At 52.9% G+C, this 60,948-nt stretch overlaps 1 protein-coding gene across 1 annotated transcript; it reads left to right on the top strand.

Moving 5' to 3' along the window:
* The first annotated feature begins 6,604 nt into the window (after positions 1 to 6,604).
* WDR72 (WD repeat domain 72) lies at positions 6,605 to 59,563 on the top strand. Its single transcript, XM_060260002.1, is given in 22 exon segments — positions 6,605 to 6,739; positions 17,509 to 17,672; positions 18,305 to 18,411; positions 19,504 to 19,582; positions 20,365 to 20,539; positions 22,347 to 22,423; positions 23,173 to 23,295; positions 24,813 to 24,958; positions 25,282 to 25,378; positions 26,239 to 26,380; positions 26,886 to 27,131; positions 27,791 to 27,979; positions 27,982 to 28,009; positions 29,492 to 29,688; positions 33,250 to 33,383; positions 33,385 to 33,462; positions 40,278 to 41,086; positions 42,652 to 42,737; positions 46,467 to 46,549; positions 51,511 to 51,618; positions 55,419 to 55,531; positions 59,425 to 59,563. Coding segments are annotated over 21 exon segments (3,309 nt in total). The 5' UTR covers positions 6,605 to 6,739; positions 17,509 to 17,519.
* The last annotated feature ends 1,385 nt before the right edge of the window (positions 59,564 to 60,948 follow it).

Raw genomic sequence — 60,948 nt, forward strand, 5'->3', positions numbered from 1 at the left:
TTCATTACTGAGATACTGTGGAATAAAAACAGAATGTAGTAAAGCCCATTTGAGTCTGGGGAGGAGGCTCAAATCAAGTCTCAGAAAAGCAATGTCAGGGAGACCTCTAGAGGATTTGGGCAGAATTGTGTGTTTTGAAGGTGCAGAGGAAAAGATTGAGCTGCGAACCAGCCCCCCAAAAGCAAGAAGCTCATATACAGTTTGCCATCATCATCAACAAACACAGCATGTAATCTATACATTACGTGCAGCCCAAGGAAACACTGACTGGGCAGGAAAGTATCACTCATATTTGAGCTTTTCAATATTCAGAAGCCCTGAGAGCTGCCACAACAGGAAAGACTGGCGCTGAGAAGTGCACTCAAGTCACAGCTGACTGTAGTGACTCCGGAGAGTTTTCAAGGCAAGAGACGTTCAGGGGTGCTTTGCCACTGCCTGCCTCTATTACCATCATGACCCTGGTATTCCTTGGAGGTCTCCCATCCAAATACTAGCCAGGACCAACCCTGCTTAGCTTTTGAAATCTGATGTGATGGAGCTAACCAGGTCAGGTAACACAAAGTAAAGTAGTAATGGTCCCAATTCCAATCCTTGTGGGACTTCACTGCTTATCTTCCTTCAATTAGAGAATGATCCATTTACTCCTGCTCATTGCCTTCCGTTGCTTAACCAACTTTTAATCTATAAAAGGACCCATGAAGAGAGACCGTGAGATTTCCCACATCAAACCCACTATGTCTCAGGTACAGTTCGATGCACATCTAATACACAATAGCAAGCATCTAACCAAAATCACAACCCACTCTCCAGGCACTGTTTACTACTAATGTGACCCTGTCAGGTTTTCAAGACAAGAGACCATCAGAAGTGGTGAGCCACTACCTGCATTTGCATAATGACCCTGGACTTCCTTGGTGGTCTCCCATCCAAGTACTAAGCAGAGCTGACCCTGCTAAGCGATTTGATGGGATTGGGCTAGCCTGGGTTACTCTTCTAATACTTTTCAAATAGTCCTAAAGGCAGGATGATTCAAGGGTTGGAACACTTTCCCTATGAAGAAAGGTTAAAGTGCTTGGGGCTCCTTAGCTTGGAGAAACGACGACTGACGGGTGACATGAGAGAGGTTTACATAGGATAGATTATGCATCGGATAGAGAAGGCAGGGAAAGAAGTACTTTTCTCACAATACAAGAACTTGTAAGCACTCAATGAAATTGCTGAGCAGTTGGGTCAGAATGAATAAAAAGTACTTCTTCACCCAAAGGGTGATTAACATGTGGAACTCACTGCCACAGGTGGTGGCGGCAGCTACATGCATAGACAGCTTCAAGAGGGTATTGGATAAACATCTGGAGTAGAGGTCCATGAGTGGCTATTAGCCACAGCATATTGTTAGAACTCTCTGTCTGGGGCAGTGATGCTCTGTATTCTTGGTGCTGGGGGGAGGGCAACAGTGGGAGGGCTTCTAGTGTCCTCGCCCCATTGATGGATCGTCTAATGGCACCTCATTTTTTGGCAATTGTGTAACAGTGTTGGATTGGATGGGCCATTGATCTGATCCAAGATGGCTTCTCATGTTCCTACAGCTTTTGTACACATATATTTGGCCAATATTGAGTCAATGCCTACAATAATTCTAGAGGGATACTAGTATGCTGTCAAAACACAACAGCCTTGTGGCACCTAAAAAACCAACACAAATGATGAGACTAAGCTCACAAAAGTTTATGCCACACTGGCTGTTAGTTTTTAAGGAGTCACAGGATACAATGTACAGATTCCCTTATAGTTATAGATTTAGAAGAGAGGACTAATAGTTCATATTTTATTACTGTGACTTACTTTTGGCAATGCAGAACTTACCAGCAATCCTGCAACGTACCAGTCAAAAATGCAACATGAGCTTCCAGTAAGAGCTGGTGTCCAGGTGGAGTCTTTGTGCAGAAGTTGTCTTTGTCTCTTTGTCTTCTCACCACACTCCAAGGCCTTCTCAGAAATGAAACAAAGGTATCAGAGCAGCAACTTTCAAGCTTCACACCTTTCAGCAAGCAGCTGAACAGCATAAAGTTGCTTTGAAACAGCTTGTTTGTACACAAGGTGTTGTATTGAAAATTAGTACAAACACAATCTCTGCACTGGCACAGGTGCAGGCTGGAAGAACCTGGAAGGAAGTTCGCAACACAAAAAGCAAAGGAGAGGAAAACCGCATTGCGGCATCACTTCTGAGGATGCCCTAGGAGCAGACGGTGAAGCTGTGCCCTAACCCCAGTCCCCAGCCAGTCTCCTGAACCAGCATGGCTGGGACTAGCTCACAGGAACTGTGTTGCCACCACACCGCCCCAGTTTGTTCCCATTTCCCCACCACTGTTAGTTGGATAGCATTAAGATGGGTAGCTGTGTTAGGCTGTCTGCAGCAGTAAAAAGAGCAAGAGTCCATGAGCACTTTACAGACTAGCTGACATTTGCGGCAGAGGATGAGCTTTTGGGAGCTCTCCTCTTCTTTGGCTAGGATGTTCAATGCACAGGTAGAACACAGGCAGGATTCACGGGGAAAATAAGCTGAGAGGAAGCTTGTGACCCTTTCATCTTGAGGCACTCGTTCGGTAAAGTCTGTTTGCACAGGCACAGGCACGCCAAGTCCCCTGAGCCATAAAGACCCGGAGAGAACAGAGCCCCCCCCCCCCATGCAGGGGCCAGTCAGCAGGGAGGGTGGCGGGCAGGGAGGGCCCCGAGGCCTCTTGATTGGCCTGGTGGGAGAGCAGAGCCCCCCTTCAGCAGGACCCGGGCGCAGGATACTCGAGCCCCCCCCCCTTCCGAGGGGAAGAGGAGTGCCCAGCATCCCCGTCCGCCTGAGGGAGGGAAGGAGGCGTCTGTTGGGGCACGGCCTTCCCTTCAGCTGCCCCGGGAGGAGTTTTCTCCCCCCCTCCTCCTTACCTCAGCGCGGGGCCGCCGGCTCCCCTGCAGGGCTGAAGAGGAGGAGGAGGGATCCCGCTCGCCTGAGACGGAGAGGGGCCGCGCCCAGGACACCCCTCGCCTCGCGTCCCCGCGCCAACGCCCACAGCAGCCTCGGTCGAGGCCCCACAGCTCTGGCGCGGGGAGAGAGCCCTTTTTGGTGAGGGGAGCCCTCTCGCGCTCCCTCAGGCGCCCCGCTTTCCCGCTCTTTTTGGTGAGGGGCGCCCCGCTTTCCCGCTCTTTTTGGTGAGGGGAGGGGGGTCTCTCTCTGTGGGAGAGCTGCTTTCCCGCTCTTTTTGGTGAGGGGAGCCCTCTCGCGCTCCCTCAGGCGCCCCGCTTTCCCGCCCTTTTTGGTGAGGGGAGGGGGGTCTCTCTCTGTGGGAGAGCTGCTTTCCCGCTCTTTTTGGTGAGGGGAGCCATCTCGCGCTCCCTCAGGGCGCCCCGCTTTCCCGCTCTTTTTGGTGAGGGGCGCCCCGCTTTCCCACTCTTTTTGGTGAGGGGAGCCCTCTCGCGCTCCCTCAGGCGCCCCGCTTTCCCGCCCTTTTTGGTGAGGGGAGGGGGGTCTCTCTCTGTGGGAGAGCTGCTTTCCCGCTCTTTTTGGTGAGGGGAGCCATCTCGCGCTCCCTCAGGCGCCCCGCTTTCCCGCTCTTTTTGGTGAGGGGAGGGGGGTCTCTCTCTGTGGGAGAGCTGCTTTCCCGCTCTTTTTGGTGAGGGGAGCCATCTCGCGCTCCCTCAGGGCGCCCCGCTTTCCCGCTCTTTTTGGTGAGGGGCGCCCCGCTTTCCCACTCTTTTTGGTGAGGGGAGCCCTCTCGTGCTCCCTCAGGGCGCCCCGCTTTCCCGCTCTTTTTGGTGAGGGGAGGGGGGTCTCTCTCTGTGGGAGAGCTGCTTTCCCGCCTTTTTTGGTGAGGGGAACCAGCAGAGCAGCAGGAGGCGGAGGAGAAAGGGGGGCTGGGCCGGTGGAAGGGGCTGTGTGGCTAATTCCGGGAGTCCCCCAGTCCTGCCTGGAGGCTGCTGGCATCCCTACCAGTAGTCATCCCCCTTCAGCGGGACCACCTTCTGCAGAGCAACTTGAAAGACAGGCGTTGGGGGGGGGAGTCTGTGGAGAGGCCAGGGCCCCCAACCTCCTTGAAACCGTGTGGTGGGTGAGCAGGTGGGCACCACCACCACTGCAAAATGGCTGCCAGCCACTCAAGGCTGGCGGCTGCTTCCCTTCAGGCTGCAGATCCACAGAGCAGCAGCGTTTTCAAACACCTGCACACCAATCTGATCAAAAGCCTTCACAGGCAAAATGCCCTGGGCCGGGCACCTCACCTTGCCCACTTTTTAAAAACACTTGACCTCTCGGGCGCCCATGGGCAGGCACCAAACTGGGAGCTCCTCAGGGTTACGGTGTGGGACGAAGATCGGGAAGACCCACATTGGAATCCCCCTACTCTGCCCTGGAAGCTTGCTGGGCCAGTCACACAATCTCAGCCTGCCTCACAGGGTTGTGTGAGGATTAAGTGGAAAGGGAGAAGAATGGTCTCCACTGGGAGAAAGGCAGGGTAGACATGAAGAAAGGCAACACACACAGAACCCATCAAGCTGCCTTCTACTGAATCAGCCCCCCATCCCGCCCTGGTCCATCAAAGTCGGCCTTGTCTACCCAGCCTGGCAGAGGCTGTCCAGGGTCTTTCTTTCACACCACCTCCTACCTGAGCCTTTCAGCTGGAAATGCTGCCCTGCGGGGATTGAACATGGGACCTGCATGCCAAGCAGAGCCCCTACCACTGAGCCATGGCTTCTCCCCAGGGACTGCCTTTCCTCACATGTTCCCCAGCAGGTACTACAGTCGGTCGGGGTCACAAAATCTCTCAATCCTCAGCCTCAAGGAGGCCAGGCTAGCCACAACAAGAGCGAGGACTTTCTCAGTCTCAGCTCTGCACTGGTGGAATGAGCTCCCCGAGGATGCTAGGGCCCTGCGGGACCCTCTTCAATTCTGCAGGGTCTGCAAGATGGTGCTCTCCCACCAAGCTTTCAACAGCTCATGTATTAACATCAGAGACTGCTGTCTGGAATAAACTGACTTGGCCACCTAAAGTGTAAGCCACCCCGAGCCTGCTTTATACACCATTATTAGTGTATAAATATCACCATATTGTTTTACTGTTATCTGTTTTAGTGTTTTTAATGTTACTTTTCTGCCAGTTGGCCTTGTAAGCCACCCCAAGCCTGCTTTAGCAGGGAGGATGGGGCGTAAACTAAACAAACACAAAACAAAATAAAATTTGTGAACGGGCACATTTCCTTAGTTCTGCTGGCTTTGGCCTGAGGGGGGTGGCAACAGTGGCTGCCAAACTATCCCAGTAATACTCTGTCCAGTAGAGCTCTGTTCTCAACAGGGAATGTGCCAACTTTGAGGAGCGACTAGGGACATTCTGGTGGGAGGGGGAGCAGAAGAATTCAACAATAAATATTATGGGTCTGGTTTTATCCATCCTCACTTGTAACTTGACGCTCCTCATAGAGCATCTGGATGTTGTGTAAATACAAAGGAACTGGACCCGTGCAAGCCACACACACAAAATGTTAGACATTCCACAACTGATTCATGGATAACAGAAAAATTAACACGGAGGAGTCACTATGGGCAGTACATGAGAATGACTTGTGTTTGCTTCCTGCACCTACTCAGAGTTTGCACCACTGCCAAACTTCCAAGCAGGAAGACTTCTCTGCTGGTTTTCAGAGGTGCTGATCTCTGTACACAACCACCAAACTAAGTGCCACACAACTCTCCAGCAAACGCCAGAAAGGACAATGGTGTTCCCAAAATCTGTTCATGGCTGGACTCTGAAGCACTTCTGTGAGAAGGGCTGGGATTCCCGTTCTATATAGAGGAAGCTCAATGGGCAACTCTGGACCAGTCAGTCTCTCTCTTAGCCTAACCAAGGGCTAGATGGCCAACACAGCAATGCTGATCCCGTGAATTTAGGGGGAGGTATTTGTGAATTTCCTGCATTGTGCGGGGGTTGAACTAGATGACCATGGGGGTACCTTCCAACTCTATGATTCTAACCTAACGGAGTTGTAGGCAGGGGTGGAATTCTAGCAGGAGCTCCTTTGCATATTAGGCCACAAACGCCTGATGTAGCCAATCCTCCAACAGCTTACAAAAAAAGAGCCTTGTAAGCTCTTGGAGGATTGGCTACATCAGGGGTGTGTGACCTAATATGCAAAGGAGTTCCTGATAGAATTCCACCCCTGATTGTAAGGATAAAATGGAGGAGGTGAGAATGACAGTGGAAGTTGCTTTGGGTCCCCATTTGGATGAAAAGTGAGGTATACCATATGTGGGATATGAATGCACAGGGAGCAGAGATGCTGAGTTATTCGGGGGGGGGGGGGCTTTTGACTATGTATATTACTCTCTGAAAGAGTCAATTTGTGGCCAGGAGGATGTTGCCAGATCTAGGGACGTCTGGGTCTTTGGCTAATTTGGAGAAGGCAAGCCGCACCTTGGTTTCCTTCAGCAAAGAACCACAGGCAAATTTGTGTTTGGAAAGTGCTGCCTGCCAGTTTTTAAACACTGATCTGTCTATCCTTTCTTTTGCAATGAAGCCTGATGGTGCTGAGGAGGAGCCAGGGCTTCACTCCATCCTCCCAACAGATTTACTTCAATGCCTGGCCAGTTTGCTCTTAAGAGAGAGAAAACTTGTTTGCCCAAGTCAAGGAAAAGACAAGGAAACCCACCTGGAGGACCTCGCAGCCTTCCTCTTCTCACTGACAGAGACAGAAGGCGAGGAGGGTAAGTGAGTGTGAATTCTGGAGAACATTCATTCATTGCATTCAGTTTCTAGCCAGGTTGCCCCCATCCCACCCTGCAGACATGAGATGTGGTGCCCAGGGTAGTCCCACCCTTGCCTCTACAGGAACATTTGTGTTTCTCCTGTTCAGAGCAGCCAGCAGCAAAAGTGACTGTGGTGCCCCAAACAGAACCATGCCTGCAAACATAACTGGTGCCCCTAGTGTCTCACGAGTGGGATTCACATGCAAATGCAGTGGCTGCATTTGTGGAGACAACAGAGTATTGTTTATTTATTTATTTTATGCTATTTCTATCCTGCCCTCCCCTGCAAGCAGACTCAGGGTGAGTCACAACCATAAATAAAACAATAGATATGAGACATTATACGCTCCATTTAAATACTAACTTTTAAATATGATGGCGACCCGGATAATTTCACACTCCCAGGGGGCAATAATGGGAACAGGTGGGCCGAATGGCCATCAGGGACATAGAGCCGCTGCCAGTCTGAGAAGACAATACTGACTTTGATGGACCAAGGGTCTGATTCAGTATAAGGCAGCTTCATATGTTCATAATGCCCAGCACAGGCAAGTTTGAGCAGGGGAGGCCGATATAATTAGACGTCTGCCACCTCAACCAGAGGCCTGGTGGAACAGCTCCATTGTGCAGGCTTTTCAGAATTGTAATAGATCTCACAGGGCCCTGATCTCAAGTGAGAGCATGTTCCACCATGCTGGCCAGCTCTGGCCCTGGCTGAGGTTAGGCGGATGTCCTTCAGGATGGAAACTACGAGGAGATGGTGTTCAGAATAATCTAAAGCTTTTGGGGGGACTTATGGGGAGAGATGGTCCCACAGATAGGTTGGTCACTGATCGCAGAGGGCCTCAAAGGTTAATACCATCACCAATACTCCCTCTAAGCAGTGGAGTCTTGTGAGCAAAAATTCTGCTTTTTGAGCTACTGGCATTAAAGTTGTGAACTTTAGTTTAGATTAGTTTGCTCTGGAGCCATTTTTCCTGATCTAAGACAAAAATGTGTGAGCCGGAGGCTAAAAACTGTGAGCCAGCTCACACTCAGCTTAAAGGGAACACTGATCGTAACTGTGAACCTAATCCAGTACTTATCCAGTACTGATCCAGGTAGCCAGTGAAGCACTGGCTGGATGTGTGCCCACAAAGGTGTCACAGTGAGCAGGCGCAGTGCTGCATTTTGCACCCGCTGAAGCTTCCAGATCAGATTCAAGGGCAGCCCTGTATACTGTGAGTTACAGTAGTCTAGCCTGGAAGTGACCATTGCATGGATTGTTGCTATGAAGATGATTTTCAATTATAGTCCACTTTTCTCACTGGAACCTAAGGCACATTACAACTATGAGTTTTAAAACCCAGGCAGTAACCAGATTATGAAATATTATAACATCATGCAATCATTGAGTGGATTACAAGACAGGATAACATTTGACTCTAAAGACAAAGATTCCTAGTAAGACAGAATAATGCAGTTGGGCTGGGAGTATAGACCACGTAAGGAACAACAGAACAATGCATGCAAACCTAACTGTTTATGGCAACAAGAAAACCCATTCTAGCATACAGACCAAGGACTCCACTCCTTTGGAGGAGTAGAGCCACTCAGGCTCTCTCCACCCCCCACTCCTTAGTCTCCTGCGACTCTGCAATATGGAGCACATAAGACCAAAGAAAGAAACTGCTCTCACAGTTTTCCTACACCACTGCTTGGTGATGGATGCTTAGATTATTTCAAACTCTGCCATCAAACATCTCCACTCCTTCACTTGCACCTGCTGGAATGGCCTTGGGGCAGCCATAGTTATCACAGAGGTTGTCCTTGAAAGGGCAGCTGCTGTGAGAGCCCTCTCAGCCCCACCCACCTCACAGGGTGTCTGTTGTGGGGGAGGAAGAGAAAGGAGATTGTGAGCCACTCTGAGACTTTTGAGTGGAGGGCAGAATATAAATCCAATCCAAAGTCTTCTTTTCATTGCTTTGGCTTGGTGCCAGGTTTATCAGAAGAAGCAGGAGAAGGAAAACACCAGCGTCGTCCTCCCTCCCGCTTCAGCCTGTGGGTCAATATTTGATTCTTGGGGAGACCAGAGGGGGGAGGGGCTTATGCCCAGCAGCACCAGCCACTCAGGAGGGGAGGAGAGAGTGCTGGAGGTTTCCATGTGGCCCTGCCCTCTGCTTCCCTCCTCTTTGTTCCGTTCTGGTTGTTTGTCTGTCCTGCTGGCATAACAAGTGCCATCCTACCAAAGGACCACAATGGGCTGTCTGGAGGGAAGAAGAAGCAACAACACAAGGACTGCTGCTGGGGAAAGGGTGTGTGTATGTTGCAACTGTCAGATGAAGTAGGGCTGTGTGGGGCCAGAGGGCAAGACCACTCCAGCCTTGGTGAGATTCTCCAGCAGAGTGCCCATGGTGGGGGGTGGGGAACCACCTGCCCCCAGAAGGAAGAGAGCAGAGGATCAAGGAAGCCAGGCAAAAGCCATCAAGGCAAGGCTCACTCTCATGGGCTGGATGGATCTATCAGCCTTGCTCTGGCCAAAGGAGGGGAAAGCTGGGGGGGGGGGGGGGGTGTCTTTCCTCCGTTCTCTCCCATCAACCTGCTTGCTCTCTTCAAGGCCTCTTCCTAATGTTTCCACTCTCAAATATGTTGTTGCTGTTGTCTGGAGAAGAAGTGCATGGTGTACTTTGCTCTCCTTGTTCCAGGGTGCTGGGCACAGTACAGTGCCATACTGGGGGCACCTGTGAGCATCCATTGGCCCCTGCTGCTCCCAGGTAGCAACGATAGCCGGTTGTCTCTTTTCCCCTAGCATGAGCTGCTACAGGTGGTGGAGGAAGGAAGAATAGAGCTTCCTTTAAGACAAAGGATTTCATGTAGCAGGCTGGGTACGTTCCTGCATGCTGCATAGGAGTGCTCTGATTTAGAAGCAGAATTTCTCCCTGCAGCCCAAGGGCCCCCCCTGCCTGATCTTCCATCCCTTGATGTGTGATTCAAATTGTTCCTCCTATACGGAAACTTGCAGGACCAGACTCACCCCCCCCCCAACCTCGCCCCCAAGATCAATACCTCAGCCACTGTTCACCCAATTCCCAGGCCTATTTCTAGGGATTGTAGAAAAAGTACCATGGCTTAGCAGTCAAGAGAGTACGCTAGGCATCTGCTTGTTGTGCCTGGTGGCCCAAGTTGTGCCTCTGCTGTAAGCCATCAGCATCCCCCCTCCCCCGCATTCCTCCTCTTGTTTGCAGGAAGGGAGTAATAACAGTAACATGCCCTGCAGAGCTGTTGTCAGGATTCCCACCAGAGAAGGTACATTCAGTGCTGTGGGCAGCCCAGTGGGCTCGAGCAGTGCCCAGTGTTATGTTATCAAAAACCAGTGCTGGCCTCAGGTAGTCATTGGCATCCTGTGCAAGCACCAGGCGTTTCCAACTCTGGGGTGACGTTGCTTTCACAACATTTTCACGGCAGACTTTTTACGGGGTGGCTTGCCATTGCCTTCCCCAGTCATCTGCACTTCCCCCCCCCCCCAGCAAGCTGAGTACTCATTTGACCGACCTCAGAAGGATGGAAGGCTGAGTCAACTTCGAGCCGGCTACCTGTAAACCCAGCTTCCACCAGGGATCGAGCTTGTCAAAAGCCAGCTTTGGCTTATGCATGATGCAAAGGCTACAGAGGATCTTTCCTACATACAGTCTCTTTCTGCTTTATATGTTGACATCATTCCTCACCTTTTTATTTTTCTCAGCTCTTGGTTTCCATTTTTTCAACATGTGTATCAGTCCACTTCACCCTCTGGCTCTCCAACATGCAGAGAGTGAAAGCCACTGGTGGATTTCAGCAGGAAGACATGGTGAGAACATTATTCACCTTGGAAACTTGTAGCAATTGAAATCCTACCTTTAATGCCCAGAAGTTCCATTCTTGCAGAAGATAATTTGGAAGAGCAGACAAAATCAATAGCCAGTGTGCTTTGAGTCACATTTGTCCTTTCAGAAAGAGGGAGGGAGGGTGTTCTGCACAACAACCCCCCCCCCCCCCAGCCCGCCTTCTGGCGTCATGTGGAGGCTGGAGAAACTTTCTGCCTGCTTCAGATAATCCTGTTTGCATCAAGCAAAGTCCTTGTCTGGGTACCAGATGAGCACTGGCTCTCCCTCTGCAGAGCACAAGCCACACACCCAGGTGTCACCATAACTGTTGAGGCAGAGCTTTTAAGTCTGTATTTGTTTTATACTTTAATCTTGTTTTTAATTGTTTGAATTTTGATGGAACCCACCCTGAGTGCTTCACAGGAAGGGTGGGATACAAGCCGAACAAAATAAATAAATAAAAAGTAAAACATCTTCCTTCCAATTGCAAAGACTTTAGCCAGTCTGTCCCACATACCCCTGGGTCTCTTGTGGGAATGCTGGGTAACTGTACAGAATTGTCAAAGAATTGTAGTAGGTGATGGGCTGAGATGTTTCAGAAACACGAAGAAGGTAAGTGGCGGGCAGCAGACAGTGAGAGGGAGATACTGCCTGGCATCTGGCCAGCAGCCTTTGTTGGAGGGTGAACTTCAGGTGAGCAGTCAACCACTTCATAGCTGGGGAAGGAAGCCCCTGCAGTAAGTAAAGTAAGTAAGTAAAGTAAAATTTTATTTGTATCCCGCCCTCCCCCGCCAAAGCAGGCTCAGGGCGGCTAACAACAAGAGAAATAACAATACATTAATAAAACCTTACATTAATAAGCGTTAAATTAACCTTAAAACCACTTAATACATTAATTAAACAATTACTAATCTGATAACATTAAGTTAAATCTAACAGTTGATATTGGCGGCGGATGTTTCTTTGTTATGCACTTGTAGTTCAGCTGTTCATGAACGCCAGTTTAAAGAGGGCGGTCTTGCAGGCCCTGCGGAACTGATCAAGGTTCCGCAGGGCCCGCACCTCTGGGAGCTGGTTCCAAAGATATGGGGCCACAGAAGAAAAGGCCCGTGTGGGGTGTTCTGGAGTTTAATTTCTTTTGGCCCAGGGGTAGTCAATCTGTTTTTTCCCATCGACCTCAGTGCTCTCTGGGGCTCGTACGGGGAGACACGGTCCCTCAGGTAGGTCGGTCCTCGGCCGTATAGGGCTTTAAAGGTAATAACCAGCACTTTGTACTGGACCCGGTATACAATCGGTAGCCAGTGCAGTTCGCGTAGTCCCGGCCGTATATGTTCCCATCTCGGGAGACCAAGCAACAGCCTGGCCGCCGCGTTCTGCACTAGCTGTAGCTTCCGGGTCCGGCACAAAGGCAGCCCCATGTAGAGGGCGTTACAGTAGTCCAATCCTGAGGTGACCGTCGCATGGATCACTGTTGCTAGGTCCCGGCGCTCTAGGAAAGGGGCCAGCTGCCTCGCCCGCCTCAGATGGAAAAATGCTGACTTGGCAGTGGCTGTTATCTGGGCTCCATTGATAGTGAAGGCTCCAGTAGAAACACCCAAACTCTTTATATTTCCCTCCCCAGGGCGCCACGGCCCACACAGAGAACCTCTGTCTTCGCTGGGTTCAACTTCAGCCCACTCAGTCTAAGCCACGTTGCAACAGCCTGTAAAGCCCGGTCCAGGTTCTCCGGGGCGGAGGCGGCCGGCCGTTCATTAGCAGATAGAGCTGGGTGTCATCTGCATATTGATGACAACCCAACCCAAAACCTCTGGGCGATCTGGGCAAGGGGGCGCATATAGATGTTAAAATAACATCGGGGAGAGAACTGCTCCCTGAGGCACCCCACAATCTAGTGTGCGCCTCTGGGATCGTTCACCCCAATCGCCACCCTTTGTCCCCGACCCATGAGGAAGGAGGAGAGCCATTGTAGGGCCAGCCCCCTAACCCCTATGTCAGCAGCAGGGTGTCCTCAGGCCACAGTCCTTGGGTGGGACACAGGATCTCTTGGGTGATGGGGCTGCCAGTTTAGTCGCTTGCAGAAGGCCCCACCAGCATCTCAAGGTAAAATACCTCAGCAAGGATTGGGAAAGACCCTTCTTGGGTGACCTGGAGACCTGCTGCTGCAGGTTAAAGCGCACAGCCCTGAGCTAGAGGGGCCAGTGGTGTGTTCCTAAAGAGCACAAGTGGTAAGTCTTCTGGCGGCTGGTTGCAGTCTGATAAAGACCAGCTGTGAGTTGATCACATTCTGCAATCCTGTTGCAAAGGAAATCAAGTTCCAGGTTTACTTGGGGGGGGGGGGGGGAGGGCATATTTCTGCGGATTATTTTTCAATTTAAAAAATGTTGATATGAAATAGGGTCTCCCCCCCCCCCCCCAAGAATATTTCATTGCATCACACCAAAGGAAGGTCTCGCCGCCGCTCTTTCCTCCCACTTCCCTCCCTCTCTCCGCCTTCCTCCTTGCGCTATTAGTCCCCGCCGCTCCGGGGCCGGTTTGCTCCTGCTGGGGCTGTGGCCCGCCCGCCCGCCCGCTCACCTGCCGCACCCTGCCCTGCCCTGGGGAGGCTCTTGAGGGCGCCCTCCCTGGCACCGGCCAAGCGCTCGGGCGAGCAGCAGGCAAGCGGCAGCGGCTCCGCGGGTGGGTGAGTGAGTGACGCGGCCTTCTCTGCTGTGGCTCCCGCTTGTCCTGCCGCTTCCGCACGGCCGCTCCGCGGGAAGAGGCTTTTGGCGCGTCTGCTGCAGCGCTGCCCTGCTCGGAGGACCTGCGCGGGCAGGCAGGAGGGTCTGAGTTCGAGAGCCGGCCTCTGGGACGACGGTGGCTTCTCCGAGGCGGCTCGGGGCGCCGATGCAGTTGGGCGAGCTCAGCGTCTCAGGCAGGCTGGCGCGCAGACAAGTAGGCTTCGGTATTGGAGCCCCGCTTGCGCTCCGCCGAGGGTTTGGGTTTGGGGCAGGAGCGGGCGGCCTCTTTCCCGAGGCCTTCCCCTCCCAGCCCGGGAGAAGGAGAGGGGCGCGCCCTGCCTCTCCTCCCCTCCCCTCTAGAGAAGCTCCTGGGCAGGGGAGGCGCCTGCGGGCTTCTTGGTGCTCTCCTCCTCCTCGCCGGGCATCTTTGCAGCCGCGCTGCTTCTCTGCAGAGCAAAACTCCAGAAAGGGGCAGGGGGCCGAGCAGCAGGGAGATGGATGTGAAGCGGGCTGCTTGGTTTTCTCTCCCGACGGCCGGTGAGGGCCGGCGGGCCTTGTGTCAAGTGTCAACACGAGCGGCTGCTTCTCTGGACCAGGAACCAAAACACCACGCAGGCCAGCTGCGCAGCCGGATTGGTGCTGGGCGGGGTCAAGGGCAGGGGAAGGGGAAGGGAGGCTGCCCTCAAAGCCCGAGCCTGGAGGGCTCTTTCTGCTCTGCCCAGAGCTGTCCGGGCAGACCTGGCCCTCCATGGTCGGGGAGAGGGTATGGACGCACGCAAGGCTGCGGGAGAATTCAGCAGCCAGTCCCCTCCCCCCCCTTTATCTCAAAGGCAGGAGGCAACAAACACTTCGGTTCGGAGTGTGGGTGGGGGGTCCCTTGCACTGACCCACCTCTGAGAAGTGTTCCCAAGCTTATCCAAACTCTTGTGGCTTCTCTCAAGGTTCCTCTGGTGTTTTCTGAACATGAGTCAGCGGTGTGATGCAGCAGCAAAAAAGGCAAATACAGTTTGAGGCTGCATCAACAGAAGTCGTGTCCAGATCATGCCAAGTGATAGTATTGCTTTACTTTGCTCTGGTTAGTAAAGTATTGCTTTACTTTGCTCTGGTTACTTTGCTCTGCTCCCCTAGAGGACACCCACAATTTAAAAGAAGGATCTAGACAAGGAGGGCAACAAAGATGGTGAGGGGTCTGGAGACCAAGTCCTATGAGGAAAGGCTGAAGGAGTTGGGGATGTTTAGCCTGCAGGGGAGGCAGCTGAGAGGTGATCTGATCACCCTCCAGATACTCGAAGGGCTGTCATGTAGTAGAGGATGGTGCAGAGTTGTTTTCTGTTGCTCCAGGACAGACCAGAACCAACGGGTTGAAATGGAATCCAAAGAGCTTCCGGCTCAACATTAGGAAGAACTTCCTGACAGTGAGAGCGGTTCCTCAGTGGAACAGGCTTCCTCCTTGGGAGGTGGTGGGCTCTCCTTCCTTGGAGGCTTTAAAGCAGAGGCTAGATGTCCCTCGGACAGCCATGCTGATTCTGTGAATGAGGCAGATCATGAGAAGGAGGGCAGGAAGGGCTGCATCAGGGCTTAGTTTCATGGGCCTTTCTTACACATCCAGGGTCAGGCAGCAATTTTTCTCCAGGCCAGTTGGGCTAGGGATCCTGGAGGGGTTTTGCCATCTCCTGGGCATGGAGCAGGTGTCACTGGGAGTATGTGTGGGGAGGCATTTGTGAATTTCCTGCATTGTACAGGGGGCTGGACTAGATGACCCTGGAGGTCCCTTCCAGCTTTATGATTCCATAACTCCCCTCACCTGGTTCCATTTGTGTTGCTGAAGAGACCCCTCACATTTGGGCACAGTTTTGGCTGAGGTGAAATGCCCTGTTGTGCATCTGCCTGCTTTGGCAGCAAATGTCCTGATGGGAGGATGTCTCACGCCTGTCAAAATTTGCTTGCCCCCTCTCACTCCGCCCCCCTCTCCCCGCCTTGGGTCTGTTTGAAATTGTCCCTCAAAAGTGCTGTGATGCTCCCTGAGCAGAACCATCAAACCCAAATCAAAACCCAGTTGGTTCTCCTCAACAAAGTGTTGTTGAACTTCTTGCTTTTAAAGTCATCTTAGCCGCTTAAGTGCAGTGTGCACAAAGAATCCTTGGAAAGTCACAGATCTCAGAAGTTGCAGAACAAGCACACCTTGCCTGGCTCATCCAGTTGGCACAGAGATTGTCTTGTTACCTGTTGAGCCACGTGGTTTCATGCAGTTTACGGCACTGCTGAAATCCGGCAGCTTCATTGTCCACCGCTGTTTTGGGGAGGGGCAGTGGGTCAGTGGCAGAGCCTCTGCTTGGCATTCAGTTGACCTGAGCAGAAATGTTGTACTACTTTGCCGCGGGAGGAGGTGTCCTTTTCTCTTTTTGGTGCCTGTTCAGAGCTGGGGGAAGGCCCCAGCTGCTGTGCATGTTCAGAGAAGCTGTGTGGCCGGAAGACTCTGTTTTCTAGGTTAGGAGAAACAGAGATTATTCCAGTTAATGCTGTGCCTCCAACAGGTTTTGAAATGGGCAGCTGAATTGTACTGAGAGTATTTTGATGAAAACGGATCTTTATTGATTGCCAAAGAAGAAAATCATTCTTGAAATGAATTCCAGAGTAAAATCATATCCCTCCGAGAAAAATGTCTGAGTGGCAGGCTGAGATTAACATAATAAATTGAATTTGTTCTTCAGCCCTTTGATGCAATCAGCAGCTGGAGGATGCCGCTGCCCTTCGGTGCTCTTTGAGATGGGGGGGGGATGAAGTGAGTGCTTTCGGGCCACGCAACAAGAGATGGCTGGTGGTGGACTCTTGCCACTTGAAATCATCAGTATTGATTCCTGCTGGGGAGCAGTAAAGGCTGTTACTCAGCAGGGGCTCCTATGGCCTGTTAAAGAGTGGGGGGGGGGGGCACAAGGACACAAGGGACCGGGTGGAAATGCATGCCACTGTGAGGTGCTTGTGTGGTGTGCCACACAAGAAGAAAGCTCTCTGCCCTCCCTCCCTCCCCCCAGCCTTGGGCCCTTGGTGGGAAAGCTCTGCCCCGGGCAGGCCTAGCTTCTTGCCATTCCAGATGTCAGCATCTTTCTCAGGACTCCCCTCCCCTTGCCCAGGCCACCCCTGTCCCTTATCTCCCTTGCCTTCCTGGCTTCCCTTTCATGCCTAGGAGACTCCTTTCCTTTCTCAGAAGCGCCTCCTTGACTAGCCTCAAGGCAACAAAGCTAACCTGCTCGCTCAGGACTCTGGCCTTCATTGGGCCTCTGTGTGTTGTGAGTGAGTTGTGTCAGGGTAGGGCAGGGGGAATGAGCAGAAAGAGGATAGGTGGAGCTTTGGGGAATGTGTCAAGATCCCCAGGCCAGTGGCCTGCTCTGTCTTTCCTCTCTGCTGTCTGGGAGGGCAGTGCTGGCTTGGCTGTCCAGGGGGGCAGAAAAGGGGGCTTGGCCATCCCATTTTCAAGCAATGTCCACTGTCAGGAGACAGCAGCAGGAGTCAAACTGGCCACTAAAGGAGAAGCCTGGAGCCAGATCTGACTTTGGAGAGAAAGCTGTTTCCTTTCTCAAGAAAGGCTCTAATAAAAACCTGTCAATAGAACTTTTGCTCTGGGTACATGAAAATAACAGAAGGGAATGCAACGTAGGCCATTCCGCCTGGAGTGGATGCCGCCCCAAATGATGTCCCCACAGCAGGGTTGGATCTAGGGGGGGAGAGGGGGCGCTTGCCCAAATTGGGTATAGAGTCCGTTCTGTTCTATGAGCCCATAAGATAGAATGGGCCCATACGGGGGGCGTCATTTCTTAATCCCCCCCCTCAAAAAACATGCAGATCTGGTCCTGCCCACAGCATAATTTTGGTTGCTTGCATCTCCTGGCCAGATTGATCTTACATTGGGAGCGGAGGCTGCTGACTGGCAATGCTGACCCAGGTCCTCTTAGTTGGGGGTGACTGCAGCTTGCGGCAAGAGCTTCATTGTCCTAGGTGAGGTGCAGTTTAGTCACTTTACCTGTATATTCCAACCACATCGAAAGGAATTCCCCGGAAGGTGGCCTTTTGTGATGAGCTTAATTGAATACAGTGGGCTGGAGCCAACCTGCAGTCCATCTGCAGCGGCTGAAAGGCGGCATGTAAATCCGATGATCTGTCCCCTCCCCAGGTCACCTGGCAATGAAGGCCTCCATTCAGGCTCTGACTCTCTGGGGGAAGCAAGCCCCAGCTCACAGCATCACCGCCATCCTGATCATGGAGGACCAGAGGACGATCGTCACGGGCAGTCAGGAGGGGCCCCTGTGCCTCTGGCACCTGTCCCCAGAACTAAAGGTGTGTGCTCCTGTAGCGGACAGCGCTCTCCTCTCCCCGGGGAGGGACAGTGGCTCAGTGGTAGAGCATCTGCTTGGGAAGCAGAAGGTCCCAGGTTCAATCCCTGGCATCTCCAACTAAAAAAGGGTCCAGGCAAGTAGTTGTGAAAAACCTCAGCTTGGGACCCTGGAGAGCCGCTGCCAGTCTGAGTAGACAATACTGATTTTGATGGACCAAGGGGGGTCTGATTCAGTATAAGGCAGCTTCATATGTCCTCCTCCCCCCACCCTCCTCTCTAGCCTCCTTAGGTGCAGTCCCTGGCACTGCTGTGGGGGAGATCGAAGTCTAAGGTGGCATCCCCCAGGCATTTCTTTGAGTCTCACATGTTCTCAGCAACACTTTTTGGAGACCCACTGTGTACCACAGGGTTGCTGAGGTTTCTTGGTTGTGAAATGCAAAAGCATCCTCTTCCAGAAGGCTCCCTCACATCCTCCCGGTCTGCCTACACAGAGCCCCATAAGGGTACAAAGAAAGCCAAAACCAGCATGCCACACTCCCTGCCCCGTGGGCCTGTGTCCTGGTGTCCCTGTGGCAGAAGAATGTGCCACATCTTTCTGCTGCTCCATTGTGATGATAACTTCTTGATCTTCTAGATTTCATCCAAACAAATCCTCTTGGGCCACTCAGCATCTGTGACATGTTTGGCCAAAGCGAGGGACTTTGAGAAGCAGCCGTATGTGGTCAGTGCTACAGAGAATGGGTCAGTCACTTTGCTTTTCAATAGCAATAACATTTATTTTCAAATTTGTAGTGGTGGAAATGAAGATAAAGGTCCGTAGGCTGGTAATCCCTGGTCCTCAGGTGGCAAAACCATTGCAAACGAGGGTGCTCCAGAGACAGTCCCAGTCCCACTTAGGTCTGTGCTGGACACTCTGAGGTGTCGGGGAGGGGCTGTGAGGGACTGTGAAGAAGCCTCTGCAGAAGGTGGTCCCAGTTCAACTGCTGCACCTCCAGCCCAAAAGGACTGCCCTTGTGCGGGTGATGCGAAAGAGCTCCATCTGGGACCCTGGAGAGCTGCCGCCAGTCACGGTCAGCAGGCAAGATGGACCCTGGCAGAGAAACAAATCCTGTGTGTCTGGAGCAGATGCTTGTGCTGGGTGGGTCTCTCTGGGAGTCTGTACTTGTATCTGTCACACCTGCCTGGGAAGGAAGGAGACAATACCTGTGGGGTTTAGAAAACCAGTCTCCTCTCCCTCTTCCATAGGGGGTTGTGTCTACACACACATTTTTCTTTGATATAAAGCTACAATCAAAATATTTATGGACCACTGCTGTGCTGCCTCACTTAATGTGAAAATCAAGGAATGCTTGGTCCTTTTTAAATAATTTACACAACTGATTAAAACAATGAAGCCGTATTGAGATTGCAAGACGTCCTTCTGAGGGTGTGTGACTTTTTTTATAGCCCTGGACAGCAAAGCAGCTGGCCTCTGGAGGGCACTCTTTCCCTTTTGCAGAGACAGAGCAGAGCCCCGGTTCCCGGGGTGTCTGTGGAAGAACCAGATATATTATGTTTCAGGAAACATGCAGTTTAAGTTTAGTAAAACCCAACTCGTTTTCTGCGCTTCCAGTAACTGGGAGCTCAGGTGACCCCAGATGCCAAACAGTGGTGGGAGCTGGAGCAGGCCTGTTGCCAGCCCTTTTCTGGATTCTGAAGTGCAAAGAAAGGGATACTGTCTTGTGTCACTATCAGCCCTCAGGAAGGAGGCTGGTGTGTCCCCCCACCAGGAGTCAGACCGGGCCACACTGAGGTATGACCTGGCTGGCCGTAACCCAGACTCTCTCTTGGCAGGGAAATGTGCATTTGGAATGTCACCAGCGGCCAGTGCATTGAGCACACCCAGCTCCCCTTTAGGCACACGGCTATCTGTGTAAGTATAGTCCCTCCTCTCTCAGTGGGGCTTTTCTTCACTCTTCCAAGGGGATTCTCCCAGCATCGACCGGAGGAGCTACATTGGTCAGCCAATTCTAGCCTGGTGCGTCAGAAATGCCCTGGCTTGTCAGCCACAACTGCAGAAATGCCAAGCCTAGGGGTAGAGAGGGGCGGCACCTGAGCCTGGAGCATCTCAGCCCTCGATCCTGTCTGCTCAGCACTGCACTGAGGCCACTGCTGGGGTGGGGGCACCTCCTTGGCATTCAGCACCAGAACTGGGAGGAGGAGCTGCAGCGTGGCAGAGGCCGCTCTTCCTTTCCCCTCCCTGCCTTTTGGATCTGTTTTCTGTGCTCAGCTAAGCTCCAAGTATCTGGGAGGCTGGGGACTCTGTTCATCTTAGCTTCCATTGTAGACACAGTGGTGCTGGCTGGGGAGGATGGCCCATTTACAGGAGCCAAGTGCATGCTCCATGTCAGCATAGTGAGGTGGGGAGGTGGAGGCAGCATCTCTGATGAAGCTGCCTGGACTCCTCTGGCACAGTTCCTGGCCAGCAGGAGAGCCCAGAATCCCCTGTGGCTGTGAAGTGGGAAGGGTTGCCTTGGGGGCAGTTTTCCTTTGGAGAGAGCCAGCCTAGGCTTTGCACTGTGGTCCTTAGAGAGCACATGTGAGGGGTGGTGATTTTCAGGCAAGGTAGGTGTCCCTACTGATTTCTAGCATGCAAGCGAGGAAACGTGTGTGGTCTTGTTGGTTAACCTCCTGTGGCTGCTTCCCTTCGCCTAGTATTACCACAGCTCATTCCGAATGACAGGAGACGGCTGGCTTCTGTGTTGCGGGCAATACAATGATATCCTCCTCATTGATGCCAAAACACTGGCTGTCCTTCACACCCTGACATCGTCTCAGTCTTCCAATTGGATCAGCTGCATGTGCTTAGTTCACTCCCCACGGATCCAAGGTAGGCTTTGCCGCCTAGAGCCATAAGGGGCACAAAGGAGGGCCCGGGCAGGGGTGCCACTGGGGACAAGACTGTGGCCACAGGGAGATGCGGTGCTGAAGAGGGGCCAGCACAGCCTTCCATCTCCTGCTCCCTGCAGGCTCTCCTGGGGCAGGCCTCCTCCTCCTCCATCTGCAGGGCCCTCCACCCTCCTTCCCCCAGCCTCGCCCTGAGGCCCAGCCTCCCTTCCCTGAGGCCCTAGGAAAGAGCTGATCCGTGGCCTGCTTCTGGTGCCTGGAATCGGCTTCCATCCTACTGCACCTCGAAAGGATGTCTCATGTTAGTGGTGTGGGGCGAGGGTTGGATATTGGATTTATATCCCGCCCTATACTCCGAATCTGAGCGGCACACAATCTCCTTTCCCTTCCTCCCCCACAACAGCCACCCTATGAGGTGGGTGGGGCTGAGAAAGCTCTTACAAGCAGCTGCCCTTTCAAGGACAGCTCTGTAGGGCCTATAGCTGACCTAAGAAGGCCATTCCAAAGGTGCAAGTGGAGGAGTGGGGAATTCATCCTGGCTCTCCCAAGATAAGAGCCCTCTGCACACTTAACCACGACTATTCCAAGCTGGCTCTCAGGCCAGTGGGAGATGCAGGCCACTCAACTTCCAGCCAGGACTAGCTGCTGAACTCGGGGAGGGGGGAGGGGGCAGGCCAGAGCGAGCAAGCCAGTGTTCCTGGGGAGGCTTGACTAGTGGATGGAAGGTCCCAGGCAGACCATTTGCCTTCCCCACCTCCTGCGGGGTTTTCTGATGGTGCTCCTCCAAGGGGCTGTAGAGGAAGTGGGCAGAGCAGGGAGCATTCCATAGAGTCTCGGGGCCAAAATGACATACCAACCATTGTAGTGAGGTAGGGGGAGAGCCAGGGTTGCCAAACCATTGCAAGGCTGAGAAACAGGAAGTCTCCAGTTTGCGCCTCTCCTCTGCCATAAACCCACCTGGATGCCCAAAGCCTGCCAGCCCCCCCCCTCCTTTGACAACATGGTGGTCTGGTAGCAATTAGAGTTGCCAATGAAGCAGCTGCCCCTGAGGTGCTGGCTGGCTGGGGCTTGGCTGTGCTTGTGCCTGGCTACAGGGGGCCCTCTAGGGCAAGTTCCCTGTCAGTTAAGTGGCTGGCCACCCCCACCCCCCCCCCCCGTGGGGAGCTCAGAGGAACAAAGACTAATGTTTTTGAATGAGCTTGTGGCAAGACAGTGTGCAGCAGGCCCTTGGAGCCCTTGAGAGCCTCCCAGGTTCTTGTTGAGCTGCCCTCCCCGCCTTGGGGCCACAGAGCACCCCACCCCACCCAAGCCGCCTTGTCCCTTGACAGGAGTGTCGGGGTCCTGGAAGAGGGGGGGGGTTGCCACCTGGGCATGGAGCAGGGGTCACTGGGTGTGTGAGTGTGGGGGGTATTTGTGAATTTCCTGCATTGTGCAAGGGGTTGGACTAGATGACCCTGGAGGTCCCTTCCAACTCTATGCTCCTATGATTCTAAGCATGGAATGGATGAGGAGCAAGGGTTGTTATTCTTGGGCATTGTGCAAGAACCCCATTCACAGTCATGTAGGGTAAAACTAGCTCATTGTGTTGGGGGGTGGAGTTGCCTTTGTGCTTGCTGGAACTATTTCCTGTTAGGAGGAGCGGTGAGAGGCATGGAGGGGAGTAGCAAGGGGCATGATCTGGCACCCCCATCCTCTGCTTTAAGGCAGCCAGAACTTGAGCTCTGCATTTGTCCCTCACCCCCACCCCCTCACTTTCTCTGGCTCCATCTCTGCTTCCTTCTTCCCCACAGAGGATTCCTTAATTGCTGTATCGGCTTCAGGAGACCTCAAAGTCTGGGACTTGTCCTCCTCGGTGACCAGGATACAGGTAAGGACTTGCCCAGTCTGTCGGGGGGACAGCCAGATTCACGTAGGAAACTCGGGCCAAACTAGAAGTGCTGTTGTGAAATCTCCCTAGGGGTAGGCGGGGTTCAGACCAAGGCTTCCATTAGCCCCTCAGAGCTGGCCTTGGCCTACGGGGAGAAGGAACTCCACAAGTGCACTTCCCCAGCAGTGGGGGTGGGGAATTTGACAGCCTCAAAAAATTAGGAAGGCCCTAATTCCGCTTCTCTCAGCACTGTGTGCCAACAAAAACAAGAACTGCATTTCAGCGGGCGTCTGAGGTGGTAGGAACCCTAATCTGAATCCAGTGGTCTGAGCCAGCCTGATTCTTGGCCTTGCCTACAGCAGAAAGAATTCTTTTGTCTTCCAATTGAAACCATCATTTGGGAGCTTTCCCTGCAAATTGCCAGTGTCGCAGCTGACTCTGCTGTGGGCATTTCTGTTTAGCTGCCAAACCCGCTTCTTCCTGCCCCTGCCATTGGTGAGAGACTTCAGAGTCTTGCCTTGCCATTTCACAGCAAGGCTGAGCGGGCTCTCATATGAACATGTGAAGCTGCCTTAGACCCTGGGTCCATCAAAGTCAATCTTGTCTACTCAGACTGGCAGCGGCTCTTTCTCCAGGGTCTCCCGCTGAGGTTTTCCATGCCGGTTTGCCTGGACCTTCGTGGGCACCCTGGGGAGGATGGGTTGCTGTTCCCTGTAGCCCTTCCGTGTCCTTTTGCTTTTCACGTTTAGGAGAAGCAGCTTGTTGCTGAGAGGGAATCCCAGCCCCTGGGCTGCACATCGTCGTGCCACGCCATCAGGTTCTGCACCTACACTGAAAGGCTCCTCTTGGCCGTCTTCCCAAGCTGCTGGAAGGTATGGGCTCACGGGTGTGAGGGAGAGGCCAGGCCAGCTGTGACTTGCCACTCAGCCCCTGGGAGGTGGACGAGTCAGGACACCAGCCAAACCACAGCAGGGGGTGGGAGGCACTGCTCCCAGAGCCAGATTAACAATTAGGCCAAGTAGGCACTGGCCTATGGGCCCCCATGCCTTCAGGGGCCCAGGCCAGCTCCCCCCTCTGGTTTCCCCCCTGCTTGCAACCCTCCCAGGCAGCGACTGAGCTGCTGTTGGTGTTGCCATCAGATTTGCCTCTCTCTGCCTCTCCCCCGCAGCTTTGATGAAGGTGCTTGCAGGCTGCAGTGAGGACCATGGGCGGTGGGGCGGGTGCTCAGACTGAGATTTCTTGGCCCCCCCAAGATTTCAGCTGCTTAGGGGCCTCCACGGGGTTTCATCCGGCACTGGCTGCTCCCACACCAGAATGGCAAGGATGCCACACCATCAGAAGCAAACAGAACCAGCATTTACAGTCTGCTCATGATGTTTGCTTTACAGTCTTCCATATGTTATGTTAGTTTAATTTCACTGAAGAGGAAATCTTATAACGGAGATAAAACACATAAAACACCTCAAAAACATAAAAACCAAAATTTAAAATCACAATTCAAGATTGCTAGTTAACCCAACCAAATGCAGTTCTACGTAAAACCATCTTCAGCTGCCTTCAAAGGAGTGAAAGCGGGGGAGTCATCGGATGCATCTCACTGGAAAGGCTGTGCTGCACGTGGGGCTGCCACAGACTGAAAAGGCCCACCACCACGTGGACTCCTCAGGAGGGCCTCTGCCGTGCTCTTCATTCCTGGGCAGGAATAGGGGGCAGAGGAGAGCCCCTTCAGGTCCCTTTGTCCCAACCCTGGTCAGATTCAGCCCTGTTACAACACCAAAGTCCAAAGAGCCCAGAGCTGCTGCTGCTGCTGCTGCTCCTCTGCAGATTGTAGAGCAAGAGCCTGCGTGTTCTGGCAGGGGAGCTCCAGCGTGTGTGTGTGTGTGGGGGGGAGCCTGGAGAGAGCATTACAAAGAGAGAATGGACACCCCCCCAGGCCATCTGTGCAAGTGGCAGCTTCTTGTGCATCCCAAACAGAGCTCTGGATCCTTTTTTGGGGGGGTGGGGGGGAGATGATAGTTGAGCAATTGGCAGCTTCTGTGTGACACACCTCAAACGGACCTTTTCTTACTTGGAGAGTATTTGAGGAGGAAACTCATTTTTAATTTTTTTTAATCTTTATCCAGCAAAGATGTTTATTTCTCTGTACTATTTTCTTTCTTCCTTTCTTTCTTTCTTCCTTTCTTTCTTTCTTCCTTCTTCTTCCTTCCTTCCTTCCTTCCTTTCTTTCTTTCTTTCTTTCTTTCTTTCTTTCTTTCTTTCTTTCTTTCTTTCTTTCTTTCTTTCTTTTCTGTGGTGGGGGGGGGCAGGACAGACATTTTGTCCTTTATTTTTGAGCACAGAATAGGCAAGAGCCTGTGCCTCTTCTGCTGAGGGATCTTTGTGACTTCAGGTGTACGACTACTGTGATTTTTCCTTGCTGTGGAGTGAATCCAGCCCTAGCAGCCAATACTGGGCAGGGGGAGAAGTCCTTGCAGCACACCGGCTAGTGGTTTGGACAGAGGCTGGCCGAGGCTACATCTACCAGCTGCTGAACAGGTGGGTGCAGTCGGGACAGCCCAGGCAAGGTTGGGGCGCCAGTGGGACGAGGGAACTTGGGGTCCCAGAGAACCAAATGTGGCACAAACGTGCTGCGGCAGAAGAAGGCCCTTGCTCGGGACTGGCATCCATTGGCCCTTGTGTTGCCTGGCAGGGAGGACCTGAGCGGTGTCTAACATGGGCAGCTGGCACTGGGGCTTAGCAAGGGAAGGGCCCCTGAAAGGACTTCCAGAGGAATGGGGGGGGGGGGTCTTGGGTGCTCCCTGCTTGTTGCAAAGGCACTTCTTCCCGAAGCCCTGCACCTTTTGTTCCTCTCTCTCTAGTTGCCTTTCCCGAAGCAAACACCCCTCCGACCGAAGAGTGCTCAAGGAAACTGTCTGTCCTCTTTTACTTTGTTCCACGGCTGTGAGAGATAACGAGGTAACATCCGTGGCAGCACAGTGCTGTGGGCTGCAGCTTCCCCTGGCCACTTCAAGCATTTCCCCAACGCTGAGTGGCCTTTCAGAAACAGCTCAAAAATGGCCCTTGACATTTCCTGTCAATGGAATGAATGAGCCATGTGGAAGACAGGAGGGAGAACTGCAGGCTCCTGTGTCCTCTTGCTCCTCGGAGACAGCACTGCATGAACTGCCCTCTTGCTTATTAAGATCACCAGAGAGACCCTGTTCTGTGTCTTAGCAGCAAAATGTTAAGCCATGTGGAGGAGCAGCAGGTCTTTTTCGGTTGTGGCCCCCAATCTGCATTGGAAGGAGGAAAAAAAAATGTAAAGGGCTACCTTTGGGGGAGTTTTGATGCTCTTTAAGGTTGTAACAATCCAATCTGCTTCTTTTTGATCTGTTGCTGTGTATGTTTGCTATGCTTTTAATGATTTTAATCTACCTTGAACAACCACTGTAAGAAAGCAAGTTGAGAAATATATATAAACCTGTCAGTGAGGAAAGCATAGAGTTTCAGTATCTGGTCAAAAGTGATGGCAAGTCACAGTTGAAACTCAATTTCCTACAGCCTGGTCGATGGGCCACCTCCCCAAAGTCCCAGCCCCCAGAAGGAAGTGGCTTGAAGTTTCCCCCCCCTCCATTTTCCTTCCTCAGGCCAATTCCATTGGGGGGGGGGTGGATTGACCCTTCCTTTTGATTGGGCCTTTGGATGCTGTTGGGAGGAACCAAAGACAGCCCCTGCCAGCCTCGCCTTGCAAGACTGTCTCCAGATTGCTGCAAGGGCTGCTCTTTGGACTTGCCGTAAGGGATCGATTCGTGTTTGTGTGTTTCCTCCTTTGGCAGAGTTTCTCCTACGTGACGGGCTTTATGAATGAAAGAAAGGAACCCTTTTATAAGATCCTTTACTCTGGAGATGCTTCTGGGAGAGTCACTTTGTGGCATATTCCTGATGTGCCAGTTTCAACTCTGGATGGCTCTCCAAAAGGTTAGGGCATCTTCAAGTCTTTCAAAGAAGCAGAAAAGGGCTCTGGAATCAGGGTGGTGGTTGGTGGATGGAGACGTTTGAAGGGAGGTGGGAGGACAGGCACCTTTTGAAACTTGGCAACCATTGTAGGACCCTAGAAGCCCCCCACTCACGGATCGCAACACCTCTGCCTTCATTTGCAAGCTCCTTTTGGGCTCTGTTAGGGGGCTTGAATTATTTGCCTGCTGCTGATACCTCTCTTGGTGTTTCTAGAGAGTGGGGATGCTGCCCAGCAGGGCTTCTGATTGGCCACTGAGGGTCTGGTGGCCTCTGCAGATTAAAAGGACATGGTTTCAATGGCGGCTGCCATGGCATTGTTCTTAAGTCCACTTTCTCCCCCTGCTCCTGGGCCTCCTCCGCCTCCCACACCGGCCATTTTGTGGTGGTGCCCTCTGGTCCTCGGGGTGCCTGACTGGATCAGCCCTCCTGCCTCCCAGCAGGCCTCATGCTCTTGCCTCCTCCTCAGAGATTCCCATGGCAGCCTCCTGGACTCTTCAGGACCACTTTGATGCCCACGGGTCTGTGGCTGAAAGCATCCTGGACCATCTCTGTGGGGCTGACCAGGGGGGCAGAAAGGTCCTCGGCTCTTCCATATACATCCCCAGCCTTGATAAGTTGGTGTGTGGCTGTGAAGACGGGAGGATTTTCATTGTCCCGGCTCTGCAGGCTGTCAGAACCAGGCTGTTGGAGGAAGATACCTCTGAGCTGAAAGGTCAGTGACTGACACTCTGGCTGAGGCTGCAGGCCAGCCCCGAGTCTGTGCTTCCTTTGGCGGTCTGTGGAGTGGGTGCCTGAAGAAGTGAGCAGGGGACTCAGAAAAGTGTCTGCATTGAAATAAATGCTGCTAGTTTTGAAGGTGCCCCAGGACTTCTGTTGGCCCTTTGCAAAGCAAGACCAAACACAAGGACTTTGCTCAGGCTGTTAAAAATTCCCACAGAGATAAAAGTGCTCAGTAGAGCAGGTTCCAAGGCACATGAGTGAACCGTCCTGTGAAGCCAAACAGAGGGAGACCTGCAGAAATGTCCCAGTTCTGTCCTCGCAAGCAGGAGGGTGTCCCCTGTTGCCGGTGCCTGCAGCAGTCAGAGGGTTTCCAGGGGAAGGCACAGAAAGTGGAGCTGCAGCAAGGGGACTGGTCCAGGCTCAAGGCTGGCTGAGGGACAGGATGGAAGGCTGGGGAGGAGTGCACATGGCCTGGACTGTTTCCTGCCATCCGAACTCCTCTCCTGTCATCCAGAAGCTCAGCTGTGTTTGTGTGAACAAGTCAGGACTGCTTGGGCAAAGCTGGCCATTCCACACACACACACACACACACACACACACACCCGGCAGTTGGCTCTGGCCTCAGTGGCTCCCTGTCTTCCTTTCCTCCAGACCCCCTGCCTCACCGGATCCTCACCGGCCACAGCAGCAGCGTGACTTCTTTGCTGTACCTCTGCGGCTGGTCTGCCCGCTTTGATCCCAGCTGGCTGGTGTCAGGGAGCCAGGACTCCTGTGTGATCTGGTGGGATATGTTTACGGGAGAGACTTTGCATCAGTTCTCTCTGCAGGCTGGCCCTGTCACCATCTGCTGCTGTCTTCAGAGAACTACAGAGTGAGTAAAGAGCGACAGCACTTCGGGAGAGAGCCCTTGGCTATCACTGAGTAGAGCCTCCGCTTTGCACGCAGGTGGTCCCAGGTTCAGTTCCCAGCATCCCCAGTGAAGAATAAAGAGCAGTTCAGCCAGAGCAGACAAGGAAGGTTCTGACTGAGCTGAAAGCAAGAGAAGAAATGCTCCAGAGAGGTCAGGATGGTTCTCCAGGCCCTTCAGTGGCAACTGTGGGGCTCAGCAAGAGCTGCATAGTAATGAACAAGTCCTGTGGCACCATAAAGACCAGCAACGTTTTGCCTCTGGAGAAATTCTGCTTTATTTTGCAACAATACAGATGAACAGAGTTCTCAGGTGCCTTGGCTCCCTGGCCCCACGCTGAAGGGAGGGGAAGGAATTTTATTCAGCTGTGCTTGCACGTGAGATCCCACCGTCTGTCAAAACATGGGGATGGTGATGGCCTCTGCCCCTTGGTGCTGAGCTTTCTTGGGAAGTCTGTACCTGACCACACATGGTTGTCTGAGGTCAGAAACCCAGCCGCTGCTCACGGCAAGCCAGAGCTTTGCCCTTGACTCCTAGCCCATGGCAGGCTACTGCTGGAGTCCCTGGTGCCTGTCCTTCCCCCCTCCCTCCCTCCCCCCAATGGCAGAGCCTCTCTGTGCCCCTGGCTGGGATGGGTCATGGCTGGGGCCTCCCTGTGCTACCCGCAGACTTCAGTGCTGGCAGCTGAGAAAAGCCAATGTAGGATCCCACTCTGAATAAGGGAAAGCTGGGGGGGCAAATCAGCAGCTTCCGCGATGGCTGCTGCGGCTCTTCCGCTTCTGAGCTTTCCTTTCTACCTTTTGAGGATGCTCCTCCCCAAACACATGCACACATGCACAAATGCCACATTCTGGTGAGACGTAAATCTTGCTACCTTTTACATTCCTTTTCTGGAGTGAATGACAGTTGTGTAAAATAGGTTTTGCTGAGGAGATGGTGGGACGGTCCCCCCCCCCCCTCTTGAGCATGGTCTTAATGTGGGGGTGGGGGGTGAGAGCCGGAGGGAGCCCATTGTTGCTCTCAGGGAGGGGTGGTGCTTTGCATGGAGTCTTGAGGCAGGGGCCAGCTGTCAGCGTAGCTGCAAGGTCTCATGATCAGGGTGCAAGGGAAGTGATGGGTGCCTCTTTGACTTCATACTCTGCAGACACAGATGGGAGTTTTAGCTCAGTAGTTGGGCTTATTGTCAGGCTGAAGGGCAGATGCTTGATGGGGAAGCTCTGCTCTTCCCGAGGGCCAGAAAAAGCCTGCCTGCGTCCATTTATGCAGTCCCTTTCCCCCAGGAGAAGAGAAGGCCAGGTGTGCTGTGATCTCTCCCTCCCTCCTTTCTTGTGCTGCAAAAGAGGGCTGTCAGGCTGGGAGAGGGTGAGCTGGACAGCAGAGTGGGGTCTGTCTGTCCCTCGTCCAGCCTTCTCACCACTGTGCTTTGTGGGTTCTCTGTTCTCACTGTTCAAAGGCCAGAGGATTGTGTGCTGCCTGTGCAGTGACCACTCGGTGGCGCTGCTGCACTTACAAGAGCGAGCCTGTATCTTGCATGCCAGAAAGCACCTGTCCCCTGTGAGGAGGCTCCGGTGGCACCCGCTGGAAAACCTCTTGGTGGTAGGATGTGAAAACGACTCCGTTTCTGTTTGGGACATCGAGACAGGTAACCGCCATTCCCCTTGTCTTTTCCTTTCTTTTGCTGCCGTCTTTTTTTTTTTAACCTTGTTGCTTCTGCAAGGGCTCTGTTAATTTTTGTTTCAAGAGTTACACTGAATGTTGCTTCAGACCAGTGGATGATCAGCTGACCTGTGCCACCAGTGGAATGGCGTGCCCTCCCAGAAGCCCTCCTCTTCTAAACCAGCTTGCCTCCAGATGAGCCACAGAGGCTTATGTGCACACACAAGAGCATCTGCCCCTGGACACAGCAGGCCCTCCAGAGAGCTTGCAGTTTCCTGCCTCTGTAGGATGGGTGCCCTCCCCTGCCCCACCCCAGCTGTTGGGGGGGAATGCTGTGCTTCCAGCAGGCCGGACCACTTCTCTGGGGGGTGGGGGGGAGCCCTTGCTTCTAACTAAGCTCTGTCTAGCTCCTCTTCTAGTTGCCCTCAGGAGCGTTTTGCTCTGGGCTGTCTGGCCTGTGTCATTTGCTGTTTCCTGCTAGTCTCTGCCTGTGCAGATTGTCACTTTGCTGGTGAGGTGTGATGCCTCTGCATCTTGGTGGTGCTGTAAGGCAGGTGGTTTTACTGCTGCTGCTGGGCTAGATGGGCCTGTTTGGTTCCTGAGCCTTGTCTTAATGTGGTTCTGGCGTTTGGCAGTGCTGTGCCTGTCTGGAGAGAACAAGAAATGCTCAGCCTCTCAGTGAAATGAAGTCGTCCATGGCAGTGTGGTATTCTCTGCTGCCCTGCCGCCCCAGCCCCTCACCAGAGGGCGCTGGTGGGCTTGAGGCAGTTGTTGGTTCCGGTGCTGGGCCAGCGGTCTCTCCCTGCCTTGTGCCAGGCTAGGCCTGAGAGTAGAAGGCTGAGCACAGGTGGCCCAGACAGGGAAGAAGAATCCGAAGGTTCTTGGTGGGAGAAGGGAGACAGGTGGGAATGAAAGAAAAATGAGCACGGGTAGTAGTTTATGTGACCATTCACAACAGCCATAATCGTGGAGGTGAGGAAAGTGTTGTCTCTGTGTCAGTCCTGGGTAATACAGTGAAACCTGTTAATAGCTTCTCGTTCAGTAATTGCTTATTCAAAACACACCTAATAAAATACACCTGCTGGTCTTCTTGTATGCTGGACTCATTGCCTTGACGGAGGCCATTCTGGAGGAACGCAGGCCTCTCCCGCCTCCTTTGGCAGCACTGGTTTTGTCAGTCAAGAGGAAGTTTGTTTCCTTGCAAGATCATGTAGTGCTCTGTGCATTTGGTAGGCCTGGGCTGTCCTTTTCTGGCTTAGAGCGGCTGGAGGAAAGTCAAAGCTATATGTGCTGTTTTATGTTTGCCACATATGCTTGAAATAGTGTTTGTCTCTTCTGAATAGGCTGTTCTGACTATTGAAACTGTTTTATGATGTTTTAATTCTGAGGTTTGTTTTTACTGCTGTAAGCTGCCCTGAGCCCGCTTGCAGGAGAGGTGGGGTATAAATAAAACATAATTAAATTAAAGCAATGAGAGACAGATGGTCCCTCCTCCCAGATAGCGAAGGCGGAAGTGGAGAGGAAGGAGATGTGGCTGGGGGGGGGGGGGGGGGGGGGCGGGCGGGGGTCTTGGTCCTCCTGTGGCTTTGGCCTTCAAGTAAAGTGATTCTAGTGCCCAGAGTCCAAAGGCATTGTGTGGTCTGAAGGCAGATTGCTTCATCTGCTCACACATGCAGTAAGAGCAGTTATGTGTAAAGGAAAACGGGGGACCAAAGATCCTGGGAGCCCTCCTGCCTCCTGTTGTTTGAAACCTGGAACGCTAGAGGGCAGTGTTGATTACAGTCACATCTACAAAAGAAGCATTTACCTTTTTACACAACTTTCAGACCACCAAAGGGAAAGGAATTGTTCTTTTCAGGCTTCCATCAGCTCACTTCCCCCCACTTCCCAGGCATCAGGGCCCTGAGCACTTGGGCAGCAAGGCTGCTTTCCCCGGTGTCTGTGCAGCGTTTTTTATCTGCCTGAGGCTGGGGGGGTGGGGAGGGATGCATCGCAATCTCCCTTCTTTCACTGTGTGAAGTGGCAACCCATTTTGAAACAGGCCCCACCACGGTATTGGAGCACCAAGGAAAGTGTGCTGTTTTAGGAGGGATCACACTGAAGTTTAAAAGTACCCAGAGAGAAAGGTGAGGGCACTGGTTATTCTCATCTGTCTATCTCTTGGCCAAATCTTAGCTGAGGCTTGGCTGAGAGCCAGACAGAAAGAGTTCGCTAGAGGTGCCTGCCCATGGGGACCAGCCTTCCCCTCTGTGGCCTCTCTTCACTGATCCTGGATCTGTGGCTGATGACACCAAAGTAAATGCTGCCCAGGGCAAAGTGGATGGCCTCCAAACCATTCTAGCTCAGAATATTAATGCCCTGATTATCCCTTAGGAATACCATTTTTTACAGCCTGGCCAGCCTTCCTCCAGCAACACCAGCAGCTTCCCCCCCCCCTTTAAAAAGCAGCAGCTTTTCTTATATTTCCACTGCTGCTACAAGTGAAGAGAGAAAACAGGCTCCGCCTTCTGGTCCAAATGGGCAACAGCCCAATCATTCACTCTTCTACGGGGAAGGAAGGGCCATGAGGAACCCTGAGAGAACCAATTCCAGATTCCACACAGGAGACTTGTGGGCTTTTGCCTCCTATTAATAATATGCATCTTGGTTCCAACTCTTCTGTACCTATTGCTATCCAGGAAGCGAGAATGCCTGGGGTAGGGGGTGGGGTGGGAATCGTCCCTTGTGGATCTGGGAGAGCCCAGTTCCAATCTCCAACCAGCTGGGCAACCTTGGGCCACTCAGAGGTCCATGGGGCTGCAGTGTGTGGCCTCCTCTGGGGATGGCAGCTATCATGCCCAAGAGGGCCAGTCGCACAAGCTGCTGCTGACGCCCAAGGCTTCTTCTGCTGCTTTGGGCTCGTTGCCAACAATAGGAAATGGGTTTGGAGAGCTCTTGGGTCACCTGCTGGGTCTTTAGCGCAGGATTCCTTTCCCTCTGTTCATGTAATTCCTCCGCATGCTGCTGCCTTCCTCCCCAACTGTTACCCAAAGTGTTCGGCTCTTCACCCTTTGAGCCTCACCACAGCCCTGTGAGGTCAGTCAGGCTGAGAGGGTGAGGCTGGCTCCCGAGGGCCATCCACCAAGCTCCCCTTCCATCCGGCTGCAGCCCTAGGGGAAGCACTACCACACTGGCTGGGGGATGGCCTTGTTGGACCCAGCTGGGACTGGCCTTCCTGCACCAGGGATAGAAGTCCTGCTGGGCTGAAGGGGAGTGTGTATGTGTGGGGGGAGGGGGGGTTAGGTTCCACTGGCAAGGATGCCTGAGGCCAGTTCTGCATGACTGTCCCACAGAAACAGACTGACAGCCTCAAGCACAAACAAAGAAAGAAACTAGCTTTCTTCCCACTCCATATTTTTTTGTTTATTAATGTCCACTGGGGGGGGGGTGGTTCTGGAGAACGCCAGAGGCGGCACACATTTTGTGTCATGTTGGTTGGTCCGAATCAAGGGCCTTGCATTACTTGGATTTTCAGTGCTTCCTAACCACTGTTTGTTCTTTGCCCAAGGAATCCTAGAACGGCAGGAAACTGGGGAAGTGGCCAAAGCAGTCCTTGCTGGCTGTGAAGACTCCCCTCTTTCCACGGCGGATTCTCTGCTCCCCACCTTTGAGGATGACTCAGACAAGCCGAAGAATGCTGGCGGGCCCCCCCTCCAGCTCCTGCAAACTCAGCACACTTCCCCACAGCAGCCTCCCTCCTCGAGAGAAGCCTTCCCATCGGGTGAGTTCAGAGAAAGGGCGTGGGCTCCTTCCTGGTCCCCCCGCCTTGTGGAAACCCAGCTGTGTGTGAGGCAGCAGGGCTGGTGTGGCCAAGGGCCATTAGAAGAGGGCCCGGCTGGAATGCTTTGGGCTCTTCCACTTGACAAGGGCTTTTGCTGTAAATAGCGCAATTTGACTCCAGCTGTTCCAGAGAGGCCTCTGAATAGAATGGAGGGGCTTTGCTGCACTGCAGGGAAATCAATGCCAGGTTCTTGTGCAGAGAGAGAGAGAGCAGTGAGCGCTTTCACCTCTCCGGTTTTCCTTCCACCCGAGTCTCTAGAAGGCAACCTGCTTTTTGGAAGGACACTGGGAAGGAGGATTCTTCTGGTGCAGATTAAAGCGGTGGATAAATGGTGAGGGGAGGGAGAGCTTTGCATGCCTGAGAGAAAGACTCCGCCTGCACTGCCTCTCAGACTCCTCTTCTGGGGGTGGCCTGCCCTGGGGTGCTCTTCCCTGGCCCCACAACCTCCCTTGAAGGGGGTAAGGGGCACCCTTCTTCGGTGCCTCTGCAGCTTCAGAAAGGAGGTGGCTTGGGGCACCGGCTTCCTTGCCCCAGCAAGCAGGATTCGGTCCTGGGCTCCAGTTGCCCTGCATTGGGGGGCATGAGCACAAAGTCTGCCTCTTTCTTACAACTGGCTCTGAGTAACACCAATCTAACAACCATTTTTTAAAAAAATGTTTGCAAAAAGGGGGTGGGGGTGGAATTGAGAGAGTGCCTGCTTGTCTCCCCTTGGCTTCATTCACATGCTCCCACTTACTGCCTCCTTGAGATATGTGGGCAGCGCCAGTTAGATCAGGCATTCTTTCCCCTATAGCAAGCCTATTTCAAAAAGAGATCCTCCCTCCCTCCTGAAAGAATCTATTTGTCAATATTAACATTCCCTCAGTCATCTGATTTAACTGGGAAGTGGGTCTACTCACCTGGGAGAACTGATCCTGTGGGGGGGGAAGGCATTGGAGAAGCTGAGCCGGGTGTGTGTGTGTGTGTGTGTGTGTGTCAGTGGGGGAACCCCTCCCTCCCTCCTCACACTGCCCTTTTGGATGGACCGGCTGCTGCCGCTGCTGAGATCTGCTTTGGTGATGCTCATGTTATCTCCCAAGTAACAACGGATAATAAGTTTTTCTTTTAATCTATTAATGAAAGGACTTTTAACTAATTAATCAGTTGGAACAAATTAACTTTTGCTAACCTTTTTCTTTGGGGTGGAATCCTTCAGGAAAGGTTTATTACATAGTAAATTCTCGCAGTTGAAGAAAAAAGAACAATCCACTGTTAAGACCAGATTTACCCATGATCTCCCCACAGTCGCATTTAGGCATACAGTCCCCGCAGACTGAAGAGAGCCAGGCTTGAAAAAGTGGGTGGTGGGCAGCTGTTTGGCTGGATGTGGGCAGGGGGGCCCTCCTCATCTCTTAGAGCAGTAAAGGGTCACAGTCTGACAACGCAAGGTGGGGCGGGGTAGAGAGAGGTGGATGCTAGATGGGTGGCTGAACGTCAGCCTCTTGCTGCTGTTGTGTTGCTCAGTGTAAGAACAGGAAAAGTGGAGATTGCCGTGCTCCCTAAGAGGGGCGAAGAAAGGGTTTGCATTGTCACAGCATTCTAAGGCCAAGGAGTCCATGGGAGCAGTGCTCGTCACCTGCTTGTCTTGCTGGAAAAGGAGCCAGCTGGGGTGCTCAGCTGACTAACCTGAAATCTGAAATCCGCCAGGAATTCCCCTGTGCCATGTTTCCAGTGGGAAGAACCTCTGGGCGGGTGCAGATTGCGCAATGCAGTTCCTGCTGCCTGGTGGGCTGAACTCCAGGTTGACATGCAGCACCACTTTCTTGCTCCTTTTCAGACTGTGGGCTCCTTAAAGAGGCAGAGGCAGAGGGCTGGGGTGGGGAGGCTTGGAGCTCTGAGCAAGCAAGATGGACAGAAAAAGAAATCTTGGCCTGCGGAGGCCATTCACATGTGTGGGAGACCAGGGACCAAGAGGAGCAGGCCCCTCCTCCCCTCTCCCCCACTGGAGTCTCAGCAAATGTCCTTTGGAAGAGCTGCTTCCTGCATGGCTGTTAGGGGCAGGAGGGGGGCATGGCCTGGTCCCTCCCCTATTTAGCATGCCAGGCTCAAAAGGTGCCAGATGACAGTGGGTGCCCCTGCCTCCCCTCCAAGGCCCACAGCAATGCCAGGGCCACCTTTTGCTCTGCCGTCTGCCCATTCAGCATGAGGCGACTGCTGTACAGAAAGTGGGACGGGGAATGGCGGGGGGAGATTAACTGGGCTGTGCTTTCTGGTGGGTGCAGCTTTTCTGTGCCCCCCCCCCGGGTTGGGATAGGTGGTCTGTGTGACGTGGATCAGGGTTCAAATCTGTGTTCAGTTCTGATCTTCTTCCCAGGAGATCTTGTGCCCATCCCTGCAGTCTCTCAGTTGAGGTGTCTCCTCACAGAGTGGGAGAGCTCCATTTGTGCCATTGAGGCAGGCAGGCTGGCTGGATTACAGTGGGATTTAAGGGCCACCCTCAGACCCCCAGCCCTTCTTCTGCCCTGGCTGATGGCCCATATGCTGTGGGAGAGCCAGGCAAGCACAAGCCTCTTGTGGGCCGTGCTGGGAGGAGGGAGGGTCTGTGTCCAGAGTGCGTGAAGAGGGCCCTCCCTCCTACAGGCTTCCCTAGAGCAGGCATTGGGTGGGAACCCCTTTGGTTGAAACTCCCTCGGCCCAGACACAGCAGAGCTCCTCTCCAAAGTGGCCTGCCTCCAGTGGCCAGTGGTGGGTGGGTCACTCGTTGCAGTGCTTTGGATTTTGGCACAGGCTGCTCGAGTACGTTCCATCCAGAATTTGGGGCAAGAAGGTCCTTTTCGACACTTGTTTCTGGAAGAACATTGGAATGAGCAGCCCTGCGAGGGCCAGTGGGGAGGGGCAATAGGAGCGCTGCAAGCGGATCAAGGGATTTCCCTCCTCTCTGGCTAGAAGTGTCCAGGTGGGCAGCAGCCATGTTGGTCTGAAGCAGTAGAACAAAGCAGGAGTCAAGTGCGCCTTTAAGACTGAATAAAACTTTGTTGGTCTCAAAGGTGGGACTTGACTCCTGCTTGGTTCTTCTGGTTAGAAGTGTTAGAGGAGCGGGGATTTTGCCCTGTGGGAATGGTGCCTCTTCAACTGGGGTCCCTCTTAAGTTGTGCTCCATGTTGGCCATTTTGTGTGGGTTGCTGCCCCTTGAGACTGGCCGGAGGTCACACTCAGTGTCCTTTCCTCCCTGCAAACAACCTGCTTCTCCGCAAGGGGTGGAGGGAGGCCAGAGTGGGGGAGGGAGGTGTGATCAATCATGGGGGGAGAAGGGAGAGCTGCGCTGAAGGCACCCCGAGAAGTGGGGCGGGGCGGGGGGATCTCTCTCTTGTGCTCTGGCCTTTCCCGCTTTCATTGTCAGACCAGGGGCGGCTGCTGCTGCTGTCTCCGCCTCGGAGGGCTGGGTAGCGGGAGGGGCTGGAGGGCATGGTGCACCTGGGCCATTCTGAGGCTCCCCTTCCTCCCGCCCAGCTCTTCAGGGGGCCTGAGAGGGAAATGCAAAAGGCCTCTTGCCGCAGAGGGGCTCTGCACAACTCTGACCCGCAGCAGCACCCCGTCCTCTGGCTGGACATTTCATTCCAGCGGCTTCTTCTGTCATCAGGGCTCAGCCACTTCCCCATCCCAACCGCCTGCTGGATCAGCTAAGCAATATCTTATGCTCATAAACCAGCTGGAAGGTGGAAGCAAATTCCATTTATCTTGATATTCTTCAACTTTATGGCGCCTGCCAAAAGTGTCCATCTGTTCAGCGTAGATTGCTTCCCGTAGTGAGTGGTCAGGGGAGTTAGCTGGGAAAGGTCAATGGAGCTTCTTGACCCGGGTTCCTGGCCCCAGCAATTGGAGCAGAGGGACTGAGGCGAGGTGCCCCAGTTATGAGGGGGGAGGGCGACAGCCCTCTCCTGATAGCGGGAACGCACAGCAAAGCCATTGCTGGAAGAAAACAAAAGGAGTCCAATATAGTAATTTATTTCCAGCCTGTGGGTTTCACACTCCCATGTTTTGCCCCTGCAGTGGCTGGAGAAAGCAAAACGGGCTCTTGCCTTTAACAGCCAGAAGAGAGAAATTGGCGGGGGGTGGGTGGGGTGTGACTGCTGCTCTCAGAAAGAGGGAGGGAGGGAGGGAAGTGTGGGGCTCTGAAGACTGCCTCTGCCATTAGCCGGATAATGTCTCTTCTTCCTGGTGCATCAGCTGCAATTGAGGGCTTTCTTGTTTGCCTTCTCTTTGTGCTGCCAATCACCCAGCTGCAAGCACAGTTCAAGGAGCCTGGGCTGCTGGTGGGGTGGGGGTTACAGGAGGATTTCAAAAGGAAGAAGAGCCATGTTTAAGTTCTGAGTGCCACCTTCTTGCTCCTTTCCCAAGGAAGCTTCACGAGGGCTGTACTGGCCAGGCTTGGTCAGCATTCGGCACTGGGTGCCTTCACCCATGGCCTTCCAAGGGTCCCAGCGTGTCTGACTGCCCCCAAGTTCCTCTGCAGTCCAAGTCCCTCTTTTCTCTTTCCATAACTGCAGTGCTCAGGCATTCCCGGTGTGTGTGGGGACATTCATTCCCCACGGATTTGCCAGAACCAAGACTTCTTTTCAGGCTTCCTCAGGCCACACGTGAAAAGGCAGAGTTTCCTGGGCCCTCTGAGAACAGCCAGCCCAGCTGCCAGACCCCAGCCTGCACCTCCTCCTTCCTTTGGACCACAGCAGACCCCCCCCCACCGCCCCCCAGACAAGTATGTCAGTGGAAATGCTCACCTCCACCGGTGGGTCACCCTCCCTCCAGGCAGAGTCTCTCTCTCTCTCCCCCTCCCTCCCTTTTGTCTAAAAGAGCATTCAGACATTCAGTCCCTCACCTGTTGCAGCCTTCATGGGCAGGGGCTGCAGGGGTCTTTGGGCCCCTTGGGAAGCTGCACAACACTCCCGGTCACTTCCTCAGGGGGCCTGTTTCCAAGGGAATCCTGTGGGGCAGAGAGCTGCTGCCTCTTCTTCCTTCCTTCCTTCTTTCTCCCTCTCGCCTTGCCCCATCCAAGAAAGAACCAGCAGCCTGCAGCCTTGGGGAGAGCTGGGAAAATACCCTCCTTGGGGGGCCCTGGGGCTTTTCTCTCCACCGTCCAGTGATGTGAAGAGGGACTGAGGGAGCCCAGCCTCGTGCTGACCACAGAAGCCCACATATGAACCTCTGAAGCTGCCTTCTACTGAATCAGACCTCTGGTCCATCAAAGTCAGTATTGTCTGCTCAGACTGGCAGCGGCTCTCCAGGGTCTCAAGCTGAGGTTTTTCACACCTATTTGCCTGGACCCTTTTTTGGAGATGCCAGGGATTGAACCTGGGACCTTCTGCTTACCAAGCAGATGCTCTACCACTGAGCCACTGTCCCTCCCCCATCGTCCCTCCACCAGGCCTTATGACCCACAAGTTGTGGGTCAGTCACTCTGTCAGAAGGAGAGGTTGCCTTTGGGGCAACTAGTGGAAAGGCGGGCTGGATCCACTTATGCTTCATGAATCCCACAAGGCCACATCCACATAGTGCTTTGAAGGACTACGGCAAGACCTTTGATTGTCTCAGCCTCCCTAGCAACAGTGTCTCCTCCCTGGGCTTTGGAGGAAGAGGTGCAACAGGCAGATTTCCACTCTCTTTCCACAGGTATAAATAGCCCCGCAAGAGCCACTGGGAATCCAGCCCTTTATTTAGAGAGCGAGGCGGGTGTGGTGACCTCTTCTAATGGGGTTTTCCTGTGCAAATCCAGCGCACAATTCCATTCCTTTGTTCCCTTGCGGAAAGTGAAAGCTTTGGTAGTCTCCCCCCCCCCACGCCCCGCTTCCTTCAGCACTAATCCCTCCCCTGGATGCCTCTGCATGAGGAAGAATCCAGATGCTCCGCTTCCTAATGGACCCCTGCACCACCACCCCCAAAGTGGGGCAAGGAAGAGTTTTTAGAAGCAGGTGAATCCCAGGGGCAGAGCCTTTGGAGAAGAAAAGGTTGCCTGGCGAAATAGCCATTCAGTTGTGCTTTCCATCAAATGTTTCTGCCACATGTCTGACTGAGACCACTTCGGAGCGCGTATTGATGTCGGGGTGGGGGCGGAGGACGCCTCCTCCCCAAATAGGGGGTTGAGGCTCCTCTCTCTGCTGGGTTGTTGCTGGGAGGGACTCTGGTCCCCTTGTCTGCAGCAGGAGACTGGCTGAAGTTGCAGAAGGGCTTAGTGGAGATTCCAGAGCCTTGAGTGAGTGAAGCACCAGAAGAGCTCTGCTCTGCTCAGGAGACACAGGCCAGACAGATTCCAGTGCAAGGCTTTCACCTTGGTTTCGGGCCAGTCAAGAATTCTGCTCCTTGGCAAAAGTGTGGTTCAGCTTCTCAATGCCTTCTGAGAGCAGCTGTAGCCACACAAGGAAGTGTCATTCTCCTCCATCCGTGCCACGCTCACTTTGCCCCGTCAGACCCTCAAACCCTCCAAATGAGGGCGGTCTCCTCTACAGGGCCTCGAGCAAGCAGGGGTTATTCGCCCCACCTACTGCTTGATTCTTTCCGCGGGGGGCTGAGGCTGCTGGGGACTGAACCTGCTGTTAAGCCACAGCCCCTTTCTCCTTTCTCTCAGTGCAGATTCCTCCCCTCCAGCTCCCCTTCTAAGCTGCCCTTGTCTGCCCTGCTGATTTCAGCCACTGGAGCAGTGATGCAGAGCTGGGGCGCAATCTAGATGCAGTGTTTTTTTGGGGGGGGTTGTTTTTAATGTCCTGTCTTCGTTTTTTCCTCAGCTCTCCTCAGTTAGCCAGGCCTCGTGGCCTTTTACCATCTTGCCTGTAAAGACAAAATGGGAGAACAGAAATTTCCACATCCTTCTCTTTGATCTGGAAAATCTCACCGAACTGCTGCACTCGTCTCAACTCAATGGCCTGAAGTTCTCCAGCTCGCTCCACAGCTGTGATGCCCTGGAGAGGGCCAAGAGCACAGCTGAGAAAGGGGGGGCGCTGCTTTTAAGAAGGAACAAGACCACCACTGGGACCCTCGCTCTCTACAATGGCCCTGGAGAGGAGCAGGGCTGTGGGGACGTCCCTTCAGCTGGCTGTCTGGAGCAAGGCGGAGGCCTCAAATGGCAGAAGAAGGCCAAGAGCTCCAAGAAGACGAGGCATCAGCCTGCAGGGAGAGTCAACATGGACATTGTCACAGACACAGCCAGGCTTCTCCTGGCATGCCTCTTGCCTTGGGGGGTGGACAGAGAGACTGACCGCCTCTGTGTCCAGCACTTCGGCCTCTCCAGGTGTCTTCTGCCAGTCTCCTTTGGACTGCTCTCCAAAGACAGTCGCCTGTCTCTGATGTTGCCAGGGTGGAGCCATGCAAACTCTCAACTGTGGGACCAGCCCAACCAGCCAGGCTGTGTGTTTTCCAGCAAAGTGCTAGATTTGCGGAACAAGTACCTGAGCGCAGCCCAGGAAGCCACGGGAAAGCCCAGCAGACGTACAAGAAACAGTGGGGGCTCCCCAGAGGGACCCCCTACCCTCATCTCTTTACTCAGCAGGATATGCTTGGTCAAGAAGATAATCAGCATGCCTTTGGACAGGAGCAGGTGAGCATTTCCCCTTCCTGAGGCTTCCTCCTCAACATCCGACCCTACCTTCTTTGGCCTGCCAGTCCCAGGATTCCCAGAGGTAGGGGGCAGGCCCCACAGACCACTTTAGCACTCTCCCCCAGTCTGGACTATCTTAAGTCCCTGCAGCCAAAACAACTAGCCTGTAGACTACTGAAGTTCAGGTGGCCAAAGCGTTTGTGAGCAAGCAGATGCTTTGTCAGCAAATAAGTACCTTGAGTCTCCATGAGAAAAGTGGGCTGCTTTCTATCTGCTGAAGTAGTGCAGCCTTTAAGCCTCTTAGAGAACATCTACGGAGGAGGCTGAAATGCCCTCCGCCTGTCTTGAAGCTTTTCCCTTTGTAATGCCTGGCTTGCGTCCCTTTATTATCCTGAATGAAGCCTGACCTGTCTGGCCGCCCTCAGCAGCAGCAGAAGGGCTTTGTTGTGGGCAGCAGCATCTGTGTTGCTCAGGTGGACGGTGGGGGCCAGGCCACTCGGGGGCTTGCCACTGTCACTAGTTCCGACATCCTGTGGAACGTCAACTCTGGAGGAATTAATCCCAGGCTCACGCTCTGCTGTATAAATGGGAACGACAGTTTCCGCTTGCTGTTTATTGTGCTTGCTTTATTCAAGCCCTCCTCTTCCTTCCAAGGAGCTCGAAGGGCCTTCTTCTGGTTGTGACAGATTTATTCCCATCCGATCCCTGTAGAGGGGCAAGAAGACCTCGTTAGCATCAGTTTCAGCACACTGCCACAGCCAAAAAAGGAGCTGACTGCTGAACAGCCACCAGGGGCAGCCCCTCAGAGAGCACTTTACAGTAGCCTGGTTCACATTTTGAAACTTGACTCTAAAGGGCTGAAGCCTTTTCACTGAACACGGCTCTGGCCTCCATCGAAGGGCTGACTCTCCAGCCACTGAGCCTGAGAAGAATGAGGCAGGCAGAATGCCAGCTTGCCCACTGGGCCAACTTTAAAATAGGTAGAGCATGAACCCATTCCCCGCCCCCCCCAATAATGCTGCTGCTTGTCCTTGCCCGGAGGTGAAGTGCTCTGCAAAGAGTTGTGCAGAACATCTGTGCCCCAGGCTCCCAGAGGCAAAGCCCCCTCCTCAGACCCCACACAGGAATTGTGCCTGGGAAAGGAGCAGGCCGCTCCCTTCTCTGCTTTGCCTCCCATCCTGAGCAGGTGGGGAGAGACAAGATGGCCACAGTAGTGGGAAGGTCCTCTTCCACTGTTCTCCAAAGATGGGCTGGGAAAGGAGGCAGTTGCTTGGCCTGGCTGCCTCTGGAAGTCGCTCTGGTGATCAGGGCACAATGTAGTCTGCCTGCGGCTGCCAGAGCCCCCCAAAGGAGGCCATTGAGAATGCTCTGGAGGACTTCTTCTTCACCTGGAGGGAGGACTGCCACAGTTTAGGCATGTGGGGGGGCATTCCTTTCTTTGGCTCACAGTCTTCTCCAACCATTGTGGGCCTGGGTGGGTGGGAGGAGTTGGTGGGCCTGCCAACTTTCAGCTTCCTTGCTTGCCTGATGGAGAAGTGGATCCTCCTCTTTCCATTTCTGCCCAGCATACAGAAGGCAGAGTCAGTCCGCACCAAGTGGAGAGCTGCCCAGTCGGTTGGGACCACCAGCTCCTATGAGGAGTCCTCTGAGGGTGAGTACCAGGAGACGGCACAGCCGGATGGATGGATGGATGGATGGATGGAAGGAGGCAGACATTCCGCAGATTGGTTTCCCAGCCTCCTCGGAAAGGGGAGTCCCTGGTCTGGATGGCTCAGGCCTCGAGGCTAAGTGGGGTTAGCTCTGGTTGCCTGGTAGGTTGGCTGTGATTTGATTGCACTTTCCCCGCCAGGAAAAGAAAGAGGCTTCTTTGTATGCTGGCCCACTGCTTTCCGGGGGGAGCAGAAAAGCCTGCATTTGGGGAGGGTGCTCTACTAACCCTCACAGCTGAATACTGAACCTTTAATTTGCTGGCTGGAGATAGGATGGAGGAACTGCTCCCCCCTAAGAAGGAGATAATCACACAGCTGGGTGGTCAAGAAATCTTCCCTGCGGTAATTCTCTTGGCCCTTTCCTGTAACAGCCTGGGGAAAAGAAGGGAGGAAACAAAAATGTGTGGGTATTTTTTATGGGGAAAAAGGGAGTCCAGTGGCCCCTTGAAGACTAGCAACAATTGTATTGTGTCTGAAGAAGTGAGCTCACAAAAGCTCATACAGGAGTAAAAGTGAGAACAAAGTTTGAGTCCACTAAGGCACCTTTAAGACCAAGAAGGTTTATATCTTCATCGTGGTCTCTGTGCAGTCCCACTCACGGGTCTTGCCACAGGCAACGGATCCATACCTCGGAGTCTCCAGTAGCTCGCCTAGAGCGTTTTTTGGCGCGCTTTCTGTTCGCCCTGGGGAGCAGGCATCGACTGCACATGCCTGGAGCGAGCAGGAGGCACCATTCCCACTCACTTTCTTCCCTTCTGCCGCCCGGACAACACCTACCTTGCTGCGTTCCTCTCTCCTCAGCTCGTCTTCTCCTGTTTGGTATCGTATTCTCCTTTTTCTCTTACCTTTCTTTTATCATTTTTCATCCTTATGAAATTTAAAAAAAAAATAGCCCTTGTTTCTGCACTTTCCTTTCCCTATTTTTCTCCCCTCCCTCCCCTCCATTGTCCGGAGTGTATGGAAGGGAAAATTACTTTCAAAAAGTGTCGGAGGTGTGGATCTAAAATCCCTACTTCAGACGGACATTTGTACTGTCTTTTCTGCTTGGGTGAAGCTCATCGGGTGGATACTTGCCCTCATTGCGCCAGCTTCGGTAAACAGGCACAAAAAAACTGAGTGGCCAGACTTCAAAGTTTCCTGCTCGAAAAATCTCTTCGGGCTATGCCCAGCTCTGTTTCGCCACCTTCCCCACACCGAGCAGGAGATTCGACTGCGTCAGCTGCTCCTCAACTTCACAAGAAGCGTAAGTCTGACAAGAGACCATCCAAGCACTCTGATACCAGCCACAAGGCTTCGAAGAAGTCTTGCCATACCGATTCGTCCCCGAAGAAATCCTGTGATCCGACAAGGTCGACTCTGATGACTTCCCCGAAGGCCACCACTTCGACCGCTATAGCGACATCGATGGCGTCGGTTTCCACACACTCGGCTCCGATCCAACCTCTTGTTCCACCAGAGCTTTCGGTGCCCTCTGACGTCACCTCCGATATGCCTCATCTCACTCCCCAGCTGCAGTGTGGCTTTGGTTTTTCATTCTCACTTTAGAATTCAGCTCAGAACAGAAGGAAGATATTTTGCCCACAGAATCCCCACAGCCATGCTTGGCCAGCTTCTAAGGAGGTTAAGCAAGGAAGTTCCAAATATCTCAAGAGGAGAGCCATGAGAATGTAAAGCGCCATTATGCTGGGACTGGGTAGATTGGATCCCTAAGTAAGTCCCCACTCCCCCCTCTAAGTCCCCTCTGAAGTGGAAGCTGGTGGTCCAGAAGAGGCCAGGGATCCATGGGCTGCAGACAAGCCATGCTGGACCAGCTCAGAAAACCTGGCAGCCCCACTGGCCCAGGCCCCCTGTTCGGGGCTTCCTTCCTTCCTTCAGTGACTCTCAGCCCCTCAGCCTCAGGTGTGGGCTTGGCCTGCACTGGCTCCTTTTGCCTGGCCCTGGGGGGCTGCTGAGCAGGCCTGGCCTTTCCCTGTCCCAGTTCCCCCTGGCTGCATCCACTCCAGCTGCTTTCCAGCCTTGCTCAGTGGATTTTAACAGGGTAAGGCATGGTTCATTTAGCTGTATGTGAAGCTCTTGGTTGCTAAGAGAGAAAAGAAGCTGCTCTTGCATCTAGTGTGGGCACATGGCACCCCAAGCAGCTTCAATGCCCGCCCCCTCCGTGGCACCTCCCCCTTCTCCGAAAGATGAGATGCACGCTGCGTCAGGAGCCGGTACTGGCATGCTATGATGGGGGGGAGGCAAAGGGACAGGGAAGGGAAGGGAAGGAAAAGGAGGGGTGGCGGCAGGCAGGTGGAGGAGGCAGGCAAACTAGGCAGCTGCCTGGGGCACTGTGGGGGCGGGGGAGCCCAATTCAGTGCACCCGCTCTCTCGGCGCCCTAGGCAGCTGCCTAATTTGCCTAGTGGGCGGGCCGGCCCTGAGTGTGGGGAAGTGAAGTGATGCACTGAAATGGAATTCTCATCACCGTTGCGCCACCGGATGGATGGGCCCTCTTGAAAGGAAAGGCTGTAGAAGTCCTGCAGGCTGACTCACGTGAACATATGAACATATGAAGCTGCCTTATACTGAATCAGACCCTTGGTCCATCAAAGTCAGTATTGTCTTCTCAGACTGGCAGCGGCTCTCCAGGGTCTCAAGATGAGGTTTTTCACACCTATTTTCCTGGACCCTTTTTTGGAGATGCCAGGGATTGAACCTGGGACCTTCTGCTTCCCAAGCAGATGCTCTACCACTGAGCTACCGTCCCTTTGCTAATGTGGTGCAAAACCCTCCCAGTTGTCACCTGCAGCAGGGGTTGCATGTCTCCCAGGTGTGCAGGGGCATCAATGGCTTTGAAGTGATTCCTGTTACAGAGATGGGCAAAATGTATTTCTCATATTATAGGCTGTGTGTGGGTTTCACGTTCAGCTATAGGTTCCTTTGAATAGAGATGAATGACATGTTGTTTTTATTGGGCTAAAGAGTTTGTGTGCTTTTTGCTGTAGCCTGTTCTTAACCAAACATGTTGGAAAAGAGATTTTGGAAAGCAGAGCAGATCTGTCATGACTCTTCTGACAGCTGCCCAAATGGCCATGGTTTTATTTTCTCTGCAGCTCATCGTAGCATTTGTCCTTTGAGTGGTTAATGCCCTTTGTTTATGCAAAGTAGTGACTTGTCCTGAATCCTGAACAAGGGAACCCATTTACCATTTACCAGGGGGGGGGGGGGCAGATCTTTAAGGTAGATGCTGTGTGGCTCAGATCTTTGCAGAAATACCTCAGGTCAAGGATTGTCAGGCTGAAAGCACAAATTGCCTGATTCTGGAGTGAAAGCTCCCCTATGCTATTTCAGGTCAGGAAAATGGAGGAGGGCTGGCTGAACCCCTTCTCCTTGCACAGTGGCCCTCGTCGGAGTCAGGCTCCCCCCACATGCCTGGGAAGCATGGAAGTCCCAGAACACATCCCACAACCTCTCCTACCCCCCTACCCCACATCCTAGGACTCCGCAGGCGCCCCATGACTTGAGTTTGGTTAAACTGAATGACCAGAAGTGTGGGGTGAGGCTGCAAACAAACCTTCCTTCCAGTGTGCTCTGGGCCGGAACTCTTAGAGTTCTTTAGTTGCAGCTGGCCCCACTGGACGCCCTCTGGGTGACCTGCTTGCTTTCTTACCAGGCCTGCTTTGCATGTTTCCAGGCACCTTTGGATTTCCTGTCTGTGATGCTGAGAATATCTCACTGGTCAAGCTTATTTCTTGCTGGAGAGACCAGTCCGTTGAGGTAGGGCACGGGGGCCTCTCAGTCCTTTTGGACCCCTGGCACTGCTGCTGAGTGCCAAAGGAGAAGAGAAGGGAGGGAGGGAGGGAGGGAGGGCTCTGGGCTGTGAGGCTGCCTGTGGCGGAGTCCTGGCCAGCCCACCTACCAGGAGGGAGGCCCCTCTCCCCCCCACCTGCCTGCCACGGGAAGGGGAGGGACTGAATGCTGAGCCCAACCTTTTGGGCCTTCCCAGCTGTCTGGGCGTGGGGAGGAGAGGGGGGGCACTGGGTCTCCTGGCTCCAAGGGCCAGCGCTCGCTCAATGGGGTCTTCTGCTTTGGCTGCCCTCCCCAGGAGAGGGAAGGAGGGGGCCCTGCTGGCAGTGTTGCCCTCTTGCAGGCCGGAGAGGGTGCCAGGGCTGGCTCAGGAAATATTTGGGGACTTTAGGGGTGGAGCCAGGAGCAAGGTTATGACAAGCACGATTGAACCCCAAAGGGAGTTCTGACCCTTTTAAATGCCTTCCCTCCACTGAAAAGAGTGGGGGATGGGGTGCCTTCTTTTGGGGCTCATAGATTTGGTCCCCCGGTCCAAACTTTTTGAAACTTAAAGGGTTTTTTGAGGAGAGGCATTGGATGTTATGCTGAAAATCTGATGCCCTACCTCAAGCCCTAGATGCCCACAGCACCCCCCAAAACCAGCACCCCCAAGCCTTAGATGCCCACAGATTGAATCTCCATTATAGCCTATGGAGATCAGTCTCCATAGGGTATAATGGAGTGCCCAGCAGACATTTCCACTCACCCACCCACCCACCCTGCTTTCAGATGACCCTGAGACGGGGGAGAGGGCCTCCAAACCCTGCTCCCAACTGGGGATTGGGCACTCTTTTCCCCTGGGCAGGTTGTCCCAAACCCACCCATTGTGCCAAGAGCACCTGCCAGCCCCGCCCCCCCCCCGCCCCTCTGGGGCTGAGACAAAGGCCCAAGAGCCCCTTCGCATGATGCTGAGAGGACTTTTTCTGACTGGGGGAGCGGGAGGGAGAGGGCCCATTAACACACTCCTGTTCTTCCCACCCAGAGGTCTTAAAGAATGTTTTTGCTTCTACTGTAAGTGGCCTTAACCTGCCAAGATGCAGGAGAATATGCTGGGCTTGGTGGCACCAGAAGGAGGGCTGCCCTTCTCTCCACCCCCAGCAACCCACTAGTCGGTCTCCCTCTGGCAGGTGGTGGAGGCCATGCAAGCAGCACTGCTGGCTGAAGTCCAGAGGAGCCTGCAGAATATGCTGCCCAATGGTCACGGGCCAGCAAAGGCAAGCCAGGAGGTGCCCAATGGGGAACTGCCGGAAGCGCCCAAGAGCCCACCAGGGCTAGGTAAGTTCCTCTCTCGCTCGCTCGCTCTTTGCACAGAGGAAGGAGGCCTGACCTGCCCCCTGTGAATCCTGCCCCCCCCCCCGCCCCTGCTGCTGCTGCTTCCTGCAGTCGTCCTCCTCCGCTGGGGCGGCAGCTGATTCTCTCCTTGCTCCAGTGATGAACACAACAAGGGATGTTGCTTTGCAGGTGTTCAAAATGGTTCCAGGGCATCATTTCATAGGTACTGTCAGTGAACTACAAATCATATGGAAATGAGCCAATGTCCCCAGGGTTTATATTTTTCAATGAGATCACATTTATACTCGAAATGTGATTGTTCCCATTTTATACCTTCAGATCATGAAATGTGGAGTCTTTATGCTTTGCTAGTGGAAAAATCCACAGAGTGGAAATGAGTTTTATGGTTAGATCATTTCATTTTACAACAGAGCGAGTTGCTGTAACTTTTAATGCTGCTCATGTTTATGGGCAGGAAAGTCTGATTCTGAATTTATGTTGCAAAGTGATATCCAATTTTCTGTAGCCCATTAGCTGAGCCTTAAAATTAAGTGACCTGAAGTTTACATTCAATTTTCTTAGTGAGCCTTCTTTGTGATGGCTAATTTATAATCTCATGGTGTGGATGTGTCTGTCAGGAAAATTGGTTACCAGCCTGTATTCGTTCCAGGAATCTAAAAAAGGTCCCTTTTTTAAGACATAAAGAACACTGACATCTCTTAGCGAGATTGTTGTCATCGTGCCAAAATGGAAGCTTTGTGTGTGATTATTTTTTGTTTACACTGGATCCTCACTCCCTTTTGCTCTGTTTCACCCCACTCCTACACAAATTTACTTGGAAGGAAGTCAATGCAAGATGCAATGCAGATTGCAAGCATTTCTATGGGATTAAGTCCCTCCCTCCTTTTACTAGGATTTACCACTAAGTAAACAGGAAAGGTTAGTAGCCTCTGTGTGTTTCGATTTCAGATCACTTGGGAAGAAATTGGCTTTACATTTCAGAAATCCTGCTGCAAATCTGGACATGGCTAGGACATTCCAGACGGGTAGCATTGGTCTCTTTAGTGCTAGTAAGACATCATGCAAGGAAGTATGTGAATTTTAGATGCTCCACTCTTAAAAAGATGCACCTTCTCAAACACAGCTGTACACCACAGCTTGGAGGGAAAGTCTCTGATATTTGGGCATGGGAAGAAATGGATGATTGTATCCACGAATCAGATTTAGGTCACCACCCCAGTAGGAAAAACTAAGTCTCAGCAAGAGGTAAAGCCGGACTCTCCTTTCTTTTGTGGGGGTTCTGCTTTCCTTCAGATGAGTTTGACACGGATATGTCTGAACTCTTGCCTGAGTTCTGGTGAAGGTCTCCCAGGTACCTTATGGAGCATCACTTCCTGATGTGGCTCTAGGCAGCTTTCCCATACAAGGAGAGGAGAGGAGAGGTCTGCCGACTGCTTTGGGCAGGCTGGCTCAATGCTGCGAGGGCTGGGTGGAGGCACTTGCCTGGCTTGACCGGCTTTCCGGTAGAATGGGCCCCTGCGTGACACCAGGATGCACTCACGCTTCAGATTACATTTCTTCCCTATAAAGGGATACAACTCAATTTTGTACCTTACCATCTAACCCGTGGCTTAACTTGGCTACTGTATCGTCTTGTAGACATTCACTTAAAGCTGTACCTTGATCCAATATTCTCTAAGATTAGTGGTCAAGTATTGAAGGAAGCAAACTAGAAGGCTCTGTAAAACCTTCCCTTATTTTGTTCTTCATATATTTTACCATAGAACTCCTTAATGCAGCAGAAATCAGATTTGTTGTGTATTTTTACACACAATCCAATTGTGCAGGCGCCACAGCAGCCTCATCTGCCCACAAGATTACAGAGGATAAGATGGTCCACGGCTCTCATTCAAACCATGCAAGGAAACCAGAAGTTCTGGATGCCGCTGCACAGCTCTCTCCCCACTCTAAATGTTAGGCTTGCATAGAGATGTGAAGGCCTGGGGGGGGGGGGGGCATTTTTTGTGTTTTTTCCCAGACTCTCTGACAAATTTTGGGGAATACTGAAGAAAACTCCCATGAATTTTTTTTCCTTTTAGATTGAGTGAAATCCCTTTAAATTATCTGTGTTGACCTGTTTCTGATACCATTCAGGTACAAGGTCCTGCTTGAAAGTCGCTTCAAGGCAGATCCAGGCCTGCATTTGGAAAGGCCAGCAGCCCCCCACCCCACCCCTGGATGTCAGGAGGGTCTTGTGCAGCAACGGGGGGGGGGGGTGTTTCTGGCACCTCCTCCTTGAACCCTCCAGCCCTTGCTTTCTATTGGTGCTGCTTGGGCCAGGCCCGTCTGCCATCCTTGGGAACTCTCTGCAGTGAAGCAGCCACAGCGGGTAGCTGCTGGAGAGGTGAACTGTGTGCATTGGGGGGTGGGATGAGCCAGGGGCAGCCTTTCTCTGGGCTGCAACATAGCAGCTGTTGCTCTGGCAGCCATTGGGGTCCCGGCAGGCAGCAGAAGGCCTTGGGTTCCTCCTCCCCTGCATTGCACAGAGAGGCCATCAGGCAGCAGCAGGAGCAGCTCTGCCCCGTCTCCCTCCATCAATCAAGGGCCTCAAGCAGCCACCTTCTTCGGGAACCCTTCCTGCTCTTCACAGACAGCTCAATAACTTGTCTGGGAGGAGATGTGATAAATGCCCGCCATGCTTCACGAGGAGGGGGGTGGGGTGGAGGGGCTGCAGCCTGGGACCCAGTTGGCTCAGACAGCACATTTCATCACTTTCAGCTCACAAAGGGAAGATGGGAGCATTTCTAGGCAGATTCCCCATCCGGCCTCCAAAGAGATTAGAGTCCCCTTGAAGGGGAGCAGAGATTGGCCAGGTTCTTCTTGCTAAGTCTCTCTCTCACACTCACCCACAGAGCCATTTTCCTTCTCATTCTGCGCACAGGCCCCATTTTTAAAGTCCAGCCATGGAACTCCAGCAGTTGTAGGGCTCTTCTGGGGGGTTTAAATCCTGGCCACTTCTGTTGATCTAATCATTACTGGCCACATTCTGCTTTGACTACAGGGGAACAGAAGTGGTTTAACCAAGACCCATGTGGGAGGGAGGGAGGGAGGCAGCGAGGGAGAATGGCCAGCACCCTCTCAGGGCATCCCTCCCCCAGCCTGGCAGAGGCAGCCTGCTCAAGCCCAGCAGTCCCAGGAGGGAGGGCCCCCCCACCCCCGTTCAAAACACCTGGAGAAAGTGACCCTGTTCCCTGCCCCCAGCAGCCGCTGAGCATAAAGGACCACAGGCCAGTGATCGAGGCCCTGGTGGGATTCTGGCAGTTGCAGGACAATTAATACCTGCTGGAACAGTGGCGGCCTCTGCCAGTATGGAAAGAGGATGCTTTTCGGTCTCAATACATGTGCTTTGCTCCCAGAATATAACAGGCGGCTAATTGCTGAGCATCAAATAAAATGCATGTAGTCTTCCCTCTGCAAGCTGGCCAAAGATGCTGCTGAAAGAGGACAGCTGCAATGATGGGGAGGAACCACCCCCCACACCCCGCAACACACACACAAAAGGTACGATGGGTATAGAAATAGACCGTTGACTCACGAGTAACAAACGGGTTTCTTTCCAGCTGCAACCCCTGTTGTGCAGCATGACAGCTCTCCATCCCCTGAAATCTTCCCAGGAGGAGAAGACGTCTCTGATGAGCAAAACATCTTGGAAGGGCCAGATAACCGAGGTAAGCACAGCAGGACCTTGTGAGTGGGGCCATCACTTCTTCTCCAGCCCTGTCCCGGGGCAGGGGTGCGGGGGGAGTTCCTTTCATGCCCATTCCCACCCCCAGGCAGAACAGAGCCCAAGGCCCAGAAAGTTCCCTGGTGCCATGGTTGGCCCTCTTGAAGTGGGGGAGGTGGGATGATGCAAGGGCCCAGGGACCCTCCAGCTGCTCCAAGGGGCTTCTTTCTGTTCCTTCTGACCAGCAGTGCTCCAGGGAGGGTTTAGTGACCGTGTGGGGGGGGGAGAGATCCGTGGAACAGCACTTGCCACTGACTGGAAGGGCTGCCTGTCACTTCTTTGTCTCTTCTTCTCCAGCATCTCTGTGTGCTGGACATCACTGCTTGGAGCCATCCCTCCCCCCCCACCCCCGTGGCCTCTCAGCTTAGCTAAGAGCCCCCCAAGTCCGGCAGCCCCTTCTGCTCCCAGGAGGGCTACTGCTGCCAGCCGGGCATCCTTGATCCTCCCCTGCATCCCTGTCAGCTCCCCAGAGCCCTCTCAGGTCAGGCCTGTGGTTGCAAGACTGGGCTCCAGAGGGAGCTCTTGCTGTGGTTCCCCTGCTCTGGCCTGATGAGGGTGGTGGCTGGAGGCCTGGCTGAGGGGGAAGCACCAGGCTGGATTTGTGCCAGGCCAGGGATGGAGGGACAGTCAGCCAGCTGTGCTGCAGACTCATTTTCCTGCTTCACATTGTCCAGAAAAGCCAGTGGTGGCCAGCCCACTGTCTGGTTCCCTTTGGAGAAGAATGCAGATGTCTCTCTGTCTTGTGGTCCCTCCTGGACCGAGGCAAAGAGGAGTCCTTGCCTGCTCCAGAGCAGCTGTGAGCAGAGGTGAGCTGGAGCCAGTCTTCCCCCCTTCTCTGACATTGGCCCAGGAAACCAAGACACCCTCCTGGCCTGCCCCGAACGCATCCAAAGGCATTTCAGGGAGGCTGTGAATGCAGCAGCAGCAAGAAGGGGCTGGGGAAAGATAAGTCCTCAGAGCTTGAAATCAGAGCAGCATCTGCCTTTGCTGCCACCATCATTACCTTTGTGGCAGACTCCCTCTGGCTTTCCCTCCATCCAGTCACTCTACATAGGCTGGGAAATCTCCAGAGAGCCCTTGCTGGGCCTAGCAGCTTCCCACTGAGAATTTGTGGCCCGGTTGTCATGGCAACATTGCATTTCTCCAAGAATTGCTCATATTGATCCATGGACAGGAGGCATCAATGGCCAGGCGAGTGTGAAGAGGAAAGAGAGCCGGCTAGGGCTCTAACGTGACCCCCAGGTTGCAGGTCAGAAATCAGCTCCGAGCAAGAGAGACAGACACGGCTTCATTGGTTGCCACATCTGGGGCTTGTATCTTTTCCCCTGCTCAGTTGGCTGGAAAGCTTGCTAGTTCCTTGTCACGTCCAGTCTGTAGAGCTTGTCCCCCCTCCCACAGCTGGGGCAGTTTGGAGTCAGAGCCAGGAATGCTGGCTGTGTCCAGAGGGCCAGTGGGGGCTAAACTTGCTGAGACGGAGAGGGGGGAAGATCCCAGGGCCGCCTGTGGGGGACAGCTCATGGAAAGTGGCAGGCCCCTGGGCTGCCTGCAGTGGTGGAAGAGGGGCTATGAGGAAGGGGCTTGAGAATAAAGAGGCCAGTTTTGCAGGGCCCCTGGATAGACCTGGTGCTGCTTCGCTTGGAATCCTGTGTGCAGTTCTGGCCACTGCATCTCCAGAAGGACATTGCAGGGCTGGGGAAACTACAGAGGAGGAGGGCGACCCAGGAGATTTGGGGGCTGGAGCCCCTTCCCCAGGAGGAAAGGGAGGAGAGGCTGCTGGGACTTCTCAGTCCGGAAAAGACACAACTAAGGGGTGGGGGAGGTTCATGGAAGAGGTTTGTAGAATTCTGCATGGGGTGGAGAGAGCCAAGAAAGAGAACTTTCTCTCCCCCCCCCCCCAAGAACTTGAGGGCATCCAATGAGAATGATGGGTGGTAGGGTCAGGATGGAAAAAAGGAGACATTAATTTACACGCATCTGAATCCATGCCGTGTTGCTGAACCTCCAGAGGGACTGACTGGCCCCTGTGAGAGACAGGAGGCTGGACTCGGGCCTTCCTTCACTGGTCTGACCCAGCAGGGCTCTTCTGATGCTCTTCAGATGCTTTGGACAAAATCCCTGGTTTGAAAAGGGAAGCCGGAGGAGAGCAGGCAGCTGCAGGTTGCCTCATGGCAGGCAGGCAGGCAGGCAAGTGCCAGGGCAGAGTGAAAGCCCAGCAGCCAGCAGGGGCAGAACCCCCCCACCCCGCCCCTGCTTCTTGGCCTCCCTGTGCCAAGGCCCCCCACCTCCCCAGCCTCTGCCACTTCCCTGGGTCCTCTGAAGCAGCTCTGAGAGGGAAGGGGTGGAGCTGCACCCTCCTCTTCTGCTAACACTTGGCCTGGGGAGTCACGCCAATGAATAGATAAATAAGAAATGTTAAAATTGTGGTTTTAAATATTTTATTATTAGGTTTTAAATACTAAAATTATTAATAGTTGTTTTTTTTTAAATTGGGGTATATGAACCTTTTTTATTCTGTGCTGGTTGAGGACCATTTTTCATAAAGATTGATTGATTGATTGATAGGGAGTCTGCCAGAAGCCTGCAGATGGGGAGGGGGACCAGTTCTCTCTGAGGCCTGAGCTGTCCACTAGCCGCTACTTGGGAGTTCAAAGAAGAAGACCCCTCCCCTCCCCTCCCCGTAGGGTGACAAGAGAAGGAAGGGGGCCTGTGCTTGTCCTTCCTCCAAGTGCAGAGCCAGGTGTTCTGAGCAGCATTTGGTCACAGGAGCCCCCGCCCCATCTGAAGTGAGCCTGTCTGGTTGCTGCTTGCCTCCCAAACCATCCATCATCCAGGCAAGGGTGGGCAGGGCTGGATTAAGAGTTAGACCAAGTAGGCACTGGCCTACGGCCCCCCCCCCCCGCCTCTAGCAGCCCCGGGCCAGCTCCCCCCCCCCCCGCTTGCAGCCCTCCCAGCCTGCCCTTGCAGCTAGCAACTGACTTGCCTGGTGCAGCTGATGCCAAGCTTGCCTCTCTCTCCCTCTCCCCTGCAGCTTTGTCCAAGGGGCTGTTGAGAAGGGGCCTGCAGGCTGCAGCGGGGGCCACTCCAACGCTGAGATACAGTAATTTGCAAAAAAAAAACCTTGAGATTTTGACTGCCGTGAGGCCTCCAAAGGGTTTAATCTGGTCCTGAGGGTGGAGTGTCTCTGCTGCCGTCTCCAGCATCCCGTTGAGGAAAATGTGGAGCATGGAAGAGACCCGAGTAGCCAGACTGCACTGGAAGGATCAGAGTTTTAAGGCTGCTGGCAATTGACAAAAATTAAACATGTTTATCCATTACCAATGGAAAAGCAACTGAGCTGCCTGAGGAGAGAAATCCAGGGCCTGTGTCCACTCTTGCCCCCTTCCCCGCTCCTTTGCAAGGATGCCTTTTGGATTCTTTTGCCTCTTTGAATGAAGCAACCCCTCCTCTAGTGCACAAACACTTCCTTTGCAAGCAGGGGTTTTCTTTGGCCCTGCTGTGAGCTGCGCAGAAGAGAGGATGGTGGTTGGTGGCGCATACTGGCATTATTGATCTCAGCAAATTAGCACTCATGTCTTGACCTGTGTGGAAGGCGCACAATTGTGTAACACTTATCTGCAATTCAACTGCAAATCATTTTTTAAGGCTATCACTGGCATCTTATTAGTTGACCCACTTTAAAAAGATGCAAAAGTGATCAAAAAGCCAAGGATGATCAAATGCACAATGCATGTTTTTGTTTTTCAGGTGAGAAGAAGCCACATCCTTGGATGTCCAAGGTGTGTTCTTGTAAAATGTGCTAGCAGACAGTATTGTTTCCCCAGCAAGCCCAGAAGAGAAGGCAGAAAGGGAGCCATCAGGTGGCTCATTCGTTGGTTGTCTCCAGCCTGTTCTTTGGCTTTGTGCAAAGCCCGTTGGCTCCACGGAGCCCCTCTCATGAGCTCCTCAGCAGGCTCCCTGCTTCTCTGTCCTGTTGCCATGATGCCCTCCTGACACCCAGGAGAGAGCCTGAATCCATGGCTAAGAACACAACCAGCTCAAGGCACGCAGGCCTGGAATGACAAGAAGGCCCAGCTCTTGCCTGCCCCTCGCTCGCTTCACCTCCTCTTCTGTAAACACGCAGCAACTTTCACTCATTGGTGTTTGACACCTGACGGGTTGCACCACAGCTGTCCCTGAGATTACTTGCTCCATTTAGACTCCACCTTTATCTCTCACGGACCAGAAGCAGCTTCCTTTGTAGGGAAATTGTTTTTTTTTTTTAATTACGGTCTCATCCATAGTGGTGCTCCAATGGTCTTGCACGTTGATAAAAGTACATAATACAAAACATGTCTGGATGGAGGCATCCGTTTCTTTACAACTGAGACCCTTTTGCTAGAGTACCTGTATACTGATGGCTTTAAAAATTAAGCTTCTTAATTTGTTCTTGGTGGCAGCCACATTTTTAAAGGCTAGGGCATGTAAGAATAAAAAAATGGCTACAGTTAGCTACCATTCAAAATCAAGGAGGTTATGTCTATGGCTAAAATGTCATCACAGGTTAAAGGAGTGGATAATCCTAAACATATTCCAAATATTTTATTCTTTATGTAGATCCTGTGTCAATGCCCAAACATGCTTACCCTTTTTTTTAACTTATCAAAACAATAAGACAATACTTTATGTGTGAAGAGAAGTAGTTTATTTGGTAGTACTGTCAACATTAGCTGTGTACTTTCTTCTTTCTCTGTATTTACTGCAAACCCCCATGGCGGGTTCTGGGCCTTTGATTGTGTTCAGAGTGTGCAGTTACCTGCTGAAAATTTTAAAATAAAAAGTTTTGAAAAACTCTTATCTAGTTCAAAGTGTATATTGGCGGGGCGGGGGGGCACTGCCTGCCTTTCTCTGTTTGGATGTGTGTCCAAACAAGATGTGAGAATCGTAGCCAATAAACTACAATAAAAGCAACATGCTAAAGATGTGCACAGGGCCTCCATCTGTGTCTGCGTCTTGCCTGCAGGGATGAGGGGTGGGTGTATTCTTTGCTCTTGACTCTCCCAGGGCAGGGAAGCTCTTTCCCTTCTTGCTCCTGAGCAGGCAAAGCTGGAGCTCAGCCTCTTTCCCATCTTCCCTCACAGTTCTGCCAGTCATGAGAAACTGTAGCCACGGCCAGCCCTAGACTGTCTGGCAAGGCTAACTTCTGATGCCCCCCCACCCTGATGATGTCATTGAGTCACATGAGGGGAACCCAATTTGCCACACCCAGGAAGCCGGTGCCCTAGTTTGCCCCAGCATCTTCCTTCCTCGGAGCCTCTGCTGCTCTCTCTGTCTCCCAACCCCCCACCCCTGGTCCAGTTTTCAAAGCCAGTTTTGGGGAGAATCAGGAGAATATCTGTTCTCTCTCTCTCTTCTGGTTCTGTTCTTCACTCCACTCTGCCAGGGTGTGCAAGCCAAGTTTTTGCCCAGGCCTACCACACACAGCCCCAAAGAACCATACCTAGAATGAGTAAACCCTCCCACATCCAGTGGGGTTGTTCAGCGATTGCCAGCAAGTGGAAATGCTCTGCATAGAAATCTCCACCTTCATTTTCCTGCTTGGTGGGAAGAGAGGCTACCTGTTCTGGTGGGATGACACCCCTGGGGCTCACCTCAGTTGCTCTGCCTGCTTCCCAGGTAGGGCTGCTCTCAGAATAGCTGTGAGACTGGGAGGCTTCCAGCTGCTTATAAATGCCCCAAAGAGTCCTGATTGGATTCTTATCATTAGCAATGGACATGGTCCAGATCCGATCTGGTCTATTAACCTGCTGACTAGATGTCCCTACTGATAAGGTGAAGTTTTGAAAACATAGCTGAGGCTGGCTGCAGTGTGTGACAGGTTAGTATTTGTTCACAATAATGAATCACAACCATAAAACATACTTTTGGAGTAGCTGTGCTATTGCTCTTAAGAGGTGTGTTCGTTCTTTGTCCTAACAGATGTTGTGAATGTGTGATTAATGTTCCCTTTTTGATTATTGATAACATCATGAACAAGTTAGCAAATGCTCCTGAAAAGAATCTCTTCCTGACCTGAACAAATGTATTTGCTAGGAAAGATTAATTACTGACAAGGGGACAGTGACTTAATTTGGGCGGGGGTGGGATGGGAATGCTCCTTAAGCCCAGACTTTATCTCCTTTTCTTCAAGGCAAGTTTTCTTGCATTTCCCTTGCTAGGACAAGAAGGCTGCTGCTTCTGAGCAAACCCAGATATCTGTGGGTGCTTTCGGTTGGTGCGAAAGCAGGGTGAAAGACTCTCTTTGCTGGCTGAGTTGAATACAGGGTCTGCTTAGCCAGCCACACTCTAACTGTGCATCTCAGGCACAAAGATTTTGAAGGAAGAGACCTGCTTTGTGACTTCCAGAATTGTGGACATGGATGCCTTCATTACAGGAACAAAGTACTACAGACGGTTCTGAGAGGTTGAGGAAATGTTGGAATATGGTGGTGGTCTGTGAGAAATAGCATCTTTTCCAGAGGATGAAACATTCAACCATCACAGCACTGAGCAGTCCAGCTGTCGTAAGAAGCCTCTTTAGCATGACAGATCAGCTGCTACAGACAAAACCACCTTCCTGCCAAAGAATCTCACCCTCATGAAGGAGCAACACAGAGACTGCAGGGATTATAGAACTAGCCTGATGGAACAATCTCGGTGGCTTCAGGACAGCCCCCCAAATGTGGTCTCTGATTTCCATGTGTGCTTGGACATTTTGGGTGGCAGAAAAATCACATCACACTTAAGAAAGGCCCAGGGAGGGTGGGAGGAAGGAAGGGAGGGAAGGGAGGAGGGAAGGAAGGAGGGAAGGAAGGGAGGAGGGAAGGAAGGAAGGAAGGAAGGAAGGAGAGAGAGAGGCAGGCCACAGTCATACCTGGCCAGCATTGGGGAGGTTTCCTTGTCCCTCTTCCATCATCGCTTTTGTCAACAGGGGGGAGATGGGGGGGGCTCTGAATGTGCTCCTGAAGGATGGATGAAGTGGCCTGTGGACAGTGGTGCCTGCTCTGAGCTCCACCTAGGGAAGGCAGGGCAGCAGGGCCCCCATGGTCTCTCAGGGGAGCTTCCGAGACGTGCCCAGCTGTACATGGAAGGGCCAGTCTCTGTGCTTGGGGGCATTTGGACCCTGCAGTGCTTTCCAGCAATTCTAGGAGGCTGCTGAGGTGCCTGAAGCTGGCAGGGCAGGTACAGGGGCCTGGCCACTGCCATACACTTCCAGGCTGGGCCCTGTGACACCCTCCGGGTGGGGGAGCCCTTGAATGCTGCCCCTAAACTTCAACTGGCGCAAAACGCTGCTTGGTTATTAGCAGGGGAACCAGAGTGATCCTATTTCATCTACTGGGCCCCCAGTTTTCCCCTCAAGCTCAGTTCACAGTGTTGCTTTGAGCCTCAGCAGCCTGGAGCTCACATTTCCTCAAGGACCACATCTGCCCATATTTTCTTCCCTGATATTTGCAATCTGCCAGTAAGGTCTTCCTTCATGTTCGAGCTTATGTGGTGCCAAATAGGAGTCCATAAGAAGCAGGGTCTTTTCTGTAGCAGCCCCAAAGGCATGAAACTCCCTCCCTCCCTTCTGAGTCATTCAACTTCCAACCATCTTTTTGGGTCTACTTTTGAGGATAATTTTTAAAAAAATATTTTCCTGGCTTTCTGCTGATGCAGTTGTTGCTTTGCATTAAGTTGTTGGGAATTGCTCTAGTTCTCATTTTTGTGAGCTGCTTAGTGATTCGTTTTACAGAAAAGCAGACTTGCGAGTGAGCCCTGGAAGCCTGGCCAGAAGCGCGGCTGCACTGATCCTGCTGGGGAAGAAGAGGTGGGCGCTGCTGGCCGAAGGCTATTCTGTCCACAAAGAGCAAAGCTTAGAGCACCATTCGTAATGTTTCAGGCAACCAGTTCCAAAAATAAAGCTCTTGGTGCTTGGGAACGCTTGACCAGAGGGAAGCCTTTCTCAAATGCAGCAGCCGCCCTTCTTGTCTTCCCGGCCTGTCGGGCTGGAGAGAGATTTCCCTGCTCTGTGCTGGGCCAGACTTGCTGCAGTTTGGCTTGATTATCCAGGGGATGGCTGCGACGTATTGGACAGAAGTGCCCGTGAGAAAATTGATTTCCCTCAACAGAAACGCTTTCAATTTTCTCAGGGCCATAATTTTATGTCCACAACAAAATGAAAGGGCTATTTTCTTTAAGACGAAGGGGAATTGAAATCTTCAATAGATTCTGTGGTGGATGTTGTGCTTTTGATTGTGGAAGCTCAAGATCTTCATTGTGCCACAGAACCTGTTCCTCCTCACCTTCGGGGGACAGGTTTCTACTCACGATATTTCCTGGTGCCAACCCCTCCCGTTCGGGCTGTGCACCGCCCCCAGAGTGTTTACGAAGTGCATGGCAGTAGTCGCAGCTGCTCTGCGTCTTCGCAACGTTCCAGTGTTCCCGTACATAGACGACTGGTTGCTCACCGCTCCCACAGCACATCAGCTGGCGAAGAATTTCAAAACAACACTCTCTCTTCTCGGCTCCCTGGGCCTGTGTGTGAATGCTACCAAATCTCACCTCACCCCAACTCAGGACCTACAGTTCATAGGTGCTCGTCTCTGCACATAAACTGCCTAGAACTCATAGCTGTTCACAGGGCTCTTCAATCGTTCCTTCCATCTGTAATCAACTGATATGTCCACATCACAACCGACAATATGGCCACAGTTTTCTACCAGATGTGTACCAGATGTCTCCGTCTGTGTCGCATAGACATACTTCTTTGGGAATGGTGCATCAAAAACAGCATCTACCTGACTGCCATTCATCTTCCAGGGATAGAGAATGTCTTGGCCGATTCTCTCAGCAGGATTTGCATAGATGACCACGAATGGTCCCTCAATCCGCATTACTTGCATCGCATCTTTGCATGCTTCGGGACTCCAAAAGTTGATGTTTTTGCTACGAAGGACAACTCGAAATGCCCTCTCTTTTACACCAGGAGAGGCAACGATGCTTTCCTCCACAGCTGGAGGGGTCCTCTTCATTATCTTTTTCCACGAACCCCCCTAATTACCCGATCTCTACTCAAAATTGCTCGGGACGGTACAGACTGCATACTGATAGCGCTATGGTGGCCACGGCAACCGTGGTTCACGAGACTTCTTCAAATGTCCCATCATACTTATTGCTGCCTTCCCGTGGCAAATGATCTCCTCTCCCAAGATCACGGCCAGGTATGGCACCACAACCCCCAAATTCTAGGACTTACGGCTTGGAGAATTTCGGCCAC

Source organism: Heteronotia binoei, chromosome 19 (genome assembly GCF_032191835.1).
Source record: "Heteronotia binoei isolate CCM8104 ecotype False Entrance Well chromosome 19, APGP_CSIRO_Hbin_v1, whole genome shotgun sequence".
NCBI lineage: Eukaryota > Metazoa > Chordata > Lepidosauria > Squamata > Gekkonidae > Heteronotia > Heteronotia binoei.